This window comes from Pleurodeles waltl, chromosome 12 (genome assembly GCF_031143425.1).
Source record: "Pleurodeles waltl isolate 20211129_DDA chromosome 12, aPleWal1.hap1.20221129, whole genome shotgun sequence".
In the NCBI taxonomy this organism is placed as follows: domain Eukaryota; kingdom Metazoa; phylum Chordata; class Amphibia; order Caudata; family Salamandridae; genus Pleurodeles; species Pleurodeles waltl.
Window position 1 is genome coordinate 126,200,488 of NC_090451.1, and position 57,092 is coordinate 126,257,579.

The window sequence follows — 57,092 nt, forward strand, 5'->3', positions numbered from 1 at the left end:
AACTTGCAATTCGGAGTAATGAAAATTATCACAAAGCAATCAAGTAATTCCACATCAAAATAACAAGCGTGCGGGCTGACAACCATGCTCTCAGCATCAACGAGCGCAGAGTGAAGTGAATTTTACCATCCTCTGTGCATTTTTATTGCGAGGCTCATTTACATTTGACTTGGCGCGCAGAACGAGTGAGAACCAGGTCAATAGAAACAAAAATCATCTATTTAAAAAGTTTAGTTTCACGTGGGCCTGTTGTCCTTACTTCTTTCAGAATAGCTTTTGAACCTCTGTCCTGTGTGTGTCTGTGACTGTCACGTGAAAGGCAGTCAGGGCATCCAGGTGGACCCCATGTCACCTGGAGCACCGCCCACCAGTGCTGGAGTTTTAAACAGCACCCGGTTGCATTTTGGGACTTGTGCCTTTTCAATGTGAGCTCAAAGACGGGAGCCTGTGAAATTCTATTGGCTAAAAAATATTAACAGCGGAATGTGAATAGGCCACACAAGACATGACGTCACTGGAAAGCTAAACAGTATGTTGGGGAGACTGGGTGCGGCAATAGGGCTGATGTCATGAATACGTGCAACTCCTCAGTTATTTTTGAATGAACTGCTCATTCATTAGATCCCACCCAAAGAAATGAGCCCACCGGTATGAACACTTGTTTCATTAGAAAATGATGGAGTCACATTGCCTATGTAGAGCAGGTGCTTATACCTTGGTTGGAAGTCATTGCTCGGAGAGTGTTGTCTTTTAAGGTGATTGCACTAGGTCCGAGCAGGTGGGAGAAGACTTGTGCAGTGACTGAGTAAGAGAGATAACCTTCAATTACCACATCACCCTCCCGACATTGTAATCATGTCCATGAAATGGTTTATCAACTCGACTTTCCACACTAAGTGAGGAGACTCAGGGTTACGGTGCTCATGAAGTGCACCGACACACTGAGAGCAACAGTGGCCGAGCGGTCTAAGGCGCTGGATTAAGGCTCCAGTCTCTTTGGAGGCGTGGGTTCAAATCCCACCGCTGCCAGAGATGGATTTTTACAGATCTTAATGACGCATCTCCCTTCTGACCCTTCAATTTGCATAAGCAGTGACTCTACCAATAGGTCCCTAATTGTAAAACTCTTTTACAGTCTCCTTCTAAGTAAACTCCTAAACCGTGGACTCCAAGAAATCGGCTGATTGGCGCTGCTGTTGTTTTGCTTCATTCTGCTTAGATCATCTTCAAATGGAAGGTTTAACAAATCATTTGTTCTCCCCACGCGGTCACCCGCTCTTCTCTCTGCAAAATAAAATCGAACCTCTGTTAAATAAAGATTTAAAGTAAATTATCTATCTTCCCAAATAAAGTTGGTAAATGTGTTCTTCACAGTTATTTTAAAAATCAGGTTTAAAATAAACAACAGAGGTAGTCAGCAGGATTCAAACCCGTGCAGGGAACCCCCAAAGGATTTCAAGTCCATCACCTTAACCACTCGGCCATAACTACCAGCTCTCATTGAGCTCTACCGAAACTTTATATCACAACAAAATTGTGCAAAATGGCCGTGCAGACCTATATATGACTCCATTTAGTAGGATCTCTAACTGTGTGCAAAGGGCACATTGCTATGTTTCTGTCTAAGCTTTGCTTTAGGTCTGAGGTCTTAAGAACCAAAGCAGGCTCCACGCACACTTGCCTGCACAAAAAAACAAGCATTTGCAATGCGAAAGGTCTCACATTTGTGAGAGTTAGAGCTATTGGCGTTGCAAATGACAATGTCTTTTACCTAGGTTTTGGTTTTCTTTGGGAAAATTTGATGTGTCCACGTTGTGTTTTGGGGCACTTCCTGTCGCGGGCGCTAGGCCTACCCACACAAGTGAGGTAAAAAATGTTATCGGGAGACTTGGGGAAACATAGAATAGCAAAACAAGAGTTACTGCCCCTTGTCTTTATCTACATTTTTTCCTTCCAAATATAAGACAGTGTGTAAAAAAGACGTCTATTTGAGAAATGCCCTTTAATTCGCATGCTAGTGTGGGCACCCCAGAATTCAGAGATGTGCAAATAACCACTGCTCCTTCACTCCTTATCTTGTGCCCATTTTGGAAATAGAAAGGTTTTCTTGATACCTTTTTTTCACTCTATATACTTCGGCAAATTAATTGCAGTATACCCGGTATAGAATGAAAACCCACTGCAAGGTGCAGCTCATTTATTTTCTCTGGATACCTAGGGTTCTTGATGAACCTACAAGCCCTATATATCCCCGCAACCAGAAGAGTCCAGCAGGCGTAATGGTATATTGCTTTCAAAAATCTGACATTGCAGAAAAAAGTTACAGAGTAAAACGTAGAGGAAAATGGCTGTTTTTTTCTTCTCAATTTCAATATTTTTTTTTTATTTCAGTTGTTATTTTCTGTAGGAAACACTTGTAAGATCTACACAAGTTACCCATTGCTGAATTCAGAATGTTGTCTTCTTTTCAAAAATGTTTAGGTTACTGGGACCCAGCATTGGTTTCACACCCATTTCTGTCACTGACTGGAAGGAGGCTAAAAGCACACAAAATCGTAAAAATGGGGTATGTCCCAGTAAAATGCCAAAATTGTGTTGAAAAATTGGGTTTTCTGATTCAAGTCTGCCTGTCCCTGAAAGCTGGGAAGCTGGTGATTTTAGCAGTGCAAACCCTTTGTTGATGCCAATTTCAGGGACAAAAACCACAAGCCTTCTTCTCCAGCCCTTTTTTCCATTTTTTTCTTTTTTAAAACAAAATGTTTACCGTATTTTGGCTAATTTCTTGGTCTCCTTCAGGGGAACCCACAAAGTCTGGGTACCTCTAGAATCCCTAGGATGTTGGAAAAAAAGGACGCAAATTTGGCGTGGATAGCTTATGTGGACAAAAATCTATGAGGGCCTAAGCGCGCCCTGCCCCAAATAGCCAAAAAAATGCCTGCCACCTGAGGGGGAAAAGGCTGGCAGCGAAGGGGTTAAAATGCACTATTTTATTCCAATTTCTTCACTTAGCTTCAGATGAACTATTTTTCCCTCCCACCAACTCCTTTCAAAGTGCACCAGCCACCACTGCCTTGGGTGGGACAGATTGTTTTCGATTGCAGTATGGCAGATTGTTTTGGATTGCAGTGTGGTAGTTTGTTTTTGATTGGAGTGCAGCAGATTGCAGTGGGGTAGATTGTTTTGAATTGGAGTAGGGGAGATTGTTTTGAAGTGGAGTCGGGCAGATTGGAGTGGGGCAGATTGTTTTGGATCGAAGTGGGACAGATTGTTTTGGAGTGGTGCAGATTGTTTTTTATTATAGTGGGGCACATTGGAGTGAGACAGATTTGCTTGGGGTGGGTGGAGAGGATTGGAGTAGGATGAGTTAGAGTGGATTAGATTCGGGTGAGTGATTTGGACTGGAGTGAGGTGGATTAGTGTGGGTGAAGTGGTCTGGATGGGGTGGATTGTAGTGGGGAAGATTGGAGTGGGGTGGATTGAAGTGTACCGCAGGATTATGTGTTAAAGATTAATTTCAGAATTTACACATAATAAAGAAACACTGTTGATTTGCAATATTTTAAACGAGCTAATCGTCATCTTTTGAGAAGAGTGCCCACGAACAAAAGCAAAAGAAAACATGCGTGGAACGTGGGAAAAGACGATTTGGCAAAATAAAAGAAAGTTCGATTTAAATTTAAAACTTAACAGTTTTGGTTGTCCTGCTGGGCATGTTTTTGCCAGTCACAAGCCTTCTGTTTGCAGGGCACTAGAAGGTAAAAGGAAAAAATAGTACCTTGATCAGGTGGGGAGCAGCGGTCAGGCACTGATTAAGCTGAATCAATCAACGCTTGGTCGCTGCTCTACAGAGAGGAACGGAAATGATGCAAGACATGCCTTGATGAATTAGGAAACTGTAAAGAAGAGTGCCACATAAATAAAAAAATGGTGAGAGACATGCGGGCTCCAAGCCCTTTACTGAATACTACAGAGTCTATCAAGCGAGACCCTAAAAAGGTCAGTTAGTTAAAATAAACAAACATTGTTACTTCTAAATATCAATATTCCAAGGACGCCTAGATGGTCGTCAAGCAAAAAGTTCCTAGTGCATGGAGGGGCTTATGGTAGTTCTGAAGAGAGGCAAAGGACTTGGTCAGAGGGTGGCCTTGTTGGTGTGGTAGGGAAGCAATACCTCAAACATTATTACTGGGGTAGGGGAGCTTGCAATTCGGAGTAATGAAAATTATCACAAAGCAATCAAGTAATTCCACATCAAAATAACAAGCGTGCGGGCTGACAACCATGCTCTCAGCATCAACGAGCGCAGAGTGAAGTGAATTTTACCATCCTCTGTGCATTTTTATTGCGGGGCTCATTTACATTTGACTTGGCGCGCAGAACGAGTGAGAACCAGGTCAATAGAAACAAAAATCATCTATTTAAAAAGTTTAGTTTCACGTGGGCCTGTTGTCCTTACTTCTTTCAGAATAGCTTTTGAACCTCTGTCCTGAGTGTGTCTGTGACTGTCACGTGAAAAGGCAGTCAGGGCATCCAGGTGGACCCCATGTCACCTGGGGCACCGCCCACCAGTGCTGGAGTTTTAAACAGCACCCGGTTGCATTTTGGGACTTGTGCCTTTTCAATGTGAGCTCAAAGACGGGAGCCTGTGAAATTCTATTGGCTAAAAAATATTAACAGCGGAATGTGAATAGGCCACACAAGACATGACGTCACTGGAAAGCTAAACAGTATGTTGGGGAGACTGGGTGCGGCAATAGGGCTGATGTCATGAATACGTGCAACTCCTCAGTTATTTTTGAATGAACTGCTCATTCATTAGATCCCACCCAAAGAAATGAGCCCACCAGTATGAACACTTGTTTCATTAGAAAATGATGGAGTCACATTGCCTATGTAGAGCAGGTGCTTATACCTTGGTTGGAAGTCATTGCTCGGGAGAGTGTTGTCTTTTAAGGTGATTGCACTAGGTCCGAGCAGGTGGGAGAAGACTTGTGCAGTGACTGAGTAAGAGAGATAACCTTCAATTACCACATCACCCTCCCGACATTGTAATCATGTCCATGAAATGGTTTATCAACTCGACTTTCCACACTAAGTGAGGAGACTCAGGGTTACGGTGCTCATGAAGTGCACAGACACACTGAGAGCAACAGGTAGCGTGGCCGAGCGGTCTAAGGCGCTGGATTAAGGCTCCAGTCTCTTTGGAGGCGTGGGTTCAAATCCCACCGCTGCCAGAGATGGATTTTTACAGATCTTAATGACGCATCTCCCTTCTGACCCTTCAATTTGCATAAACAGTGACTCTACCAATAGGTCCCTAATTTTAAAACTCTTTTACAGTCTCCTTCTAAGTAAACTCCTAAACCGTGGACTCCAAGAAATCGGCTGATTGGCGCTGCTGTTGTTTTGCTTCATTCTGCTTAGATCACCTTCAAATGGAAGGTTTAACAAATCATTTGTTCTCCCCACGCGGTCACCCGCTCTTCTCTCTGCAAAATAAAATCGAACCTCTGTTAAATAAAGATTTAAAGTAAATTATCTATCTTCCCAAATAAAGTTGGTAAATGTGTTCTTCACAGTTATTTTAAAAATCAGGTTTAAAATAAACAACAGAGGTAGTCAGCAGGATTCAATCCCGTGCAGGGAACCCCCAAAGGATTTCAAGCCCATCACCTTAACCACTCGGCCATAACTACCAGCTCTCATTGAGCTCTACCGAAACTTTATATCACAACAAAATTGTGCAAAATGGCCGAGCAGACCTATATATGACTCCATTTAGTAGGATCTCTAACTGTGTGCAAAGGGCACATTGCTATGTTTCTGTCTAAGCTTTGCTTTAGGTCTGAGGTCTTAAGAACCAAAGCAGGCTCCACGCACACTTGCCTGCACAAAAAAACAAGCATTTGCAATGCGAAAGGTCTCACATTTGTGAGAGTTAGAGCTATTGGCGTTGCAAATGACAATGTCTTTTACCTAGGTTTTGGTTTTCTTTGGGAAAATTTGATGTGTCCACGTTGTGTTTTGGGGCACTTCCTGTCGCGGGCGCTAGGCCTACCCACACAAGTGAGGTAAAAAATGTTATCGGGAGACTTGGGGAAACATAGAATAGCAAAACAAGAGTTACTGCCCCTTGTCTTTATCTACATTTTTTCCTTCCAAATATAAGACAGTGTGTAAAAAAGACGTCTATTTGAGAAATGCCCTTTAATTCGCATGCTAGTGTGGGCACCCCAGAATTCAGAGATGTGCAAATAACCACTGCTCCTTCACTCCTTATCTTGTGCCCATTTTGGAAATAGAAAGGTTTTCTTGATACCTATTTTTCACTCTATATACTTCGGCAAATTAATTGCAGTATACCCGGTATAGAATGAAAACCCACTGAAAGGTGCAGCTCATTTATTTTCTCTGGATACCTAGGGTTCTTGATGAACCTACAAGCCCTATATATCCCCGCAACCAGAAGAGTCCAGCAGGCGTAATGGTATATTGCTTTCAAAAATCTGACATTGCAGAAAAAAGTTACAGAGTAAAACGTAGAGGAAAATGGCTGTTTTTTTCTTCTCAATTTCAATATTTTTTTTTTATTTCAGTTGTTATTTTCTGTAGGAAACACTTGTAAGATCTACACAAGTTACCCATTGCTGAATTCAGAATGTTGTCTTCTTTTCAAAAATGTTTAGGTTACTGGGACCCAGCATTGGTTTCACACCCATTTCTGTCACTGACTGGAAGGAGGCTAAAAGCACACAAAATCGTAAAAATGGGGTATGTCCCAGTAAAATGCCAAAATTGTGTTGAAAAATTGGGTTTTCTGATTCAAGTCTGCCTGTCCCTGAAAGCTGGGAAGCTGGTGATTTTAGCAGTGCAAACCCTTTGTTGATGCCAATTTCAGGGACAAAAACCACAAGCCTTCTTCTCCAGCCCTTTTTTCCATTTTTTTCTTTTTTAAAACAAAATGTTTACTGTATTTTGGCTAATTTCTTGGTCTCCTTCAGGGGAACCCACAAAGTCTGGGTACCTCTAGAATCCCTAGGATGTTGGAAAAAAAGGACGCAAATTTGGCGTGGATAGCTTATGTGGACAAAAATCTATGAGGGCCTAAGCGCGCCCTGCCCCAAATAGCCAAAAAAATGCCTGGCACCTGAGGGGGAAAAGGCTGGCAGCGAAGGGGTTAAAATGCACTATTTTATTCCAATTTCTTCACTTAGCTTCAGATGAACTATTTTTCCCTCCCACCAACTCCTTTCAAAGTGCACCAGCCACCACTGCCTTGGGTGGGACAGATTGTTTTCGATTGCAGTGTGGTAGTTTGTTTTTGATTGGAGTGCAGCAGATTGCAGTGGGGTAGATTGTTTTGAATTGGAGTAGGGGAGATTGTTTTGAAGTGGAGTCGGGCAGATTGGAGTGGGGCAGATTGTTTTGGATCGAAGTGGGACAGATTGTTTTGGAGTGGTGCAGATTGTTTTTTATTATAGTGGGGCACATTGGAGTGAGACAGATTTGCTTGGGGTGGGTGGAGAGGATTGGAGTAGGATGAGTTAGAGTGGATTGGATTCGGGTGAGTGATTTGGACTGGAGTGAGGTGGATTAGTGTGGGTGAAGTGGTCTGGATGGGGTGGATTGTAGTGGGGAAGATTGGAGTGGGGTGGATTGAAGTGTACCGCAGGATTATGTGTTAAAGATTAATTTCAGAATTTACACATAATAAAGAAACACTGTTGATTTGCAATATTTTAAACGAGCTAATCGTCATCTTTTGAGAAGAGTGCCCACGAACAAAAGCAAAAGAAAACATGCGTGGAACGTGGGAAAAGACGATTTGGCAAAATAAAAGAAAGTTCGATTTAAATTTAAAACTTAACAGTTTTGGTTGTCCTGCTGGGCATGTTTTTGCCAGTCACAAGCCTTCTGTTTGCAGGGCACTAGAAGGTAAAAGGAAAAAATAGTACCTTGATCAGGTGGGGAGCAGCGGTCAGGCACTGATTAAGCTGAATCAATCAACGCTTGGTCGCTGCTCTACAGAGAGGAACGGAAATGATGCAAGACATGCCTTGATGAATTAGGAAACTGTAAAGAAGAGTGCCACATAAATAAAAAAATGGTGAGAGACATGCGGGCTCCAAGCCCTTTACTGAATACTACAGAGTCTATCAAGCGAGACCCTAAAAAGGTCAGTTAGTTAAAATAAACAAACATTGTTACTTCTAAAAATCAATATTCCAAGGACGCCTAGATGGTCGTCAAGCAAAAAGTTCCTAGTGCATGGAGGGGCTTATGGTAGTTCTGAAGAGAGGCAAAGGACTTGGTCAGAGGGTGGCCTTGTTGGTGTGGTAGGGAAGCAATACCTCAAACATTATTACTGGGGTAGGGGAACTTGCAATTCGGAGTAATGAAAATTATCACAAAGCAATCAAGTAATTCCACATCAAAATAACAAGCGTGCGGGCTGACAACCATGCTCTCAGCATCAACGAGCGCAGAGTGAAGTGAATTTTACCATCCTCTGTGCATTTTTATTGCGAGGCTCATTTACATTTGACTTGGCGCGCAGAACGAGTGAGAACCAGGTCAATAGAAACAAAAATCATCTATTTAAAAAGTTTAGTTTCACGTGGGCCTGTTGTCCTTACTTCTTTCAGAATAGCTTTTGAACCTCTGTCCTGTGTGTGTCTGTGACTGTCACGTGAAAGGCAGTCAGGGCATCCAGGTGGACCCCATGTCACCTGGAGCACCGCCCACCAGTGCTGGAGTTTTAAACAGCACCCGGTTGCATTTTGGGACTTGTGCCTTTTCAATGTGAGCTCAAAGACGGGAGCCTGTGAAATTCTATTGGCTAAAAAATATTAACAGCGGAATGTGAATAGGCCACACAAGACATGACGTCACTGGAAAGCTAAACAGTATGTTGGGGAGACTGGGTGCGGCAATAGGGCTGATGTCATGAATACGTGCAACTCCTCAGTTATTTTTGAATGAACTGCTCATTCATTAGATCCCACCCAAAGAAATGAGCCCACCGGTATGAACACTTGTTTCATTAGAAAATGATGGAGTCACATTGCCTATGTAGAGCAGGTGCTTATACCTTGGTTGGAAGTCATTGCTCGGAGAGTGTTGTCTTTTAAGGTGATTGCACTAGGTCCGAGCAGGTGGGAGAAGACTTGTGCAGTGACTGAGTAAGAGAGATAACCTTCAATTACCACATCACCCTCCCGACATTGTAATCATGTCCATGAAATGGTTTATCAACTCGACTTTCCACACTAAGTGAGGAGACTCAGGGTTACGGTGCTCATGAAGTGCACAGACACACTGAGAGCAACAGGTAGCGTGGCCGAGCGGTCTAAGGCCCTGGATTAAGGCTCCAGTCTCTTTGGAGGCGTGGGTTCAAATCCCACCGCTGCCAGAGATGGATTTTTACAGATCTTAATGACGCATCTCCCTTCTGACCCTTCAATTTGCATAAGCAGTGACTCTACCAATAGGTCCCTAATTGTAAAACTCTTTTACAGTCTCCTTCTAAGTAAACTCCTAAACCGTGGACTCCAAGAAATCGGCTGATTGGCGCTGCTGTTGTTTTGCTTCATTCTGCTTAGATCATCTTCAAATGGAAGGTTTAACAAATCATTTGTTCTCCCCACGCGGTCACCCGCTCTTCTCTCTGCAAAATAAAATCGAACCTCTGTTAAATAAAGATTTAAAGTAAATTATCTATCTTCCCAAATAAAGTTGGTAAATGTGTTCTTCACAGTTATTTTAAAAATCAGGTTTAAAATAAACAACAGAGGTAGTCAGCAGGATTCAAACCCGTGCAGGGAACCCCCAAAGGATTTCAAGTCCATCACCTTAACCACTCGGCCATAACTACCAGCTCTCATTGAGCTCTACCGAAACTTTATATCACAACAAAATTGTGCAAAATGGCCGTGCAGACCTATATATGACTCCATTTAGTAGGATCTCTAACTGTGTGCAAAGGGCACATTGCTATGTTTCTGTCTAAGCTTTGCTTTAGGTCTGAGGTCTTAAGAACCAAAGCAGGCTCCACGCACACTTGCCTGCACAAAAAAACAAGCATTTGCAATGCGAAAGGTCTCACATTTGTGAGAGTTAGAGCTATTGGCGTTGCAAATGACAATGTCTTTTACCTAGGTTTTGGTTTTCTTTGGGAAAATTTGATGTGTCCACGTTGTGTTTTGGGGCACTTCCTGTCGCGGGCGCTAGGCCTACCCACACAAGTGAGGTAAAAAATGTTATCGGGAGACTTGGGGAAACATAGAATAGCAAAACAAGAGTTACTGCCCGTTGTCTTTATCTACATTTTTTCCTTCCAAATATAAGACAGTGTGTAAAAAAGACGTCTATTTGAGAAATGCCCTTTAATTCGCATGCTAGTGTGGGCACCCCAGAATTCAGAGATGTGCAAATAACCACTGCTCCTTCACTCCTTATCTTGTGCCCATTTTGGAAATAGAAAGGTTTTCTTGATACCTATTTTTCACTCTATATACTTCGGCAAATTAATTGCAGTATACCCGGTATAGAATGAAAACCCACTGCAAGGTGCAGCTCATTTATTTTCTCTGGATACCTAGGGTTCTTGATGAACCTACAAGCCCTATATATCCCCGCAACCAGAAGAGTCCAGCAGGCGTAATGGTATATTGCTTTCAAAAATCTGACATTGCAGAAAAAAGTTACAGAGTAAAACGTAGAGGAAAATGGCTGTTTTTTTCTTCTCAATTTCAATATTTTTTTTTTATTTCAGTTGTTATTTTCTGTAGGAAACACTTGTAAGATCTACACAAGTTACCCATTGCTGAATTCAGAATGTTGTCTTCTTTTCAAAAATGTTTAGGTTACTGGGACCCAGCATTGGTTTCACACCCATTTCTGTCACTGACTGGAAGGAGGCTAAAAGCACACAAAATCGTAAAAATGGGGTATGTCCCAGTAAAATGCCAAAATTGTGTTGAAAAATTGGGTTTTCTGATTCAAGTCTGCCTGTCCCTGAAAGCTGGGAAGCTGGTGATTTTAGCAGTGCAAACCCTTTGTTGATGCCAATTTCAGGGACAAAAACCACAAGCCTTCTTCTCCAGCCCTTTTTTCCATTTTTTCTTTTTTAAAACAAAATTTTTACTGTATTTTGGCTAATTTCTTGGTCTCCTTCAGGGGAACCCACAAAGTCTGGGTACCTCTAGAATCCCTAGGATGTTGGAAAAAAAGGACGCAAATTTGGCGTGGATAGCTTATGTGGACAAAAATCTATGAGGGCCTAAGCGCGCCCTGCCCCAAATAGCCAAAAAAATGCCTGCCACCTGAGGGGGAAAAGGCTGGCAGCGAAGGGGTTAAAATGCACTATTTTATTCCAATTTCTTCACTTAGCTTCAGATGAACTATTTTTCCCTCCCACCAACTCCTTTCAAAGTGCACCAGCCACCACTGCCTTGGGTGGGACAGATTGTTTTCGATTGCAGTAAGGCAGATTGTTTTGGATTGCAGTGTGGTAGTTTGTTTTTGATTGGAGTGCAGCAGATTGCAGTGGGGTAGATTGTTTTGAATTGGAGTAGGGGAGATTGTTTTGAAGTGGAGTGGGGCAGATTGTTTTGGATCGAAGTGGGACAGATTGTTTTGGAGTGGTGCAGATTGTTTTTTATTATAGTGGGGCACATTGGAGTGAGACAGATTTGCTTGGGGTGGGTGGAGAGGATTGGAGTAGGATGAGTTAGAGTGGATTGGATTCGGGTGAGTGATTTGGACTGGAGTGAGGTGGATTAGTGTGGGTGAAGTGGTCTGGATGGGGTGGATTGTAGTGGGGAAGATTGGAGTGGGGTGGATTGAAGTGTACCGCAGGATTATGTGTTAAAGATTAATTTCAGAATTTACACATAATAAAGAAACACTGTTGATTTGCAATATTTTAAACGAGCTAATCGTCATCTTTTGAGAAGAGTGCCCACGAACAAAAGCAAAAGAAAACATGCGTGGAACGTGGGAAAAGACGATTTGGCAAAATAAAAGAAAGTTCGATTTAAATTTAAAACTTAACAGTTTTGGTTGTCCTGCTGGGCATGTTTTTGCCAGTCACAAGCCTTCTGTTTGCAGGGCACTAGAAGGTAAAAGGAAAAAATAGTACCTTGATCAGGTGGGGAGCAGCGGTCAGGCACTGATTAAGCTGAATCAATCAACGCTTGGTCGCTGCTCTACAGAGAGGAACGGAAATGATGCAAGACATGCCTTGATGAATTAGGAAACTGTAAAGAAGAGTGCCACATAAATAAAAAAATGGTGAGAGACATGCGGGCTCCAAGCCCTTTACTGAATACTACAGAGTCTATCAAGCGAGACCCTAAAAAGGTCAGTTAGTTAAAATAAACAAACATTGTTACTTCTAAAAATCAATATTCCAAGGACGCCTAGATGGTCGTCAAGCAAAAAGTTCCTAGTGCATGGAGGGGCTTATGGTAGTTCTGAAGAGAGGCAAAGGACTTGGTCAGAGGGTGGCCTTGTTGGTGTGGTAGGGAAGCAATACCTCAAACATTATTACTGGGGTAGGGGAACTTGCAATTCGGAGTAATGAAAATTATCACAAAGCAATCAAGTAATTCCACATCAAAATAACAAGCGTGCGGGCTGACAACCATGCTCTCAGCATCAACGAGCGCAGAGTGAAGTGAATTTTACCATCCTCTGTGCATTTTTATTGCGAGGCTCATTTACATTTGACTTGGCGCGCAGAACGAGTGAGAACCAGGTCAATAGAAACAAAAATCATCTATTTAAAAAGTTTAGTTTCACGTGGGCCTGTTGTCCTTACTTCTTTCAGAATAGCTTTTGAACCTCTGTCCTGTGTGTGTCTGTGACTGTCACGTGAAAGGCAGTCAGGGCATCCAGGTGGACCCCATGTCACCTGGAGCACCGCCCACCAGTGCTGGAGTTTTAAACAGCACCCGGTTGCATTTTGGGACTTGTGCCTTTTCAATGTGAGCTCAAAGACGGGAGCCTGTGAAATTCTATTGGCTAAAAAATATTAACAGCGGAATGTGAATAGGCCACACAAGACATGACGTCACTGGAAAGCTAAACAGTATGTTGGGGAGACTGGGTGCGGCAATAGGGCTGATGTCATGAATACGTGCAACTCCTCAGTTATTTTTGAATGAACTGCTCATTCATTAGATCCCACCCAAAGAAATGAGCCCACCGGTATGAACACTTGTTTCATTAGAAAATGATGGAGTCACATTGCCTATGTAGAGCAGGTGCTAATACCTTGGTTGGAAGTCATTGCTCGGAGAGTGTTGTCTTTTAAGGTGATTGCACTAGGTCCGAGCAGGTGGGAGAAGACTTGTGCAGTGACTGAGTAAGAGAGATAACCTTCAATTACCACATCACCCTCCCGACATTGTAATCATGTCCATGAAATGGTTTATCAACTCGACTTTCCACACTAAGTGAGGAGACTCAGGGTTACGGTGCTCATGAAGTGCACAGACACACTGAGAGCAACAGTGGCCGAGCGGTCTAAGGCGCTGGATTAAGGCTCCAGTCTCTTTGGAGGCGTGGGTTCAAATCCCACCGCTGCCAGAGATGGATTTTTACAGATCTTAATGACGCATCTCCCTTCTGACCCTTCAATTTGCATAAGCAGTGACTCTACCAATAGGTCCCTAATTGTAAAACTCTTTTACAGTCTCCTTCTAAGTAAACTCCTAAACCGTGGACTCCAAGAAATCGGCTGATTGGCGCTGCTGTTGTTTTGCTTCATTCTGCTTAGATCATCTTCAAATGGAAGGTTTAACAAATCATTTGTTCTCCCCACGCGGTCACCCGCTCTTCTCTCTGCAAAATAAAATCGAACCTCTGTTAAATAAAGATTTAAAGTAAATTATCTATCTTCCCAAATAAAGTTGGTAAATGTGTTCTTCACAGTTATTTTAAAAATCAGGTTTAAAATAAACAACAGAGGTAGTCAGCAGGATTCAAACCCGTGCAGGGAACCCCCAAAGGATTTCAAGTCCATCACCTTAACCACTCGGCCATAACTACCAGCTCTCATTGAGCTCTACCGAAACTTTATATCACAACAAAATTGTGCAAAATGGCCGTGCAGACCTATATATGACTCCATTTAGTAGGATCTCTAACTGTGTGCAAAGGGCACATTGCTATGTTTCTGTCTAAGCTTTGCTTTAGGTCTGAGGTCTTAAGAACCAAAGCAGGCTCCACGCACACTTGCCTGCACAAAAAAACAAGCATTTGCAATGCGAAAGGTCTCACATTTGTGAGAGTTAGAGCTATTGGCGTTGCAAATGACAATGTCTTTTACCTAGGTTTTGGTTTTCTTTGGGAAAATTTGATGTGTCCACGTTGTGTTTTGGGGCACTTCCTGTCGCGGGCGCTAGGCCTACCCACACAAGTGAGGTAAAAAATGTTATCGGGAGACTTGGGGAAACATAGAATAGCAAAACAAGAGTTACTGCCCCTTGTCTTTATCTACATTTTTTCCTTCCAAATATAAGACAGTGTGTAAAAAAGACGTCTATTTGAGAAATGCCCTTTAATTCGCATGCTAGTGTGGGCACCCCAGAATTCAGAGATGTGCAAATAACCACTGCTCCTTCACTCCTTATCTTGTGCCCATTTTGGAAATAGAAAGGTTTTCTTGATACCTTTTTTTCACTCTATATACTTCGGCAAATTAATTGCAGTATACCCGGTATAGAATGAAAACCCACTGCAAGGTGCAGCTCATTTATTTTCTCTGGATACCTAGGGTTCTTGATGAACCTACAAGCCCTATATATCCCCGCAACCAGAAGAGTCCAGCAGGCGTAATGGTATATTGCTTTCAAAAATCTGACATTGCAGAAAAAAGTTACAGAGTAAAACGTAGAGGAAAATGGCTGTTTTTTTCTTCTCAATTTCAATATTTTTTTTTTATTTCAGTTGTTATTTTCTGTAGGAAACACTTGTAAGATCTACACAAGTTACCCATTGCTGAATTCAGAATGTTGTCTTCTTTTCAAAAATGTTTAGGTTACTGGGACCCAGCATTGGTTTCACACCCATTTCTGTCACTGACTGGAAGGAGGCTAAAAGCACACAAAATCGTAAAAATGGGGTATGTCCCAGTAAAATGCCAAAATTGTGTTGAAAAATTGGGTTTTCTGATTCAAGTCTGCCTGTCCCTGAAAGCTGGGAAGCTGGTGATTTTAGCAGTGCAAACCCTTTGTTGATGCCAATTTCAGGGACAAAAACCACAAGCCTTCTTCTCCAGCCCTTTTTTCCATTTTTTTCTTTTTTAAAACAAAATGTTTACCGTATTTTGGCTAATTTCTTGGTCTCCTTCAGGGGAACCCACAAAGTCTGGGTACCTCTAGAATCCCTAGGATGTTGGAAAAAAAGGACGCAAATTTGGCGTGGATAGCTTATGTGGACAAAAATCTATGAGGGCCTAAGCGCGCCCTGCCCCAAATAGCCAAAAAAATGCCTGCCACCTGAGGGGGAAAAGGCTGGCAGCGAAGGGGTTAAAATGCACTATTTTATTCCAATTTCTTCACTTAGCTTCAGATGAACTATTTTTCCCTCCCACCAACTCCTTTCAAAGTGCACCAGCCACCACTGCCTTGGGTGGGACAGATTGTTTTCGATTGCAGTATGGCAGATTGTTTTGGATTGCAGTGTGGTAGTTTGTTTTTGATTGGAGTGCAGCAGATTGCAGTGGGGTAGATTGTTTTGAATTGGAGTAGGGGAGATTGTTTTGAAGTGGAGTCGGGCAGATTGGAGTGGGGCAGATTGTTTTGGATCGAAGTGGGACAGATTGTTTTGGAGTGGTGCAGATTGTTTTTTATTATAGTGGGGCACATTGGAGTGAGACAGATTTGCTTGGGGTGGGTGGAGAGGATTGGAGTAGGATGAGTTAGAGTGGATTGGATTCGGGTGAGTGATTTGGACTGGAGTGAGGTGGATTAGTGTGGGTGAAGTGGTCTGGATGGGGTGGATTGTAGTGGGGAAGATTGGAGTGGGGTGGATTGAAGTGTACCGCAGGATTATGTGTTAAAGATTAATTTCAGAATTTACACATAATAAAGAAACACTGTTGATTTGCAATATTTTAAACGAGCTAATCGTCATCTTTTGAGAAGAGTGCCCACGAACAAAAGCAAAAGAAAACATGCGTGGAACGTGGGAAAAGACGATTTGGCAAAATAAAAGAAAGTTCGATTTAAATTTAAAACTTAACAGTTTTGGTTGTCCTGCTGGGCATGTTTTTGCCAGTCACAAGCCTTCTGTTTGCAGGGCACTAGAAGGTAAAAGGAAAAAATAGTACCTTGATCAGGTGGGGAGCAGCGGTCAGGCACTGATTAAGCTGAATCAATCAACGCTTGGTCGCTGCTCTACAGAGAGGAACGGAAATGATGCAAGACATGCCTTGATGAATTAGGAAACTGTAAAGAAGAGTGCCACATAAATAAAAAAATGGTGAGAGACATGCGGGCTCCAAGCCCTTTACTGAATACTACAGAGTCTATCAAGCGAGACCCTAAAAAGGTCAGTTAGTTAAAATAAACAAACATTGTTACTTCTAAATATCAATATTCCAAGGACGCCTAGATGGTCGTCAAGCAAAAAGTTCCTAGTGCATGGAGGGGCTTATGGTAGTTCTGAAGAGAGGCAAAGGACTTGGTCAGAGGGTGGCCTTGTTGGTGTGGTAGGGAAGCAATACCTCAAACATTATTACTGGGGTAGGGGAACTTGCAATTCGGAGTAATGAAAATAATCACAAAGCAATCAAGTAATTCCACATCAAAATAACAAGCGTGCGGGCTGACAACCATGCTCTCAGCATCAACGAGCGCAGAGTGAAGTGAATTTTACCATCCTCTGTGCATTTTTATTGCGAGGCTCATTTACATTTGACTTGGCGCGCAGAACGAGTGAGAACCCGGTCAATAGAAACAAAAATCATCTATTTAAAAAGTTTAGTTTCACGTGGGCCTGTTGTCCTTACTTCTTTCAGAATAGCTTTTGAACCTCTGTCCTGTGTGTGTCTGTGACTGTCACGTGAAAGGCAGTCAGAGCATCCAGGTGGGCCCCATGTCACCTGGGGCACCGCCCACCAGTGCTGGAGTTTTAAACAGCACCCGGTTGCATTTTGGGACTTGTGCCTTTTCAATGTGAGCTCAAAGACGGGAGCCTGTGAAATTCTATTGGCTAAAAAATATTAACAGCGGAATGTGAATAGGCCACACAAGACATGACGTCACTGGAAAGCTAAACAGTATGTTGGGGAGACTGGGTGCGGCAATAGGGCTGATGTCATGAATACGTGCAACTCCTCGGTTATTTTTGAATGAACTGCTCATTCATTAGATCCCACCCAAAGAAATGAGCCCACCAGTATGAACACTTGTTTCATTAGAAAATGATGGAGTCACATTGCCTATGTAGAGCAGGTGCTTATACCTTGGTTGGAAGTCATTGCTCGGAGAGTGTTGTCTTTTAAGGTGATTGCACTAGGTCCGAGCAGGTGGGAGAAGACTTGTGCAGTGACTGAGTAAGAGAGATAACCTTCAATTACCACATCACCCTCCCGACATTGTAATCATGTCCATGAAATGGTTTATCAACTCGACTTTCCACACTAAGTGAGGAGACTCAGGGTTACGGTGCTCATGAAGTGCACAGACACACTGAGAGCAACAGGTAGCGTGGCCGAGCGGTCTAAGGCGCTGGATTAAGGCTCCAGTCTCTTTGGAGGCGTGGGTTCAAATCCCACCGCTGCCAGAGATGGATTTTTACAGATCTTAATGACGCATCTCCCTTCTGACCCTTCAATTTGCATAAGCAGTGACTCTACCAATAGGTCCCTAATTTTAAAACTCTTTTACAGTCTCCTTCTAAGTAAACTCCTAAACCGTGGACTCCAAGAAATCGGCTGATTGGCGCTGCTGTTGTTTTGCTTCATTCTGCTTAGATCACCTTCAAATGGAAGGTTTAACAAATCATTTGTTCTCCCCACGCGGTCACCCGCTCTTCTCTCTGCAAAATAAAATCGAACCTCTGTTAAATAAAGATTTAAAGTAAATTATCTATCTTCCCAAATAAAGTTGGTAAATGTGTTCTTCACAGTTATTTTAAAAATCAGGTTTAAAATAAACAACAGAGGTAGTCAGCAGGATTCAAACCCGTGCAGGGAACCCCCAAAGGATTTCAAGCCCATCACCTTAACCACTCGGCCATAACTACCAGCTCTCATTGAGCTCTACCGAAACTTTATATCACAACAAAATTGTGCAAAATGGCCGTGCAGACCTATATATGACTCCATTTAGTAGGATCTCTAACTGTGTGCAAAGGGCACATTGCTATGTTTCTGTCTAAGCTTTGCTTTAGGTCTGAGGTCTTAAGAACCAAAGCAGGCTCCACGCACACTTGCCTGCACAAAAAAACAAGCATTTGCAATGCGAAAGGTCTCACATTTGTGAGAGTTAGAGCTATTGGCGTTGCAAATGACAATGTCTTTTACCTAGGTTTTGGTTTTCTTTGGGAAAATTTGATGTGTCCACGTTGTGTTTTGGGGCACTTCCTGTCGCGGGCGCTAGGCCTACCCACACAAGTGAGGTAAAAAATGTTATCGGGAGACTTGGGGAAACATAGAATAGCAAAACAAGAGTTACTGCCCCTTGTCTTTATCTACATTTTTTCCTTCCAAATATAAGACAGTGTGTAAAAAAGACGTCTATTTGAGAAATGCCCTTTAATTTGCATGCTAGTGTGGGCACCCCAGAATTCAGAGATGTGCAAATAACCACTGCTCCTTCACTCCTTATCTTGTGCCCATTTTGGAAATAGAAAGGTTTTCTTGATACCTTTTTTTCACTCTATATACTTCGGCAAATTAATTGCAGTATACCCGGTATAGAATGAAAACCCACTGCAAGGTGCAGCTCATTTATTTTCTCTGGATACCTAGGGTTCTTGATGAACCTACAAGCCCTATATATCCCCGCAACCAGAAGAGTCCAGCAGGCGTAATGGTATATTGCTTTCAAAAATCTGACATTGCAGAAAAAAGTTACAGAGTAAAACGTAGAGGAAAATGGCTGTTTTTTTCTTCTCAATTTCAATATTTTTTTTTTATTTCAGTTGTTATTTTCTGTAGGAAACACTTGTAAGATCTACACAAGTTACCCATTGCTGAATTCAGAATGTTGTCTTCTTTTCAAAAATGTTTAGGTTACTGGGACCCAGCATTGGTTTCACACCCATTTCTGTCACTGACTGGAAGGAGGCTAAAAGCACACAAAATCGTAAAAATGGGGTATGTCCCAGTAAAATGCCAAAATTGTGTTGAAAAATTGGGTTTTCTGATTCAAGTCTGCCTGTCCCTGAAAGCTGGGAAGCTGGTGATTTTAGCAGTGCAAACCCTTTGTTGATGCCAATTTCAGGGACAAAAACCACAAGCCTTCTTCTCCAGCCCTTTTTTCCATTTTTTTCTTTTTTAAAACAAAATGTTTACCGTATTTTGGCTAATTTCTTGGTCTCCTTCAGGGGAACCCACAAAGTCTGGGTACCTCTAGAATCCCTAGGATGTTGGAAAAAAAGGACGCAAATTTGGCGTGGATAGCTTATGTGGACAAAAATCTATGAGGGCCTAAGCGCGCCCTGCCCCAAATAGCCAAAAAAATGCCTGCCACCTGAGGGGGAAAAGGCTGGCAGCGAAGGGGTTAAAATGCACTATTTTATTCCAATTTCTTCACTTAGCTTCAGATGAACTATTTTTCCCTCCCACCAACTCCTTTCAAAGTGCACCAGCCACCACTGCCTTGGGTGGGACAGATTGTTTTCGATTGCAGTATGGCAGATTGTTTTGGATTGCAGTGTGGTAGTTTGTTTTTGATTGGAGTGCAGCAGATTGCAGTGGGGTAGATTGTTTTGAATTGGAGTAGGGGAGATTGTTTTGAAGTGGAGTCGGGCAGATTGGAGTGGGGCAGATTGTTTTGGATCGAAGTGGGACAGATTGTTTTGGAGTGGTGCAGATTGTTTTTTATTATAGTGGGGCACATTGGAGTGAGACAGATTTGCTTGGGGTGGGTGGAGAGGATTGGAGTAGGATGAGTTAGAGTGGATTGGATTCGGGTGAGTGATTTGGACTGGAGTGAGGTGGATTAGTGTGGGTGAAGTGGTCTGGATGGGGTGGATTGTAGTGGGGAAGATTGGAGTGGGGTGGATTGAAGTGTACCGCAGGATTATGTGTTAAAGATTAATTTCAGAATTTACACATAATAAAGAAACACTGTTGATTTGCAATATTTTAAACGAGCTAATCGTCATCTTTTGAGAAGAGTGCCCACGAACAAAAGCAAAAGAAAACATGCGTGGAACGTGGGAAAAGACGATTTGGCAAAATAAAAGAAAGTTCGATTTAAATTTAAAACTTAACAGTTTTGGTTGTCCTGCTGGGCATGTTTTTGCCAGTCACAAGCCTTCTGTTTGCAGGGCACTAGAAGGTAAAAGGAAAAAATAGTACCTTGATCAGGTGGGGAGCAGCGGTCAGGCACTGATTAAGCTGAATCAATCAACGCTTGGTCGCTGCTCTACAGAGAGGAACGGAAATGATGCAAGACATGCCTTGATGAATTAGGAAACTGTAAAGAAGAGTGCCACATAAATAAAAAAATGGTGAGAGACATGCGGGCTCCAAGCCCTTTACTGAATACTACAGAGTCTATCAAGCGAGACCCTAAAAAGGTCAGTTAGTTAAAATAAACAAACATTGTTACTTCTAAATATCAATATTCCAAGGACGCCTAGATGGTCGTCAAGCAAAAAGTTCCTAGTGCATGGAGGGGCTTATGGTAGTTCTGAAGAGAGGCAAAGGACTTGGTCAGAGGGTGGCCTTGTTGGTGTGGTAGGGAAGCAATACCTCAAACATTATTACTGGGGTAGGGGAACTTGCAATTCGGAGTAATGAAAATAATCACAAAGCAATCAAGTAATTCCACATCAAAATAACAAGCGTGCGGGCTGACAACCATGCTCTCAGCATCAACGAGCGCAGAGTGAAGTGAATTTTACCATCCTCTGTGCATTTTTATTGCGAGGCTCATTTACATTTGACTTGGCGCGCAGAACGAGTGAGAACCCGGTCAATAGAAACAAAAATCATCTATTTAAAAAGTTTAGTTTCACGTGGGCCTGTTGTCCTTACTTCTTTCAGAATAGCTTTTGAACCTCTGTCCTGTGTGTGTCTGTGACTGTCACGTGAAAGGCAGTCAGAGCATCCAGGTGGGCCCCATGTCACCTGGGGCACCGCCCACCAGTGCTGGAGTTTTAAACAGCACCCGGTTGCATTTTGGGACTTGTGCCTTTTCAATGTGAGCTCAAAGACGGGAGCCTGTGAAATTCTATTGGCTAAAAAATATTAACAGCGGAATGTGAATAGGCCACACAAGACATGACGTCACTGGAAAGCTAAACAGTATGTTGGGGAGACTGGGTGCGGCAATAGGGCTGATGTCATGAATACGTGCAACTCCTCGGTTATTTTTGAATGAACTGCTCATTCATTAGATCCCACCCAAAGAAATGAGCCCACCAGTATGAACACTTGTTTCATTAGAAAATGATGGAGTCACATTGCCTATGTAGAGCAGGTGCTTATACCTTGGTTGGAAGTCATTGCTCGGAGAGTGTTGTCTTTTAAGGTGATTGCACTAGGTCCGAGCAGGTGGGAGAAGACTTGTGCAGTGACTGAGTAAGAGAGATAACCTTCAATTACCACATCACCCTCCCGACATTGTAATCATGTCCATGAAATGGTTTATCAACTCGACTTTCCACACTAAGTGAGGAGACTCAGGGTTACGGTGCTCATGAAGTGCACAGACACACTGAGAGCAACAGGTAGCGTGGCCGAGCGGTCTAAGGCGCTGGATTAAGGCTCCAGTCTCTTTGGAGGCGTGGGTTCAAATCCCACCGCTGCCAGAGATGGATTTTTACAGATCTTAATGACGCATCTCCCTTCTGACCCTTCAATTTGCATAAGCAGTGACTCTACCAATAGGTCCCTAATTTTAAAACTCTTTTACAGTCTCCTTCTAAGTAAACTCCTAAACCGTGGACTCCAAGAAATCGGCTGATTGGCGCTGCTGTTGTTTTGCTTCATTCTGCTTAGATCACCTTCAAATGGAAGGTTTAACAAATCATTTGTTCTCCCCACGCGGTCACCCGCTCTTCTCTCTGCAAAATAAAATCGAACCTCTGTTAAATAAAGATTTAAAGTAAATTATCTATCTTCCCAAATAAAGTTGGTAAATGTGTTCTTCACAGTTATTTTAAAAATCAGGTTTAAAATAAACAACAGAGGTAGTCAGCAGGATTCAAACCCGTGCAGGGAACCCCCAAAGGATTTCAAGCCCATCACCTTAACCACTCGGCCATAACTACCAGCTCTCATTGAGCTCTACCGAAACTTTATATCACAACAAAATTGTGCAAAATGGCCGTGCAGACCTATATATGACTCCATTTAGTAGGATCTCTAACTGTGTGCAAAGGGCACATTGCTATGTTTCTGTCTAAGCTTTGCTTTAGGTCTGAGGTCTTAAGAACCAAAGCAGGCTCCACGCACACTTGCCTGCACAAAAAAACAAGCATTTGCAATGCGAAAGGTCTCACATTTGTGAGAGTTAGAGCTATTGGCGTTGCAAATGACAATGTCTTTTACCTAGGTTTTGGTTTTCTTTGGGAAAATTTGATGTGTCCACGTTGTGTTTTGGGGCACTTCCTGTCGCGGGCGCTAGGCCTACCCACACAAGTGAGGTAAAAAATGTTATCGGGAGACTTGGGGAAACATAGAATAGCAAAACAAGAGTTACTGCCCCTTGTCTTTATCTACATTTTTTCCTTCCAAATATAAGACAGTGTGTAAAAAAGACGTCTATTTGAGAAATGCCCTTTAATTTGCATGCTAGTGTGGGCACCCCAGAATTCAGAGATGTGCAAATAACCACTGCTCCTTCACTCCTTATCTTGTGCCCATTTTGGAAATAGAAAGGTTTTCTTGATACCTTTTTTTCACTCTATATACTTCGGCAAATTAATTGCAGTATACCCGGTATAGAATGAAAACCCACTGCAAGGTGCAGCTCATTTATTTTCTCTGGATACCTAGGGTTCTTGATGAACCTACAAGCCCTATATATCCCCGCAACCAGAAGAGTCCAGCAGGCGTAATGGTATATTGCTTTCAAAAATCTGACATTGCAGAAAAAAGTTACAGAGTAAAACGTAGAGGAAAATGGCTGTTTTTTTCTTCTCAATTTCAATATTTTTTTTTTATTTCAGTTGTTATTTTCTGTAGGAAACACTTGTAAGATCTACACAAGTTACCCATTGCTGAATTCAGAATGTTGTCTTCTTTTCAAAAATGTTTAGGTTACTGGGACCCAGCATTGGTTTCACACCCATTTCTGTCACTGACTGGAAGGAGGCTAAAAGCACACAAAATCGTAAAAATGGGGTATGTCCCAGTAAAATGCCAAAATTGTGTTGAAAAATTGGGTTTTCTGATTCAAGTCTGCCTGTCCCTGAAAGCTGGGAAGCTGGTGATTTTAGCAGTGCAAACCCTTTGTTGATGCCAATTTCAGGGACAAAAACCACAAGCCTTCTTCTCCAGCCCTTTTTTCCATTTTTTTCTTTTTTAAAACAAAATGTTTACCGTATTTTGGCTAATTTCTTGGTCTCCTTCAGGGGAACCCACAAAGTCTGGGTACCTCTAGAATCCCTAGGATGTTGGAAAAAAAGGACGCAAATTTGGCGTGGATAGCTTATGTGGACAAAAATCTATGAGGGCCTAAGCGCGCCCTGCCCCAAATAGCCAAAAAAATGCCTGGCACCTGAGGGGGAAAAGGCTGGCAGCGAAGGGGTTAAAATGCACTATTTTATTCCAATTTCTTCACTTAGCTTCAGATGAACTATTTTTCCCTCCCACCAACTCCTTTCAAAGTGCACCAGCCACCACTGCCTTGGGTGGGACAGATTGTTTTCGATTGCAGTATGGCAGATTGTTTTGGATTGCAGTGTGGTAGTTTGTTTTTGATTGGAGTGCAGCAGATTGCAGTGGGGTAGATTGTTTTGAATTGGAGTAGGGGAGATTGTTTTGAAGTGGAGTCGGGCAGATTGGAGTGGGGCAGATTGTTTTGGATCGAAGTGGGACAGATTGTTTTGGAGTGGTGCAGATTGTTTTTTATTATAGTGGGGCACATTGGAGTGAGACAGATTTGCTTGGGGTGGGTGGAGAGGATTGGAGTAGGATGAGTTAGAGTGGATTGGATTCGGGTGAGTGATTTGGACTGGAGTGAGGTGGATTAGTGTGGGTGAAGTGGTCTGGATGGGGTGGATTGTAGTGGGGAAGATTGGAGTGGGGTGGATTGAAGTGTACCGCAGGATTATGTGTTAAAGATTAATTTCAGAATTTACACATAATAAAGAAACACTGTTGATTTGCAATATTTTAAACGAGCTAATCGTCATCTTTTGAGAAGAGTGCCCACGAACAAAAGCAAAAGAAAACATGCGTGGAACGTGGGAAAAGACGATTTGGCAAAATAAAAGAAAGTTCGATTTAAATTTAAAACTTAACAGTTTTGGTTGTCCTGCTGGGCATGTTTTTGCCAGTCACAAGCCTTCTGTTTGCAGGGCACTAGAAGGTAAAAGGAAAAAATAGTACCTTGATCAGGTGGGGAGCAGCGGTCAGGCACTGATTAAGCTGAATCAATCAACGCTTGGTCGCTGCTCTACAGAGAGGAACGGAAATGATGCAAGACATGCCTTGATGAATTAGGAAACTGTAAAGAAGAGTGCCACATAAATAAAAAAATGGTGAGAGACATGCGGGCTCCAAGCCCTTTACTGAATACTACAGAGTCTATCAAGCGAGACCCTAAAAAGGTCAGTTAGTTAAAATAAACAAACATTGTTACTTCTAAAAATCAATATTCCAAGGACGCCTAGATGGTCGTCAAGCAAAAAGTTCCTAGTGCATGGAGGGGCTTATGGTAGTTCTGAAGAGAGGCAAAGGACTTGGTCAGAGGGTGGCCTTCTTGGTGTGGTAGGGAAGCAATACCTCAAACATTATTACTGGGGTAGGGGAACTTGCAATTCGGAGTAATGAAAATTATCACAAAGCAATCAAGTAATTCCACATCAAAATAACAAGCGTGCGGGCTGACAACCATGCTCTCAGCATCAACGAGCGCAGAGTGAAGTGAATTTTACCATCCTCTGTGCATTTTTATTGCGAGGCTCATTTACATTTGACTTGGCGCGCAGAACGAGTGAGAACCAGGTCAATAGAAACAAAAATCATCTATTTAAAAAGTTTAGTTTCACGTGGGCCTGTTGTCCTTACTTCTTTCAGAATAGCTTTTGAACCTCTGTCCTGTGTGTGTCTGTGACTGTCACGTGAAAGGCAGTCAGGGCATCCAGGTGGACCCCATGTCACCTGGAGCACCGCCCACCAGTGCTGGAGTTTTAAACAGCACCCGGTTGCATTTTGGGACTTGTGCCTTTTCAATGTGAGCTCAAAGACGGGAGCCTGTGAAATTCTATTGGCTAAAAAATATTAACAGCGGAATGTGAATAGGCCACACAAGACATGACGTCACTGGAAAGCTAAACAGTATGTTGGGGAGACTGGGTGCGGCAATAGGGCTGATGTCATGAATACGTGCAACTCCTCAGTTATTTTTGAATGAACTGCTCATTCATTAGATCCCACCCAAAGAAATGAGCCCACCGGTATGAACACTTGTTTCATTAGAAAATGATGGAGTCACATTGCCTATGTAGAGCAGGTGCTTATACCTTGGTTGGAAGTCATTGCTCGGAGAGTGTTGTCTTTTAAGGTGATTGCACTAGGTCCGAGCAGGTGGGAGAAGACTTGTGCAGTGACTGAGTAAGAGAGATAACCTTCAATTACCACATCACCCTCCCGACATTGTAATCATGTCCATGAAATGGTTTATCAACTCGACTTTCCACACTAAGTGAGGAGACTCAGGGTTACGGTGCTCATGAAGTGCACAGACACACTGAGAGCAACAGGTAGCGTGGCCGAGCGGTCTAAGGCGCTGGATTAAGGCTCCAGTCTCTTTGGAGGCGTGGGTTCAAATCCCACCGCTGCCAGAGATGGATTTTTACAGATCTTAATGACGCATCTCCCTTCTGACCCTTCAATTTGCATAAGCAGTGACTCTACCAATAGGTCCCTAATTGTAAAACTCTTTTACAGTCTCCTTCTAAGTAAACTCCTAAACCGTGGACTCCAAGAAATCGGCTGATTGGCGCTGCTGTTGTTTTGCTTCATTCTGCTTAGATCATCTTCAAATGGAAGGTTTAACAAATCATTTGTTCTCCCCACGCGGTCACCCGCTCTTCTCTCTGCAAAATAAAATCGAACCTCTGTTAAATAAAGATTTAAAGTAAATTATCTATCTTCCCAAATAAAGTTGGTAAATGTGTTCTTCACAGTTATTTTAAAAATCAGGTTTAAAATAAACAACAGAGGTAGTCAGCAGGATTCAAACCCGTGCAGGGAACCCCCAAAGGATTTCAAGTCCATCACCTTAACCACTCGGCCATAACTACCAGCTCTCATTGAGCTCTACCGAAACTTTATATCACAACAAAATTGTGCAAAATGGCCGTGCAGACCTATATATGACTCCATTTAGTAGGATCTCTAACTGTGTGCAAAGGGCACATTGCTATGTTTCTGTCTAAGCTTTGCTTTAGGTCTGAGGTCTTAAGAACCAAAGCAGGCTCCACGCACACTTGCCTGCACAAAAAAACAAGCATTTGCAATGCGAAAGGTCTCACATTTGTGAGAGTTAGAGCTATTGGCGTTGCAAATGACAATGTCTTTTACCTAGGTTTTGGTTTTCTTTGGCAAAATTTGATGTGTCCACGTTGTGTTTTGGGGCACTTCCTGTCTCGGGCGCTAGGCCTACCCACACAAGTGAGGTAAAAAATGTTATCGGGAGACTTGGGGAAACATAGAATAGCAAAACAAGAGTTACTGCCCCTTGTCTTTATCTACATTTTTTCCTTCCAAATATAAGACAGTGTGTAAAAAAGACGTCTATTTGAGAAATGCCCTTTAATTCGCATGCTAGTGTGGGCACCCCAGAATTCAGAGATGTGCAAATAACCACTGCTCCTTCACTCCTTATCTTGTGCCCATTTTGGAAATAGAAAGGTTTTCTTGATACCTTTTTTTCACTCTATATACTTCGGCAAATTAATTGCAGTATACCCGGTATAGAATGAAAACCCACTGCAAGGTGCAGCTCATTTATTTTCTCTGGATACCTAGGGTTCTTGATGAACCTACAAGCCCTATATATCCCCGCAACCAGAAGAGTCCAGCAGGCGTAATGGTATATTGCTTTCAAAAATCTGACATTGCAGAAAAAAGTTACAGAGTAAAACGTAGAGGAAAATGGCTGTTTTTTTCTTCTCAATTTCAATATTTTTTTTTTATTTCAGTTGTTATTTTCTGTAGGAAACACTTGTAAGATCTACACAAGTTACCCATTGCTGAATTCAGAATGTTGTCTTCTTTTCAAAAATGTTTAGGTTACTGGGACCCAGCATTGGTTTCACACCCATTTCTGTCACTGACTGGAAGGAGGCTAAAAGCACACAAAATCGTAAAAATGGGGTATGTCCCAGTAAAATGCCAAAATTGTGTTGAAAAATTGGGTTTTCTGATTCAAGTCTGCCTGTCCCTGAAAGCTGGGAAGCTGGTGATTTTAGCAGTGCAAACCCTTTGTTGATGCCAATTTCAGGGACAAAAACCACAAGCCTTCTTCTCCAGCCCTTTTTTCCATTTTTTTCTTTTTTAAAACAAAATGTTTCCGTATTTTGGCTAATTTCTTGGTCTCCTTCAGGGGAACCCACAAAGTCTGGGTACCTCTAGAATCCCTAGGATGTTGGAAAAAAAGGACGCAAATTTGGCGTGGATAGCTTATGTGGACAAAAATCTATGAGGGCCTAAGCGCGCCCTGCCCCAAATAGCCAAAAAAATGCCTGGCACCTGAGGGGGAAAAGGCTGGCAGCGAAGGGGTTAAAATGCACTATTTTATTCCAATTTCTTCACTTAGCTTCAGATGAACTATTTTTCCCTCCCACCAACTCCTTTCAAAGTGCACCAGCCACCACTGCCTTGGGTGGGACAGATTGTTTTCGATTGCAGTATGGCAGATTGTTTTGGATTGCAGTGTGGTAGTTTGTTTTTGATTGGAGTGCAGCAGATTGCAGTGGGGTAGATTGTTTTGAATTGGAGTAGGGGAGATTGTTTTGAAGTGGAGTCGGGCAGATTGGAGTGGGGCAGATTGTTTTGGATCGAAGTGGGACAGATTGTTTTGGAGTGGTGCAGATTGTTTTTTATTATAGTGGGGCACATTGGAGTGAGACAGATTTGCTTGGGGTGGGTGGAGAGGATTGGAGTAGGATGAGTTAGAGTGGATTGGATTCGGGTGAGTGATTTGGACTGGAGTGAGGTGGATTAGTGTGGGTGAAGTGGTCTGGATGGGGTGGATTGTAGTGGGGAAGATTGGAGTGGGGTGGATTGAAGTGTACCGCAGGATTATGTGTTAAAGATTAATTTCAGAATTTACACATAATAAAGAAACACTGTTGATTTGCAATATTTTAAACGAGCTAATCGTCATCTTTTGAGAAGAGTGCCCACGAACAAAAGCAAAAGAAAACATGCGTGGAACGTGGGAAAAGACGATTTGGCAAAATAAAAGAAAGTTCGATTTAAATTTAAAACTTAACAGTTTTGGTTGTCCTGCTGGGCATGTTTTTGCCAGTCACAAGCCTTCTGTTTGCAGGGCACTAGAAGGTAAAAGGAAAAAATAGTACCTTGATCAGGTGGGGAGCAGCGGTCAGGCACTGATTAAGCTGAATCAATCAACGCTTGGTCGCTGCTCTACAGAGAGGAACGGAAATGATGCAAGACATGCCTTGATGAATTAGGAAACTGTAAAGAAGAGTGCCACATAAATAAAAAAATGGTGAGAGACATGCGGGCTCCAAGCCCTTTACTGAATACTACAGAGTCTATCAAGCGAGACCCTAAAAAGGTCAGTTAGTTAAAATAAACAAACATTGTTACTTCTAAAAATCAATATTCCAAGGACGCCTAGATGGTCGTCAAGCAAAAAGTTCCTAGTGCATGGAGGGGCTTATGGTAGTTCTGAAGAGAGGCAAAGGACTTGGTCAGAGGGTGGCCTTGTTGGTGTGGTAGGGAAGCAATACCTCAAACATTATTACTGGGGTAGGGGAACTTGCAATTCGGAGTAATGAAAATTATCACAAAGCAATCAAGTAATTCCACATCAAAATAACAAGCGTGCGGGCTGACAACCATGCTCTCAGCATCAACGAGCGCAGAGTGAAGTGAATTTTACCATCCTCTGTGCATTTTTATTGCGAGGCTCATTTACATTTGACTTGGCGCGCAGAACGAGTGAGAACCAGGTCAATAGAAACAAAAATCATCTATTTAAAAAGTTTAGTTTCACGTGGGCCTGTTGTCCTTACTTCTTTCAGAATAGCTTTTGAACCTCTGTCCTGTGTGTGTCTGTGACTGTCACGTGAAAGGCAGTCAGGGCATCCAGGTGGACCCCATGTCACCTGGAGCACCGCCCACCAGTGCTGGAGTTTTAAACAGCACCCGGTTGCATTTTGGGACTTGTGCCTTTTCAATGTGAGCTCAAAGACGGGAGCCTGTGAAATTCTATTGGCTAAAAAATATTAACAGCGGAATGTGAATAGGCCACACAAGACATGACGTCACTGGAAAGCTAAACAGTATGTTGGGGAGACTGGGTGCGGCAATAGGGCTGATGTCATGAATACGTGCAACTCCTCAGTTATTTTTGAATGAACTGCTCATTCATTAGATCCCACCCAAAGAAATGAGCCCACCGGTATGAACACTTGTTTCATTAGAAAATGATGGAGTCACATTGCCTATGTAGAGCAGGTGCTTATACCTTGGTTGGAAGTCATTGCTCGGAGAGTGTTGTCTTTTAAGGTGATTGCACTAGGTCCGAGCAGGTGGGAGAAGACTTGTGCAGTGACTGAGTAAGAGAGATAACCTTCAATTACCACATCACCCTCCCGACATTGTAATCATGTCCATGAAATGGTTTATCAACTCGACTTTCCACACTAAGTGAGGAGACTCAGGGTTACGGTGCTCATGAAGTGCACAGACACACTGAGAGCAACAGGTAGCGTGGCCGAGCGGTCTAAGGCCCTGGATTAAGGCTCCAGTCTCTTTGGAGGCGTGGGTTCAAATCCCACCGCTGCCAGAGATGGATTTTTACAGATCTTAATGACGCATCTCCCTTCTGACCCTTCAATTTGCATAAGCAGTGACTCTACCAATAGGTCCCTAATTTTAAAACTCTTTTACAGTCTCCTTCTAAGTAAACTCCTAAACCGTGGACTCCAAGAAATCGGCTGATTGGCGCTGCTGTTGTTTTGCTTCATTCTGCTTAGATCACCTTCAAATGGAAGGTTTAACAAATCATTTGTTCTCCCCACGCGGTCACCCGCTCTTCTCTCTGCAAAATAAAATCGAACCTCTGTTAAATAAAGATTTAAAGTAAATTATCTATCTTCCCAAATAAAGTTGGTAAATGTGTTCTTCACAGTTATTTTAAAAATCAGGTTTAAAATAAACAACAGAGGTAGTCAGCAGGATTCAAACCCGTGCAGGGAACCCCCAAAGGATTTCAAGCCCATCACCTTAACCACTCGGCCATAACTACCAGCTCTCATTGAGCTCTACCGAAACTTTATATCACAACAAAATTGTGCAAAATGGCCGTGCTGACCTATATATGACTCCATTTAGTAGGATCTCTAACTGTGTGCAAAGGGCACATTGCTATGTTTCTGTCTAAGCTTTGCTTTAGGTCTGAGGTCTTAAGAACCAAAGCAGGCTCCACGCACACTTGCCTGCACAAAAAAACAAGCATTTGCAATGCGAAAGGTCTCACATTTGTGAGAGTTAGAGCTATTGGCGTTGCAAATGACAATGTCTTTTACCTAGGTTTTGGTTTTCTTTGGGAACATTTGATGTGTCCACGTTGTGTTTTGGGGCACTTCCTGTCGCGGGCGCTAGGCCTACCCACACAAGTGAGGTAAAAAATGTTATCGGGAGACTTGGGGAAACATAGAATAGCAAAACAAGAGTTACTGCCCCTTGTCTTTATCTACATTTTTTCCTTCCAAATATAAGACAGTGTGTAAAAAAGACGTCTATTTGAGAAATGCCCTTTAATTCGCATGCTAGTGTGGGCACCCCAGAATTCAGAGATGTGCAAATAACCACTGCTCCTTCACTCCTTATCTTGTGCCCATTTTGGAAATAGAAAGGTTTTCTTGATACCTTTTTTTCACTCTATATACTTCGGCAAATTAATTGCAGTATACCCGGTATAGAATGAAAACCCACTGCAAGGTGCAGCTCATTTATTTTCTCTGGATACCTAGGGTTCTTGATGAACCTACAAGCCCTATATATCCCCGCAACCAGAAGAGTCCAGCAGGCGTAATGGTATATTGCTTTCAAAAATCTGACATTGCAGAAAAAAGTTACAGAGTAAAACGTAGAGGAAAATGGCTGTTTTTTTCTTCTCGATTTCAAATTTTTTTTTTTATTTCAGTTGTTATTTTCTGTAGGAAACACTTGTAAGATCTACACAAGTTACCCATTGCTGAATTCAGAATGTTGTCTTCTTTTCAAAAATGTTTAGGTTACTGGGACCCAGCATTGGTTTCACACCCATTTCTGTCACTGACTGGAAGGAGGCTAAAAGCACACAAAATCGTAAAAATGGGGTATGTCCCAGTAAAATGCCAAAATTGTGTTGAAAAATTGGGTTTTCTGATTCAAGTCTGCCTGTCCCTGAAAGCTGGGAAGCTGGTGATTTTAGCAGTGCAAACCCTTTGTTGATGCCAATTTCAGGGACAAAAACCACAAGCCTTCTTCTCCAGCCCTTTTTTCCATTTTTTTCTTTTTTAAAACAAAATTTTTACTGTATTTTGGCTAATTTCTTGGTCTCCTTCAGGGGAACCCACAAAGTCTGGGTACCTCTAGAATCCCTAGGATGTTGGAAAAAAAGGACGCAAATTTGGCGTGGATAGCTTATGTGGACAAAAATCTATGAGGGCCTAAGCGCGCCCTGCCCCAAATAGCCAAAAAAATGCCTGGCACCTGAGGGGGAAAAGGCTGGCAGCGAAGGGGTTAAAATGCACTATTTTATTCCAATTTCTTCACTTAGCTTCAGATGAACTATTTTTCCCTCCCACCAACTCCTTTCAAAGTGCACCAGCCACCACTGCCTTGGGTGGGACAGATTGTTTTCGATTGCAGTATGGCAGATTGTTTTGGATTGCAGTGTGGTAGTTTGTTTTTGATTGGAGTGCAGCAGATTGCAGTGGGGTAGATTGTTTTGAATTGGAGTAGGGGAGATTGTTTTGAAGTGGAGTCGGGCAGATTGGAGTGGGGCAGATTGTTTTGGATCGAAGTGGGACAGATTGTTTTGGAGTGGTGCAGATTGTTTTTTATTATAGTGGGGCACATTGGAGTGAGACAGATTTGCTTGGGGTGGGTGGAGAGGATTGGAGTAGGATGAGTTAGAGTGGATTGGATTCAGGTGAGTGATTTGGACTGGAGTGAGGTGGATTAGTGTGGGTGAAGTGGTCTGGATGGGGTGGATTGTAGTGGGGAAGATTGGAGTGGGGTGGATTGAAGTGTACCGCAGGATTATGTGTTAAAGATTAATTTCAGAATTTACACATAATAAAGAAACACTGTTGATTTGCAATATTTTAAACGAGCTAATCGTCATCTTTTGAGAAGAGTGCCCACGAACAAAAGCAAAAGAAAACATGCGTGGAACGTGGGAAAAGACGATTTGGCAAAATAAAAGAAAGTTCGATTTAAATTTAAAACTTAACAGTTTTGGTTGTCCTGCTGGGCATGTTTTTGCCAGTCACAAGCCTTCTGTTTGCAGGGCACTAGAAGGTAAAAGGAAAAAATAGTACCTTGATCAGGTGGGGAGCAGCGGTCAGGCACTGATTAAGCTGAATCAATCAACGCTTGGTCGCTGCTCTACAGAGAGGAACGGAAATGATGCAAGACATGCCTTGATGAATTAGGAAACTGTAAAGAAGAGTGCCACATAAATAAAAAAATGGTGAGAGACATGCGGGCTCCAAGCCCTTTACTGAATACTACAGAGTCTATCAAGCGAGACCCTAAAAAGGTCAGTTAGTTAAAATAAACAAACATTGTTACTTCTAAAAATCAATATTCCAAGGACGCCTAGATGGTCGTCAAGCAAAAAGTTCCTAGTGCATGGAGGGGCTTATGGTAGTTCTGAAGAGAGGCAAAGGACTTGGTCAGAGGGTGGCCTTCTTGGTGTGGTAGGGAAGCAATACCTCAAACATTATTACTGGGGTAGGGGAACTTGCAATTCGGAGTAATGAAAATTATCACAAAGCAATCAAGTAATTCCACATCAAAATAACAAGCGTGCGGGCTGACAACCATGCTCTCAGCATCAACGAGCGCAGAGTGAAGTGAATTTTACCATCCTCTGTGCATTTTTATTGCGAGGCTCATTTACATTTGACTTGGCGCGCAGAACGAGTGAGAACCAGGTCAATAGAAACAAAAATCATCTATTTAAAAAGTTTAGTTTCACGTGGGCCTGTTGTCCTTACTTCTTTCAGAATAGCTTTTGAACCTCTGTCCTGTGTGTGTCTGTGACTGTCACGTGAAAGGCAGTCAGGGCATCCAGGTGGACCCCATGTCACCTGGAGCACCGCCCACCAGTGCTGGAGTTTTAAACAGCACCCGGTTGCATTTTGGGACTTGTGCCTTTTCAATGTGAGCTCAAAGACGGGAGCCTGTGAAATTCTATTGGCTAAAAAATATTAACAGCGGAATGTGAATAGGCCACACAAGACATGACGTCACTGGAAAGCTAAACAGTATGTTGGGGAGACTGGGTGCGGCAATAGGGCTGATGTCATGAATACGTGCAACTCCTCAGTTATTTTTGAATGAACTGCTCATTCATTAGATCCCACCCAAAGAAATGAGCCCACCGGTATGAACACTTGTTTCATTAGAAAATGATGGAGTCACATTGCCTATGTAGAGCAGGTGCTTATACCTTGGTTGGAAGTCATTGCTCGGAGAGTGTTGTCTTTTAAGGTGATTGCACTAGGTCCGAGCAGGTGGGAGAAGACTTGTGCAGTGACTGAGTAAGAGAGATAACCTTCAATTACCACATCACCCTCCCGACATTGTAATCATGTCCATGAAATGGTTTATCAACTCGACTTTCCACACTAAGTGAGGAGACTCAGGGTTACGGTGCTCATGAAGTGCACAGACACACTGAGAGCAACAGGTAGCGTGGCCGAGCGGTCTAAGGCGCTGGATTAAGGCTCCAGTCTCTTTGGAGGCGTGGGTTCAAATCCCACCGCTGCCAGAGATGGATTTTTACAGATCTTAATGACGCATCTCCCTTCTGACCCTTCAATTTGCATAAGCAGTGACTCTACCAATAGGTCCCTAATTGTAAAACTCTTTTACAGTCTCCTTCTAAGTAAACTCCTAAACCGTGGACTCCAAGAAATCGGCTGATTGGCGCTGCTGTTGTTTTGCTTCATTCTGCTTAGATCATCTTCAAATGGAAGGTTTAACAAATCATTTGTTCTCCCCACGCGGTCACCCGCTCTTCTCTCTGCAAAATAAAATCGAACCTCTGTTAAATAAAGATTTAAAGTAAATTATCTATCTTCCCAAATAAAGTTGGTAAATGTGTTCTTCACAGTTATTTTAAAAATCAGGTTTAAAATAAACAACAGAGGTAGTCAGCAGGATTCAAACCCGTGCAGGGAACCCCCAAAGGATTTCAAGTCCATCACCTTAACCACTCGGCCATAACTACCAGCTCTCATTGAGCTCTACCGAAACTTTATATCACAACAAAATTGTGCAAAATGGCCGTGCAGACCTATATATGACTCCATTTAGTAGGATCTCTAACTGTGTGCAAAGGGCACATTGCTATGTTTCTGTCTAAGCTTTGCTTTAGGTCTGAGGTCTTAAGAACCAAAGCAGGCTCCACGCACACTTGCCTGCACAAAAAAACAAGCATTTGCAATGCGAAAGGTCTCACATTTGTGAGAGTTAGAGCTATTGGCGTTGCAAATGACAATGTCTTTTACCTAGGTTTTGGTTTTCTTTGGCAAAATTTGATGTGTCCACGTTGTGTTTTGGGGCACTTCCTGTCTCGGGCGCTAGGCCTACCCACACAAGTGAGGTAAAAAATGTTATCGGGAGACTTGGGGAAACATAGAATAGCAAAACAAGAGTTACTGCCCCTTGTCTTTATCTACATTTTTTCCTTCCAAATATAAGACAGTGTGTAAAAAAGACGTCTATTTGAGAAATGCCCTTTAATTCGCATGCTAGTGTGGGCACCCCAGAATTCAGAGATGTGCAAATAACCACTGCTCCTTCACTCCTTATCTTGTGCCCATTTTGGAAATAGAAAGGTTTTCTTGATACCTTTTTTTCACTCTATATACTTCGGCAAATTAATTGCAGTATACCCGGTATAGAATGAAAACCCACTGCAAGGTGCAGCTCATTTATTTTCTCTGGATACCTAGGGTTCTTGATGAACCTACAAGCCCTATATATCCCCGCAACCAGAAGAGTCCAGCAGGCGTAATGGTATATTGCTTTCAAAAATCTGACATTGCAGAAAAAAGTTACAGAGTAAAACGTAGAGGAAAATGGCTGTTTTTTTCTTCTCAATTTCAATATTTTTTTTTTATTTCAGTTGTTATTTTCTGTAGGAAACACTTGTAAGATCTACACAAGTTACCCATTGCTGAATTCAGAATGTTGTCTTCTTTTCAAAAATGTTTAGGTTACTGGGACCCAGCATTGGTTTCACACCCATTTCTGTCACTGACTGGAAGGAGGCTAAAAGCACACAAAATCGTAAAAATGGGGTATGTCCCAGTAAAATGCCAAAATTGTGTTGAAAAATTGGGTTTTCTGATTCAAGTCTGCCTGTCCCTGAAAGCTGGGAAGCTGGTGATTTTAGCAGTGCAAACCCTTTGTTGATGCCAATTTCAGGGACAAAAACCACAAGCCTTCTTCTCCAGCCCTTTTTTCCATTTTTTTCTTTTTTAAAACAAAATGTTTCCGTATTTTGGCTAATTTCTTGGTCTCCTTCAGGGGAACCCACAAAGTCTGGGTACCTCTAGAATCCCTAGGATGTTGGAAAAAAAGGACGCAAATTTGGCGTGGATAGCTTATGTGGACAAAAATCTATGAGGGCCTAAGCGCGCCCTGCCCCAAATAGCCAAAAAAATGCCTGGCACCTGAGGGGGAAAAGGCTGGCAGCGAAGGGGTTAAAATGCACTATTTTATTCCAATTTCTTCACTTAGCTTCAGATGAACTATTTTTCCCTCCCACCAACTCCTTTCAAAGTGCACCAGCCACCACTGCCTTGGGTGGGACAGATTGTTTTCGATTGCAGTATGGCAGATTGTTTTGGATTGCAGTGTGGTAGTTTGTTTTTGATTGGAGTGCAGCAGATTGCAGTGGGGTAGATTGTTTTGAATTGGAGTAGGGGAGATTGTTTTGAAGTGGAGTCGGGCAGATTGGAGTGGGGCAGATTGTTTTGGATCGAAGTGGGACAGATTGTTTTGGAGTGGTGCAGATTGTTTTTTATTATAGTGGGGCACATTGGAGTGAGACAGATTTGCTTGGGGTGGGTGGAGAGGATTGGAGTAGGATGAGTTAGAGTGGATTGGATTCGGGTGAGTGATTTAGACTGGAGTGAGGTGGATTAGTGTGGGTGAAGTGGTCTGGATGGGGTGGATTGTAGTGGGGAAGATTGGAGTGGGGTGGATTGAAGTGTACCGCAGGATTATGTGTTAAAGATTAATTTCAGAATTTACACATAATAAAGAAACACTGTTGATTTGCAATATTTTAAACGAGCTAATCGTCATCTTTTGAGAAGAGTGCCCACGAACAAAAGCAAAAGAAAACATGCGTGGAACGTGGGAAAAGACGATTTGGCAAAATAAAAGAAAGTTCGATTTAAATTTAAAACTTAACAGTTTTGGTTGTCCTGCTGGGCATGTTTTTGCCAGTCACAAGCCTTCTGTTTGCAGGGCACTAGAAGGTAAAAGGAAAAAATAGTACCTTGATCAGGTGGGGAGCAGCGGTCAGGCACTGATTAAGCTGAATCAATCAACGCTTGGTCGCTGCTCTACAGAGAGGAACGGAAATGATGCAAGACATGCCTTGATGAATTAGGAAACTGTAAAGAAGAGTGCCACATAAATAAAAAAATGGTGAGAGACATGCGGGCTCCAAGCCCTTTACTGAATACTACAGAGTCTATCAAGCGAGACCCTAAAAAGGTCAGTTAGTTAAAATAAACAAACATTGTTACTTCTAAAAATCAATATTCCAAGGACGCCTAGATGGTCGTCAAGCAAAAAGTTCCTAGTGCATGGAGGGGCTTATGGTAGTTCTGAAGAGAGGCAAAGGACTTGGTCAGAGGGTGGCCTTGTTGGTGTGGTAGGGAAGCAATACCTCAAACATTATTACTGGGGTAGGGGAACTTGCAATTCGGAGTAATGAAAATTATCACAAAGCAATCAAGTAATTCCACATCAAAATAACAAGCGTGCGGGCTGACAACCATGCTCTCAGCATCAACGAGCGCAGAGTGAAGTGAATTTTACCATCCTCTGTGCATTTTTATTGCGAGGCTCATTTACATTTGACTTGGCGCGCAGAACGAGTGAGAACCAGGTCAATAGAAACAAAAATCATCTATTTAAAAAGTTTAGTTTCACGTGGGCCTGTTGTCCTTACTTCTTTCAGAATAGCTTTTGAACCTCTGTCCTGTGTGTGTCTGTGACTGTCACGTGAAAGGCAGTCAGGGCATCCAGGTGGACCCCATGTCACCTGGAGCACCGCCCACCAGTGCTGGAGTTTTAAACAGCACCCGGTTGCATTTTGGGACTTGTGCCTTTTCAATGTGAGCTCAAAGACGGGAGCCTGTGAAATTCTATTGGCTAAAAAATATTAACAGCGGAATGTGAATAGGCCACACAAGACATGACGTCACTGGAAAGCTAAACAGTATGTTGGGGAGACTGGGTGCGGCAATAGGGCTGATGTCATGAATACGTGCAACTCCTCAGTTATTTTTGAATGAACTGCTCATTCATTAGATCCCACCCAAAGAAATGAGCCCACCGGTATGAACACTTGTTTCATTAGAAAATGATGGAGTCACATTGCCTATGTAGAGCAGGTGCTTATACCTTGGTTGGAAGTCATTGCTCGGAGAGTGTTGTCTTTTAAGGTGATTGCACTAGGTCCGAGCAGGTGGGAGAAGACTTGTGCAGTGACTGAGTAAGAGAGATAACCTTCAATTACCACATCACCCTCCCGACATTGTAATCATGTCCATGAAATGGTTTATCAACTCGACTTTCCACACTAAGTGAGGAGACTCAGGGTTACGGTGCTCATGAAGTGCACAGACACACTGAGAGCAACAGTGGCCGAGCGGTCTAAGGCGCTGGATTAAGGCTCCAGTCTCTTTGGAGGCGTGGGTTCAAATCCCACCGCTGCCAGAGATGGATTTTTACAGATCTTAATGACGCATCTCCCTTCTGACCCTTCAATTTGCATAAGCAGTGACTCTACCAATAGGTCCCTAATTGTAAAACTCTTTTACAGTCTCCTTCTAAGTAAACTCCTAAACCGTGGACTCCAAGAAATCGGCTGATTGGCGCTGCTGTTGTTTTGCTTCATTCTGCTTAGATCATCTTCAAATGGAAGGTTTAACAAATCATTTGTTCTCCCCACGCGGTCACCCGCTCTTCTCTCTGCAAAATAAAATCGAACCTCTGTTAAATAAAGATTTAAAGTAAATTATCTATCTTCCCAAATAAAGTTGGTAAATGTGTTCTTCACAGTTATTTTAAAAATCAGGTTTAAAATAAACAACAGAGGTAGTCAGCAGGATTCAAACCCGTGCAGGGAACCCCCAAAGGATTTCAAGTCCATCACCTTAACCACTCGGCCATAACTACCAGCTCTCATTGAGCTCTACCGAAACTTTATATCACAACAAAATTGTGCAAAATGGCCGTGCAGACCTATATATGACTCCATTTAGTAGGATCTCTAACTGTGTGCAAAGGGCACATTGCTATGTTTCTGTCTAAGCTTTGCTTTAGGTCTGAGGTCTTAAGAACCAAAGCAGGCTCCACGCACACTTGCCTGCACAAAAAAACAAGCATTTGCAATGCGAAAGGTCTCACATTTGTGAGAGTTAGAGCTATTGGCGTTGCAAATGACAATGTCTTTTACCTAGGTTTTGGTTTTCTTTGGGAAAATTTGATGTGTCCACGTTGTGTTTTGGGGCACTTCCTGTCGCGGGCGCTAGGCCTACCCACACAAGTGAGGTAAAAAATGTTATCGGGAGACTTGGGGAAACATAGAATAGCAAAACAAGAGTTACTGCCCCTTGTCTTTATCTACATTTTTTCCTTCCAAATATAAGACAGTGTGTAAAAAAGACGTCTATTTGAGAAATGCCCTTTAATTCGCATGCTAGTGTGGGCACCCCAGAATTCAGAGATGTGCAAATAACCACTGCTCCTTCACTCCTTATCTTGTGCCCATTTTGGAAATAGAAAGGTTTTCTTGATACCTTTTTTTCACTCTATATACTTCGGCAAATTAATTGCAGTATACCCGGTATAGAATGAAAACCCACTGCAAGGTGCAGCTCATTTATTTTCTCTGGATACCTAGGGTTCTTGATGAACCTACAAGCCCTATATATCCCCGCAACCAGAAGAGTCCAGCAGGCGTAATGGTATATTGCTTTCAAAAATCTGACATTGCAGAAAAAAGTTACAGAGTAAAACGTAGAGGAAAATGGCTGTTTTTTTCTTCTCAATTTCAATATTTTTTTTTTATTTCAGTTGTTATTTTCTGTAGGAAACACTTGTAAGATCTACACAAGTTACCCATTGCTGAATTCAGAATGTTGTCTTCTTTTCAAAAATGTTTAGGTTACTGGGACCCAGCATTGGTTTCACACCCATTTCTGTCACTGACTGGAAGGAGGCTAAAAGCACACAAAATCGTAAAAATGGGGTATGTCCCAGTAAAATGCCAAAATTGTGTTGAAAAATTGGGTTTTCTGATTCAAGTCTGCCTGTCCCTGAAAGCTGGGAAGCTGGTGATTTTAGCAGTGCAAACCCTTTGTTGATGCCAATTTCAGGGACAAAAACCACAAGCCTTCTTCTCCAGCCCTTTTTTCCATTTTTTTCTTTTTTAAAACAAAATGTTTACCGTATTTTGGCTAATTTCTTGGTCTCCTTCAGGGGAACCCACAAAGTCTGGGTACCTCTAGAATCCCTAGGATGTTGGAAAAAAAGGACGCAAATTTGGCGTGGATAGCTTATGTGGACAAAAATCTATGAGGGCCTAAGCGCGCCCTGCCCCAAATAGCCAAAAAAATGCCTGCCACCTGAGGGGGAAAAGGCTGGCAGCGAAGGGGTTAAAATGCACTATTTTATTCCAATTTCTTCACTTAGCTTCAGATGAACTATTTTTCCCTCCCACCAACTCCTTTCAAAGTGCACCAGCCACCACTGCCTTGGGTGGGACAGATTGTTTTCGATTGCAGTATGGCAGATTGTTTTGGATTGCAGTGTGGTAGTTTGTTTTTGATTGGAGTGCAGCAGATTGCAGTGGGGTAGATTGTTTTGAATTGGAGTAGGGGAGATTGTTTTGAAGTGGAGTCGGGCAGATTGGAGTGGGGCAGATTGTTTTGGATCGAAGTGGGACAGATTGTTTTGGAGTGGTGCAGATTGTTTTTTATTATAGTGGGGCACATTGGAGTGAGACAGATTTGCTTGGGGTGGGTGGAGAGGATTGGAGTAGGATGAGTTAGAGTGGATTGGATTCGGGTGAGTGATTTGGACTGGAGTGAGGTGGATTAGTGTGGGTGAAGTGGTCTGGATGGGGTGGATTGTAGTGGGGAAGATTGGAGTGGGGTGGATTGAAGTGTACCGCAGGATTATGTGTTAAAGATTAATTTCAGAATTTACACATAATAAAGAAACACTGTTGATTTGCAATATTTTAAACGAGCTAATCGTCATCTTTTGAGAAGAGTGCCCACGAACAAAAGCAAAAGAAAACATGCGTGGAACGTGGGAAAAGACGATTTGGCAAAATAAAAGAAAGTTCGATTTAAATTTAAAACTTAACAGTTTTGGTTGTCCTGCTGGGCATGTTTTTGCCAGTCACAAGCCTTCTGTTTGCAGGGCACTAGAAGGTAAAAGGAAAAAATAGTACCTTGATCAGGTGGGGAGCAGCGGTCAGGCACTGATTAAGCTGAATCAATCAACGCTTGGTCGCTGCTCTACAGAGAGGAACGGAAATGATGCAAGACATGCCTTGATGAATTAGGAAACTGTAAAGAAGAGTGCCACATAAATAAAAAAATGGTGAGAGACATGCGGGCTCCAAGCCCTTTACTGAATACTACAGAGTCTATCAAGCGAGACCCTAAAAAGGTCAGTTAGTTAAAATAAACAAACATTGTTACTTCTAAATATCAATATTCCAAGGACGCCTAGATGGTCGTCAAGCAAAAAGTTCCTAGTGCATGGAGGGGCTTATGGTAGTTCTGAAGAGAGGCAAAGGACTTGGTCAGAGGGTGGCCTTGTTGGTGTGGTAGGGAAGCAATACCTCAAACATTATTACTGGGGTAGGGGAGCTTGCAATTCGGAGTAATGAAAATAATCACAAAGCAATCAAGTAATTCCACATCAAAATAACAAGCGTGCGGGCTGACAACCATGCTCTCAGCATCAACGAGCGCAGAGTGAAGTGAATTTTACCATCCTCTGTGCATTTTTATTGCGGGGCTCATTTACATTTGACTTGGCGCGCAGAACGAGTGAGAACCCGGTCAATAGAAACAAAAATCATCTATTTAAAAAGTTTAGTTTCACGTGGGCCTGTTGTCCTTACTTCTTTCAGAATAGCTTTTGAACCTCTGTCCTGTGTGTGTCTGTGACTGTCACGTGAAAGGCAGTCAGGGCATCCAGGTGGGCCCCATGTCACCTGGGGCACCGCCCACCAGTGCTGGAGTTTTAAACAGCACCCGGTTGCATTTTGGGACTTGTGCCTTTTCAATGTGAGCTCAAAGACGGGAGCCTGTGAAATTCTATTGGCTAAAAAATATTAACAGCGGAATGTGAATAGGCCACACAAGACATGACGTCACTGGAAAGCTAAACAGTATGTTGGGGAGACTGGGTGCGGCAATAGGGCTGATGTCATGAATACGTGCAACTCCTCGGTTATTTTTGAATGAACTGCTCATTCATTAGATCCCACCCAAAGAAATGAGCCCACCAGTATGAACACTTGTTTCATTAGAAAATGATGGAGTCACATTGCCTATGTAGAGCAGGTGCTTATACCTTGGTTGGAAGTCATTGCTCGGAGAGTGTTGTCTTTTAAGGTGATTGCACTAGGTCCGAGCAGGTGGGAGAAGACTTGTGCAGTGACTGAGTAAGAGAGATAACCTTCAATTACCACATCACCCTCCCGACATTGTAATCATGTCCATGAAATGGTTTATCAACTCGACTTTCCACACTAAGTGAGGAGACTCAGGGTTACGGTGCTCATGAAGTGCACAGACACACTGAGAGCAACAGGTAGCGTGGCCGAGCGGTCTAAGGCGCTGGATTAAGGCTCCAGTCTCTTTGGAGGCGTGGGTTCAAATCCCACCGCTGCCAGAGATGGATTTTTACAGATCTTAATGACGCATCTCCCTTCTGACCCTTCAATTTGCATAAGCAGTGACTCTACCAATAGGTCCCTAATTTTAAAACTCTTTTACAGTCTCCTTCTAAGTAAACTCCTAAACCGTGGACTCCAAGAAATCGGCTGATTGGCGCTGCTGTTGTTTTGCTTCATTCTGCTTAGATCACCTTCAAATGGAAGGTTTAACAAATCATTTGTTCTCCCCACGCGGTCACCCGCTCTTCTCTCTGCAAAATAAAATCGAACCTCTGTTAAATAAAGATTTAAAGTAAATTATCTATCTTCCCAAATAAAGTTGGTAAATGTGTTCTTCACAGTTATTTTAAAAATCAGGTTTAAAATAAACAACAGAGGTAGTCAGCAGGATTCAAACCCGTGCAGGGAACCCCCAAAGGATTTCAAGCCCATCACCTTAACCACTCGGCCATAACTACCAGCTCTCATTGAGCTCTACCGAAACTTTATATCACAACAAAATTGTGCAAAATGGCCGTGCAGACCTATATATGACTCCATTTAGTAGGATCTCTAACTGTGTGCAAAGGGCACATTGCTATGTTTCTGTCTAAGCTTTGCTTTAGGTCTGAGGTCTTAAGAACCAAAGCAGGCTCCACGCACACTTGCCTGCACAAAAAAACAAGCATTTGCAATGCGAAAGGTCTCACATTTGTGAGAGTTAGAGCTATTGGCGTTGCAAATGACAATGTCTTTTACCTAGGTTTTGGTTTTCTTTGGGAAAATTTGATGTGTCCACGTTGTGTTTTGGGGCACTTCCTGTCGCGGGCGCTAGGCCTACCCACACAAGTGAGGTAAAAAATGTTATCGGGAGACTTGGGGAAACATAGAATAGCAAAACAAGAGTTACTGCCCCTTGTCTTTATCTACATTTTTTCCTTCCAAATATAAGACAGTGTGTAAAAAAGACGTCTATTTGAGAAATGCCCTTTAATTTGCATGCTAGTGTGGGCACCCCAGAATTCAGAGATGTGCAAATAACCACTGCTCCTTCACTCCTTATCTTGTGCCCATTTTGGAAATAGAAAGGTTTTCTTGATACCTTTTTTTCACTCTATATACTTCGGCAAATTAATTGCAGTATACCCGGTATAGAATGAAAACCCACTGCAAGGTGCAGCTCATTTATTTTCTCTGGATACCTAGGGTTCTTGATGAACCTACAAGCCCTATATATCCCCGCAACCAGAAGAGTCCAGCAGGCGTAATGGTATATTGCTTTCAAAAATCTGACATTGCAGAAAAAAGTTACAGAGTAAAACGTAGAGGAAAATGGCTGTTTTTTTCTTCTCAATTTCAATATTTTTTTTTTATTTCAGTTGTTATTTTCTGTAGGAAACACTTGTAAGATCTACACAAGTTACCCATTGCTGAATTCAGAATGTTGTCTTCTTTTCAAAAATGTTTAGGTTACTGGGACCCAGCATTGGTTTCACACCCATTTCTGTCACTGACTGGAAGGAGGCTAAAAGCACACAAAATCGTAAAAATGGGGTATGTCCCAGTAAAATGCCAAAATTGTGTTGAAAAATTGGGTTTTCTGATTCAAGTCTGCCTGTCCCTGAAAGCTGGGAAGCTGGTGATTTTAGCAGTGCAAACCCTTTGTTGATGCCAATTTCAGGGACAAAAACCACAAGCCTTCTTCTCCAGCCCTTTTTTCCATTTTTTTCTTTTTTAAAACAAAATGTTTACCGTATTTTGGCTAATTTCTTGGTCTCCTTCAGGGGAACCCACAAAGTCTGGGTACCTCTAGAATCCCTAGGATGTTGGAAAAAAAGGACGCAAATTTGGCGTGGATAGCTTATGTGGACAAAAATCTATGAGGGCCTAAGCGCGCCCTGCCCCAAATAGCCAAAAAAATGCCTGCCACCTGAGGGGGAAAAGGCTGGCAGCGAAGGGGTTAAAATGCACTATTTTATTCCAATTTCTTCACTTAGCTTCAGATGAACTATTTTTCCCTCCCACCAACTCCTTTCAAAGTGCACCAGCCACCACTGCCTTGGGTGGGACAGATTGTTTTCGATTGCAGTATGGCAGATTGTTTTGGATTGCAGTGTGGTAGTTTGTTTTTGATTGGAGTGCAGCAGATTGCAGTGGGGTAGATTGTTTTGAATTGGAGTAGGGGAGATTGTTTTGAAGTGGAGTCGGGCAGATTGGAGTGGGGCAGATTGTTTTGGATCGAAGTGGGACAGATTGTTTTGGAGTGGTGCAGATTGTTTTTTATTATAGTGGGGCACATTGGAGTGAGACAGATTTGCTTGGGGTGGGTGGAGAGGATTGGAGTAGGATGAGTTAGAGTGGATTGGATTCGGGTGAGTGATTTGGACTGGAGTGAGGTGGATTAGTGTGGGTGAAGTGGTCTGGATGGGGTGGATTGTAGTGGGGAAGATTGGAGTGGGGTGGATTGAAGTGTACCGCAGGATTATGTGTTAAAGATTAATTTCAGAATTTACACATAATAAAGAAACACTGTTGATTTGCAATATTTTAAACGAGCTAATCGTCATCTTTTGAGAAGAGTGCCCACGAACAAAAGCAAAAGAAAACATGCGTGGAACGTGGGAAAAGACGATTTGGCAAAATAAAAGAAAGTTCGATTTAAATTTAAAACTTAACAGTTTTGGTTGTCCTGCTGGGCATGTTTTTGCCAGTCACAAGCCTTCTGTTTGCAGGGCACTAGAAGGTAAAAGGAAAAAATAGTACCTTGATCAGGTGGGGAGCAGCGGTCAGGCACTGATTAAGCTGAATCAATCAACGCTTGGTCGCTGCTCTACAGAGAGGAACGGAAATGATGCAAGACATGCCTTGATGAATTAGGAAACTGTAAAGAAGAGTGCCACATAAATAAAAAAATGGTGAGAGACATGCGGGCTCCAAGCCCTTTACTGAATACTACAGAGTCTATCAAGCGAGACCCTAAAAAGGTCAGTTAGTTAAAATAAACAAACATTGTTACTTCTAAATATCAATATTCCAAGGACGCCTAGATGGTCGTCAAGCAAAAAGTTCCTAGTGCATGGAGGGGCTTATGGTAGTTCTGAAGAGAGGCAAAGGACTTGGTCAGAGGGTGGCCTTGTTGGTGTGGTAGGGAAGCAATACCTCAAACATTATTACTGGGGTAGGGGAACTTGCAATTCGGAGTAATGAAAATAATCACAAAGCAATCAAGTAATTCCACATCAAAATAACAAGCGTGCGGGCTGACAACCATGCTCTCAGCATCAACGAGCGCAGAGTGAAGTGAATTTTACCATCCTCTGTGCATTTTTATTGCGAGGCTCATTTACATTTGACTTGGCGCGCAGAACGAGTGAGAACCCGGTCAATAGAAACAAAAATCATCTATTTAAAAAGTTTAGTTTCACGTGGGCCTGTTGTCCTTACTTCTTTCAGAATAGCTTTTGAACCTCTGTCCTGTGTGTGTCTGTGACTGTCACGTGAAAGGCAGTCAGAGCATCCAGGTGGGCCCCATGTCACCTGGGGCACCGCCCACCAGTGCTGGAGTTTTAAACAGCACCCGGTTGCATTTTGGGACTTGTGCCTTTTCAATGTGAGCTCAAAGACGGGAGCCTGTGAAATTCTATTGGCTAAAAAATATTAACAGCGGAATGTGAATAGGCCACACAAGACATGACGTCACTGGAAAGCTAAACAGTATGTTGGGGAGACTGGGTGCGGCAATAGGGCTGATGTCATGAATACGTGCAACTCCTCGGTTATTTTTGAATGAACTGCTCATTCATTAGATCCCACCCAAAGAAATGAGCCCACCAGTATGAACACTTGTTTCATTAGAAAATGATGGAGTCACATTGCCTATGTAGAGCAGGTGCTTATACCTTGGTTGGAAGTCATTGCTCGGAGAGTGTTGTCTTTTAAGGTGATTGCACTAGGTCCGAGCAGGTGGGAGAAGACTTGTGCAGTGACTGAGTAAGAGAGATAACCTTCAATTACCACATCACCCTCCCGACATTGTAATCATGTCCATGAAATGGTTTATCAACTCGACTTTCCACACTAAGTGAGGAGACTCAGGGTTACGGTGCTCATGAAGTGCACAGACACACTGAGAGCAACAGGTAGCGTGGCCGAGCGGTCTAAGGCGCTGGATTAAGGCTCCAGTCTCTTTGGAGGCGTGGGTTCAAATCCCACCGCTGCCAGAGATGGATTTTTACAGATCTTAATGACGCATCTCCCTTCTGACCCTTCAATTTGCATAAGCAGTGACTCTACCAATAGGTCCCTAATTTTAAAACTCTTTTACAGTCTCCTTCTAAGTAAACTCCTAAACCGTGGACTCCAAGAAATCGGCTGATTGGCGCTGCTGTTGTTTTGCTTCATTCTGCTTAGATCACCTTCAAATGGAAGGTTTAACAAATCATTTGTTCTCCCCACGCGGTCACCCGCTCTTCTCTCTGCAAAATAAAATCGAACCTCTGTTAAATAAAGATTTAAAGTAAATTATCTATCTTCCCAAATAAAGTTGGTAAATGTGTTCTTCACAGTTATTTTAAAAATCAGGTTTAAAATAAACAACAGAGGTAGTCAGCAGGATTCAAACCCGTGCAGGGAACCCCCAAAGGATTTCAAGCCCATCACCTTAACCACTCGGCCATAACTACCAGCTCTCATTGAGCTCTACCGAAACTTTATATCACAACAAAATTGTGCAAAATGGCCGTGCAGACCTATATATGACTCCATTTAGTAGGATCTCTAACTGTGTGCAAAGGGCACATTGCTATGTTTCTGTCTAAGCTTTGCTTTAGGTCTGAGGTCTTAAGAACCAAAGCAGGCTCCACGCACACTTGCCTGCACAAAAAAACAAGCATTTGCAATGCGAAAGGTCTCACATTTGTGAGAGTTAGAGCTATTGGCGTTGCAAATGACAATGTCTTTTACCTAGGTTTTGGTTTTCTTTGGGAAAATTTGATGTGTCCACGTTGTGTTTTGGGGCACTTCCTGTCGCGGGCGCTAGGCCTACCCACACAAGTGAGGTAAAAAATGTTATCGGGAGACTTGGGGAAACATAGAATAGCAAAACAAGAGTTACTGCCCCTTGTCTTTATCTACATTTTTTCCTTCCAAATATAAGACAGTGTGTAAAAAAGACGTCTATTTGAGAAATGCCCTTTAATTTGCATGCTAGTGTGGGCACCCCAGAATTCAGAGATGTGCAAATAACCACTGCTCCTTCACTCCTTATCTTGTGCCCATTTTGGAAATAGAAAGGTTTTCTTGATACCTTTTTTTCACTCTATATACTTCGGCAAATTAATTGCAGTATACCCGGTATAGAATGAAAACCCACTGCAAGGTGCAGCTCATTTATTTTCTCTGGATACCTAGGGTTCTTGATGAACCTACAAGCCCTATATATCCCCGCAACCAGAAGAGTCCAGCAGGCGTAATGGTATATTGCTTTCAAAAATCTGACATTGCAGAAAAAAGTTACAGAGTAAAACGTAGAGGAAAATGGCTGTTTTTTTCTTCTCAATTTCAATATTTTTTTTTTATTTCAGTTGTTATTTTCTGTAGGAAACACTTGTAAGATCTACACAAGTTACCCATTGCTGAATTCAGAATGTTGTCTTCTTTTCAAAAATGTTTAGGTTACTGGGACCCAGCATTGGTTTCACACCCATTTCTGTCACTGACTGGAAGGAGGCTAAAAGCACACAAAATCGTAAAAATGGGGTATGTCCCAGTAAAATGCCAAAATTGTGTTGAAAAATTGGGTTTTCTGATTCAAGTCTGCCTGTCCCTGAAAGCTGGGAAGCTGGTGATTTTAGCAGTGCAAACCCTTTGTTGATGCCAATTTCAGGGACAAAAACCACAAGCCTTCTTCTCCAGCCCTTTTTTCCATTTTTTTCTTTTTTAAAACAAAATGTTTACCGTATTTTGGCTAATTTCTTGGTCTCCTTCAGGGGAACCCACAAAGTCTGGGTACCTCTAGAATCCCTAGGATGTTGGAAAAAAAGGACGCAAATTTGGCGTGGATAGCTTATGTGGACAAAAATCTATGAGGGCCTAAGCGCGCCCTGCCCCAAATAGCCAAAAAAATGCCTGGCACCTGAGGGGGAAAAGGCTGGCAGCGAAGGGGTTAAAATGCACTATTTTATTCCAATTTCTTCACTTAGCTTCAGATGAACTATTTTTCCCTCCCACCAACTCCTTTCAAAGTGCACCAGCCACCACTGCCTTGGGTGGGACAGATTGTTTTCGATTGCAGTATGGCAGATTGTTTTGGATTGCAGTGTGGTAGTTTGTTTTTGATTGGAGTGCAGCAGATTGCAGTGGGGTAGATTGTTTTGAATTGGAGTAGGGGAGATTGTTTTGAAGTGGAGTCGGGCAGATTGGAGTGGGGCAGATTGTTTTGGATCGAAGTGGGACAGATTGTTTTGGAGTGGTGCAGATTGTTTTTTATTATAGTGGGGCACATTGGAGTGAGACAGATTTGCTTGGGGTGGGTGGAGAGGATTGGAGTAGGATGAGTTAGAGTGGATTGGATTCGGGTGAGTGATTTGGACTGGAGTGAGGTGGATTAGTGTGGGTGAAGTGGTCTGGATGGGGTGGATTGTAGTGGGGAAGATTGGAGTGGGGTGGATTGAAGTGTACCGCAGGATTATGTGTTAAAGATTAATTTCAGAATTTACACATAATAAAGAAACACTGTTGATTTGCAATATTTTAAACGAGCTAATCGTCATCTTTTGAGAAGAGTGCCCACGAACAAAAGCAAAAGAAAACATGCGTGGAACGTGGGAAAAGACGATTTGGCAAAATAAAAGAAAGTTCGATTTAAATTTAAAACTTAACAGTTTTGGTTGTCCTGCTGGGCATGTTTTTGCCAGTCACAAGCCTTCTGTTTGCAGGGCACTAGAAGGTAAAAGGAAAAAATAGTACCTTGATCAGGTGGGGAGCAGCGGTCAGGCACTGATTAAGCTGAATCAATCAACGCTTGGTCGCTGCTCTACAGAGAGGAACGGAAATGATGCAAGACATGCCTTGATGAATTAGGAAACTGTAAAGAAGAGTGCCACATAAATAAAAAAATGGTGAGAGACATGCGGGCTCCAAGCCCTTTACTGAATACTACAGAGTCTATCAAGCGAGACCCTAAAAAGGTCAGTTAGTTAAAATAAACAAACATTGTTACTTCTAAAAATCAATATTCCAAGGACGCCTAGATGGTCGTCAAGCAAAAAGTTCCTAGTGCATGGAGGGGCTTATGGTAGTTCTGAAGAGAGGCAAAGGACTTGGTCAGAGGGTGGCCTTCTTGGTGTGGTAGGGAAGCAATACCTCAAACATTATTACTGGGGTAGGGGAACTTGCAATTCGGAGTAATGAAAATTATCACAAAGCAATCAAGTAATTCCACATCAAAATAACAAGCGTGCGGGCTGACAACCATGCTCTCAGCATCAACGAGCGCAGAGTGAAGTGAATTTTACCATCCTCTGTGCATTTTTATTGCGAGGCTCATTTACATTTGACTTGGCGCGCAGAACGAGTGAGAACCAGGTCAATAGAAACAAAAATCATCTATTTAAAAAGTTTAGTTTCACGTGGGCCTGTTGTCCTTACTTCTTTCAGAATAGCTTTTGAACCTCTGTCCTGTGTGTGTCTGTGACTGTCACGTGAAAGGCAGTCAGGGCATCCAGGTGGACCCCATGTCACCTGGAGCACCGCCCACCAGTGCTGGAGTTTTAAACAGCACCCGGTTGCATTTTGGGACTTGTGCCTTTTCAATGTGAGCTCAAAGACGGGAGCCTGTGAAATTCTATTGGCTAAAAAATATTAACAGCGGAATGTGAATAGGCCACACAAGACATGACGTCACTGGAAAGCTAAACAGTATGTTGGGGAGACTGGGTGCGGCAATAGGGCTGATGTCATGAATACGTGCAACTCCTCAGTTATTTTTGAATGAACTGCTCATTCATTAGATCCCACCCAAAGAAATGAGCCCACCGGTATGAACACTTGTTTCATTAGAAAATGATGGAGTCACATTGCCTATGTAGAGCAGGTGCTTATACCTTGGTTGGAAGTCATTGCTCGGAGAGTGTTGTCTTTTAAGGTGATTGCACTAGGTCCGAGCAGGTGGGAGAAGACTTGTGCAGTGACTGAGTAAGAGAGATAACCTTCAATTACCACATCACCCTCCCGACATTGTAATCATGTCCATGAAATGGTTTATCAACTCGACTTTCCACACTAAGTGAGGAGACTCAGGGTTACGGTGCTCATGAAGTGCACAGACACACTGAGAGCAACAGGTAGCGTGGCCGAGCGGTCTAAGGCGCTGGATTAAGGCTCCAGTCTCTTTGGAGGCGTGGGTTCAAATCCCACCGCTGCCAGAGATGGATTTTTACAGATCTTAATGACGCATCTCCCTTCTGACCCTTCAATTTGCATAAGCAGTGACTCTACCAATAGGTCCCTAATTGTAAAACTCTTTTACAGTCTCCTTCTAAGTAAACTCCTAAACCGTGGACTCCAAGAAATCGGCTGATTGGCGCTGCTGTTGTTTTGCTTCATTCTGCTTAGATCATCTTCAAATGGAAGGTTTAACAAATCATTTGTTCTCCCCACGCGGTCACCCGCTCTTCTCTCTGCAAAATAAAATCGAACCTCTGTTAAATAAAGATTTAAAGTAAATTATCTATCTTCCCAAATAAAGTTGGTAAATGTGTTCTTCACAGTTATTTTAAAAATCAGGTTTAAAATAAACAACAGAGGTAGTCAGCAGGATTCAAACCCGTGCAGGGAACCCCCAAAGGATTTCAAGTCCATCACCTTAACCACTCGGCCAGAACTACCAGCTCTCATTGAGCTCTACCGAAACTTTATATCACAACAAAATTGTGCAAAATGGCCGTGCAGACCTATATATGACTCCATTTAGTAGGATCTCTAACTGTGTGCAAAGGGCACATTGCTATGTTTCTGTCTAAGCTTTGCTTTAGGTCTGAGGTCTTAAGAACCAAAGCAGGCTCCACGCACACTTGCCTGCACAAAAAAACAAGCATTTGCAATGCGAAAGGTCTCACATTTGTGAGAGTTAGAGCTATTGGCGTTGCAAATGACAATGTCTTTTACCTAGGTTTTGGTTTTCTTTGGCAAAATTTGATGTGTCCACGTTGTGTTTTGGGGCACTTCCTGTCTCGGGCGCTAGGCCTACCCACACAAGTGAGGTAAAAAATGTTATCGGGAGACTTGGGGAAACATAGAATAGCAAAACAAGAGTTACTGCCCCTTGTCTTTATCTACATTTTTTCCTTCCAAATATAAGACAGTGTGTAAAAAAGACGTCTATTTGAGAAATGCCCTTTAATTCGCATGCTAGTGTGGGCACCCCAGAATTCAGAGATGTGCAAATAACCACTGCTCCTTCACTCCTTATCTTGTGCCCATTTTGGAAATAGAAAGGTTTTCTTGATACCTTTTTTTCACTCTATATACTTCGGCAAATTAATTGCAGTATACCCGGTATAGAATGAAAACCCACTGCAAGGTGCAGCTCATTTATTTTCTCTGGATACCTAGGGTTCTTGATGAACCTACAAGCCCTATATATCCCCGCAACCAGAAGAGTCCAGCAGGCGTAATGGTATATTGCTTTCAAAAATCTGACATTGCAGAAAAAAGTTACAGAGTAAAACGTAGAGGAAAATGGCTGTTTTTTTCTTCTCAATTTCAATATTTTTTTTTTATTTCAGTTGTTATTTTCTGTAGGAAACACTTGTAAGATCTACACAAGTTACCCATTGCTGAATTCAGAATGTTGTCTTCTTTTCAAAAATGTTTAGGTTACTGGGACCCAGCATTGGTTTCACACCCATTTCTGTCACTGACTGGAAGGAGGCTAAAAGCACACAAAATCGTAAAAATGGGGTATGTCCCAGTAAAATGCCAAAATTGTGTTGAAAAATTGGGTTTTCTGATTCAAGTCTGCCTGTCCCTGAAAGCTGGGAAGCTGGTGATTTTAGCAGTGCAAACCCTTTGTTGATGCCAATTTCAGGGACAAAAACCACAAGCCTTCTTCTCCAGCCCTTTTTTCCATTTTTTTCTTTTTTAAAACAAAATGTTTCCGTATTTTGGCTAATTTCTTGGTCTCCTTCAGGGGAACCCACAAAGTCTGGGTACCTCTAGAATCCCTAGGATGTTGGAAAAAAAGGACGCAAATTTGGCGTGGATAGCTTATGTGGACAAAAATCTATGAGGGCCTAAGCGCGCCCTGCCCCAAATAGCCAAAAAAATGCCTGGCACCTGAGGGGGAAAAGGCTGGCAGCGAAGGGGTTAAAATGCACTATTTTATTCCAATTTCTTCACTTAGCTTCAGATGAACTATTTTTCCCTCCCACCAACTCCTTTCAAAGTGCACCAGCCACCACTGCCTTGGGTGGGACAGATTGTTTTCGATTGCAGTATGGCAGATTGTTTTGGATTGCAGTGTGGTAGTTTGTTTTTGATTGGAGTGCAGCAGATTGCAGTGGGGTAGATTGTTTTGAATTGGAGTAGGGGAGATTGTTTTGAAGTGGAGTCGGGCAGATTGGAGTGGGGCAGATTGTTTTGGATCGAAGTGGGACAGATTGTTTTGGAGTGGTGCAGATTGTTTTTTATTATAGTGGGGCACATTGGAGTGAGACAGATTTGCTTGGGGTGGGTGGAGAGGATTGGAGTAGGATGAGTTAGAGTGGATTGGATTCGGGTGAGTGATTTGGACTGGAGTGAGGTGGATTAGTGTGGGTGAAGTGGTCTGGATGGGGTGGATTGTAGTGGGGAAGATTGGAGTGGGGTGGATTGAAGTGTACCGCAGGATTATGTGTTAAAGATTAATTTCAGAATTTACACATAATAAAGAAACACTGTTGATTTGCAATATTTTAAACGAGCTAATCGTCATCTTTTGAGAAGAGTGCCCACGAACAAAAGCAAAAGAAAACATGCGTGGAACGTGGGAAAAGACGATTTGGCAAAATAAAAGAAAGTTCGATTTAAATTTAAAACTTAACAGTTTTGGTTGTCCTGCTGGGCATGTTTTTGCCAGTCACAAGCCTTCTGTTTGCAGGGCACTAGAAGGTAAAAGGAAAAAATAGTACCTTGATCAGGTGGGGAGCAGCGGTCAGGCACTGATTAAGCTGAATCAATCAACGCTTGGTCGCTGCTCTACAGAGAGGAACGGAAATGATGCAAGACATGCCTTGATGAATTAGGAAACTGTAAAGAAGAGTGCCACATAAATAAAAAAATGGTGAGAGACATGCGGGCTCCAAGCCCTTTACTGAATACTACAGAGTCTATCAAGCGAGACCCTAAAAAGGTCAGTTAGTTAAAATAAACAAACATTGTTACTTCTAAAAATCAATATTCCAAGGACGCCTAGATGGTCGTCAAGCAAAAAGTTCCTAGTGCATGGAGGGGCTTATGGTAGTTCTGAAGAGAGGCAAAGGACTTGGTCAGAGGGTGGCCTTGTTGGTGTGGTAGGGAAGCAATACCTCAAACATTATTACTGGGGTAGGGGAACTTGCAATTCGGAGTAATGAAAATTATCACAAAGCAATCAAGTAATTCCACATCAAAATAACAAGCGTGCGGGCTGACAACCATGCTCTCAGCATCAACGAGCGCAGAGTGAAGTGAATTTTACCATCCTCTGTGCATTTTTATTGCGAGGCTCATTTACATTTGACTTGGCGCGCAGAACGAGTGAGAACCAGGTCAATAGAAACAAAAATCATCTATTTAAAAAGTTTAGTTTCACGTGGGCCTGTTGTCCTTACTTCTTTCAGAATAGCTTTTGAACCTCTGTCCTGTGTGTGTCTGTGACTGTCACGTGAAAGGCAGTCAGGGCATCCAGGTGGACCCCATGTCACCTGGAGCACCGCCCACCAGTGCTGGAGTTTTAAACAGCACCCGGTTGCATTTTGGGACTTGTGCCTTTTCAATGTGAGCTCAAAGACGGGAGCCTGTGAAATTCTATTGGCTAAAAAATATTAACAGCGGAATGTGAATAGGCCACACAAGACATGACGTCACTGGAAAGCTAAACAGTATGTTGGGGAGACTGGGTGCGGCAATAGGGCTGATGTCATGAATACGTGCAACTCCTCAGTTATTTTTGAATGAACTGCTCATTCATTAGATCCCACCCAAAGAAATGAGCCCACCGGTATGAACACTTGTTTCATTAGAAAATGATGGAGTCACATTGCCTATGTAGAGCAGGTGCTTATACCTTGGTTGGAAGTCATTGCTCGGAGAGTGTTGTCTTTTAAGGTGATTGCACTAGGTCCGAGCAGGTGGGAGAAGACTTGTGCAGTGACTGAGTAAGAGAGATAACCTTCAATTACCACATCACCCTCCCGACATTGTAATCATGTCCATGAAATGGTTTATCAACTCGACTTTCCACACTAAGTGAGGAGACTCAGGGTTACGGTGCTCATGAAGTGCACAGACACACTGAGAGCAACAGGTAGCGTGGCCGAGCGGTCTAAGGCCCTGGATTAAGGCTCCAGTCTCTTTGGAGGCGTGGGTTCAAATCCCACCGCTGCCAGAGATGGATTTTTACAGATCTTAATGACGCATCTCCCTTCTGACCCTTCAATTTGCATAAGCAGTGACTCTACCAATAGGTCCCTAATTTTAAAACTCTTTTACAGTCTCCTTCTAAGTAAACTCCTAAACCGTGGACTCCAAGAAATCGGCTGATTGGCGCTGCTGTTGTTTTGCTTCATTCTGCTTAGATCACCTTCAAATGGAAGGTTTAACAAATCATTTGTTCTCCCCACGCGGTCACCCGCTCTTCTCTCTGCAAAATAAAATCGAACCTCTGTTAAATAAAGATTTAAAGTAAATTATCTATCTTCCCAAATAAAGTTGGTAAATGTGTTCTTCACAGTTATTTTAAAAATCAGGTTTAAAATAAACAACAGAGGTAGTCAGCAGGATTCAAACCCGTGCAGGGAACCCCCAAAGGATTTCAAGCCCATCACCTTAACCACTCGGCCATAACTACCAGCTCTCATTGAGCTCTACCGAAACTTTATATCACAACAAAATTGTGCAAAATGGCCGTGCTGACCTATATATGACTCCATTTAGTAGGATCTCTAACTGTGTGCAAAGGGCACATTGCTATGTTTCTGTCTAAGCTTTGCTTTAGGTCTGAGGTCTTAAGAACCAAAGCAGGCTCCACGCACACTTGCCTGCACAAAAAAACAAGCATTTGCAATGCGAAAGGTCTCACATTTGTGAGAGTTAGAGCTATTGGCGTTGCAAATGACAATGTCTTTTACCTAGGTTTTGGTTTTCTTTGGGAACATTTGATGTGTCCACGTTGTGTTTTGGGGCACTTCCTGTCGCGGGCGCTAGGCCTACCCACACAAGTGAGGTAAAAAATGTTATCGGGAGACTTGGGGAAACATAGAATAGCAAAACAAGAGTTACTGCCCCTTGTCTTTATCTACATTTTTTCCTTCCAAATATAAGACAGTGTGTAAAAAAGACGTCTATTTGAGAAATGCCCTTTAATTCGCATGCTAGTGTGGGCACCCCAGAATTCAGAGATGTGCAAATAACCACTGCTCCTTCACTCCTTATCTTGTGCCCATTTTGGAAATAGAAAGGTTTTCTTGATACCTTTTTTTCACTCTATATACTTCGGCAAATTAATTGCAGTATACCCGGTATAGAATGAAAACCCACTGCAAGGTGCAGCTCATTTATTTTCTCTGGATACCTAGGGTTCTTGATGAACCTACAAGCCCTATATATCCCCGCAACCAGAAGAGTCCAGCAGGCGTAATGGTATATTGCTTTCAAAAATCTGACATTGCAGAAAAAAGTTACAGAGTAAAACGTAGAGGAAAATGGCTGTTTTTTTCTTCTCGATTTCAAATTTTTTTTTTTATTTCAGTTGTTATTTTCTGTAGGAAACACTTGTAAGATCTACACAAGTTACCCATTGCTGAATTCAGAATGTTGTCTTCTTTTCAAAAATGTTTAGGTTACTGGGACCCAGCATTGGTTTCA

General features: G+C 42.5%; 20 non-coding genes across 20 annotated transcripts; 14 read left to right on the top strand and 6 right to left on the bottom strand.

The window, feature by feature from the left end:
• Positions 1–946: 946 nt before the first annotated feature.
• TRNAL-AAG (transfer RNA leucine (anticodon AAG)) lies at positions 947–1,029 on the top strand. The gene has a single exon. It is a non-coding gene; the product is annotated as a tRNA-Leu (tRNA).
• A 380-nt stretch (positions 1,030–1,409) lies between these two features.
• On the bottom strand, positions 1,410–1,491 carry TRNAS-UGA (transfer RNA serine (anticodon UGA)). Its single transcript has one exon. It is a non-coding gene; the product is annotated as a tRNA-Ser (tRNA).
• A 3,661-nt stretch (positions 1,492–5,152) lies between these two features.
• On the top strand, positions 5,153–5,234 carry TRNAL-AAG (transfer RNA leucine (anticodon AAG)). Its single transcript has one exon. It is a non-coding gene; the product is annotated as a tRNA-Leu (tRNA).
• A 4,096-nt stretch (positions 5,235–9,330) lies between these two features.
• Positions 9,331–9,412, top strand: TRNAL-AAG (transfer RNA leucine (anticodon AAG)). The gene has a single exon. It is a non-coding gene; the product is annotated as a tRNA-Leu (tRNA).
• A 380-nt stretch (positions 9,413–9,792) lies between these two features.
• Positions 9,793–9,874, bottom strand: TRNAS-UGA (transfer RNA serine (anticodon UGA)). Its single transcript has one exon. It is a non-coding gene; the product is annotated as a tRNA-Ser (tRNA).
• Positions 9,875–13,510: 3,636 nt separating this feature from the next.
• On the top strand, positions 13,511–13,593 carry TRNAL-AAG (transfer RNA leucine (anticodon AAG)). The gene has a single exon. It is a non-coding gene; the product is annotated as a tRNA-Leu (tRNA).
• A 380-nt stretch (positions 13,594–13,973) lies between these two features.
• Positions 13,974–14,055, bottom strand: TRNAS-UGA (transfer RNA serine (anticodon UGA)). Its single transcript has one exon. It is a non-coding gene; the product is annotated as a tRNA-Ser (tRNA).
• Positions 14,056–17,714: 3,659 nt separating this feature from the next.
• TRNAL-AAG (transfer RNA leucine (anticodon AAG)) lies at positions 17,715–17,796 on the top strand. The gene has a single exon. It is a non-coding gene; the product is annotated as a tRNA-Leu (tRNA).
• Positions 17,797–21,917: 4,121 nt separating this feature from the next.
• TRNAL-AAG (transfer RNA leucine (anticodon AAG)) lies at positions 21,918–21,999 on the top strand. The gene has a single exon. It is a non-coding gene; the product is annotated as a tRNA-Leu (tRNA).
• Positions 22,000–26,120: 4,121 nt separating this feature from the next.
• On the top strand, positions 26,121–26,202 carry TRNAL-AAG (transfer RNA leucine (anticodon AAG)). The gene has a single exon. It is a non-coding gene; the product is annotated as a tRNA-Leu (tRNA).
• Positions 26,203–26,582: 380 nt separating this feature from the next.
• On the bottom strand, positions 26,583–26,664 carry TRNAS-UGA (transfer RNA serine (anticodon UGA)). Its single transcript has one exon. It is a non-coding gene; the product is annotated as a tRNA-Ser (tRNA).
• Positions 26,665–30,322: 3,658 nt separating this feature from the next.
• TRNAL-AAG (transfer RNA leucine (anticodon AAG)) lies at positions 30,323–30,404 on the top strand. The gene has a single exon. It is a non-coding gene; the product is annotated as a tRNA-Leu (tRNA).
• Positions 30,405–34,525: 4,121 nt separating this feature from the next.
• On the top strand, positions 34,526–34,607 carry TRNAL-AAG (transfer RNA leucine (anticodon AAG)). The gene has a single exon. It is a non-coding gene; the product is annotated as a tRNA-Leu (tRNA).
• A 380-nt stretch (positions 34,608–34,987) lies between these two features.
• TRNAS-UGA (transfer RNA serine (anticodon UGA)) lies at positions 34,988–35,069 on the bottom strand. Its single transcript has one exon. It is a non-coding gene; the product is annotated as a tRNA-Ser (tRNA).
• Positions 35,070–38,720: 3,651 nt separating this feature from the next.
• Positions 38,721–38,803, top strand: TRNAL-AAG (transfer RNA leucine (anticodon AAG)). Its single transcript has one exon. It is a non-coding gene; the product is annotated as a tRNA-Leu (tRNA).
• Positions 38,804–39,183: 380 nt separating this feature from the next.
• On the bottom strand, positions 39,184–39,265 carry TRNAS-UGA (transfer RNA serine (anticodon UGA)). Its single transcript has one exon. It is a non-coding gene; the product is annotated as a tRNA-Ser (tRNA).
• Positions 39,266–42,924: 3,659 nt separating this feature from the next.
• On the top strand, positions 42,925–43,006 carry TRNAL-AAG (transfer RNA leucine (anticodon AAG)). Its single transcript has one exon. It is a non-coding gene; the product is annotated as a tRNA-Leu (tRNA).
• A 4,121-nt stretch (positions 43,007–47,127) lies between these two features.
• Positions 47,128–47,209, top strand: TRNAL-AAG (transfer RNA leucine (anticodon AAG)). The gene has a single exon. It is a non-coding gene; the product is annotated as a tRNA-Leu (tRNA).
• Positions 47,210–51,330: 4,121 nt separating this feature from the next.
• Positions 51,331–51,412, top strand: TRNAL-AAG (transfer RNA leucine (anticodon AAG)). The gene has a single exon. It is a non-coding gene; the product is annotated as a tRNA-Leu (tRNA).
• Positions 51,413–55,532: 4,120 nt separating this feature from the next.
• Positions 55,533–55,614, top strand: TRNAL-AAG (transfer RNA leucine (anticodon AAG)). Its single transcript has one exon. It is a non-coding gene; the product is annotated as a tRNA-Leu (tRNA).
• Positions 55,615–57,092: the final 1,478 nt, after the last annotated feature.